We start from the raw sequence: 71,917 nt of genomic DNA on the forward strand, positions 1-71,917 counted from the left end.
TACTTCAGTTATCAAAGATTTTTTTTTGTTGTACCACAGTTGTCCCTTTGTCAAAATTCATATGGTAAGAGCTTATGGTCTCTCGGCCGGATAGGAAGCATATATCATGCAGTTGACTAAGAAGAAGAAGAAGAGGGGAAACCTCGCCTTTGGGCATCTAGACGTGCAGAGGACCGGTCGCCAGCTCCTCTGCCTAGCGGTTTTTGTTCTAGCTACCGTCGGTGCGGTCGTGCTGGGCCCACAAGAGCAGCGCGCAGCTGAGCCGGGCCCAGTTCACCACGAGCCGTGGGAGGGTCTCCCCGATCGTCTGCGCCTTGTCGAGGGAGGCGAGCCCGGCGGCGACGGCTTGGAGGACCAGCGGAAACCTTTCCGCCTCCGACACAACGAGGATGAAGAAGCCCAGGCTCTCCTTGAGGCTCATGTCTTGCGCGTACCGCAGGGGCCCGCTGCAGGTCCTGCGGCCTCAGCACAGGGTGTCCGTCGAGCAGAGACCTTGGATGCAGTGGCAGAGCTTGACATAGATTGTTGAGGGGACCAAAAGGGCAAATATTGCTTAAACTTTGATAATCTTAAAAAATTCAGCTTAACAAATAATAGTGTTGCACATCATTTCTCTAGGGGGGGGGGGGGGGGGGGGGCGTGGCCCCCTTGGCCCTAGTGAACGCACGTTTAGAGGTGCAACAAACTACAGACTTAATCGTGCGTGCAACCATGCGCCATCATAGATGTATTTTAGGATGGATCCACGGTTGGTTGCTTTCTAAAAACGGGATAGTTTCGACTCTACTAATGCAACTGGATATTATAACCTCCACCTGCATTTTTAAGCTCTGTCGATTGTCCCATTCGAACGGTACTCCGCTTACATTGAACTTCTCCATGTAAACTTTCTTAAACGTTTAAGCAAACACATCAATAAATAAATAACTAGCATGCAATAAACTACAGACTTAATCGTGTGTGCCAGCATGCACCAACATAGATGTATTTTAGGATGGATCGACGGTTGCTTGCTTTCTAAAAATGAGATAGTTTCAACTCTACTAATGCAACGACATATTCTAACCTCCACATGCCTTTTAAGCTCCGTCGATTGTCCCATCAGAACGGTATTTGGTCGTCCGCCCATCCACGTGCGGGGTGCGCGTGTGACTTGGACTTGGGACGACGGGCGGCGGCGAGAGGCGGGAGGAGGCGATGATGCTTTTCCATGTGACTGTGAGTGAGGAGCTTCTTGTTCAGTTTGGACTCTGGATGCGGCTCCACTCTTTCAGCTTCCCACCGTAATCAATCAGTTTTTCTAGTCTGACTGTCCAATTCGCACACGGGCCGCGGGTGGAGAGGGAGATGTGGTGAGCAGCAGCTTGCATGCCTTTTTTTTAGTAGTTAAAGAAAATAAACAGCTCGTTCGTTCTTTCTTGCTCTTTGGTAAATACTCCTAGATGGATGGATTAGGTTGATTAATTGAAGATGCATGAGATAAGGCGATTCCAATCCAGTCAAATTCAGTCGGTCAGTGATGTATGTATGTTGTGCTGCGGTGCGCTGTGCTGTGGAGATCAAGAATGCATGGAGCTGAGTTGGATGTAGAACAGGAGCAGCCGCCACTGGAGCTCTCTTCTTCCCCCTCCCCTTCTAACCCAGTAAAACCCTAGCCGAACAGGCCAGTATTGGGCCAGCCCTTTATACCCCCTTTTACCTCCAGCCCGTGGCCCATTCCTCGCTTTTTGAACGCTTAAGTGCGCTCAGCGACCGCTTAGCCAGCATTCAGCGCTAAAGCGGCCGCTAAATCCCGCTTTTTTTTCGCTTAACGCTAGAACTTCCGCCTAGACCAAAAGCGAAGCATTTAGCTGTCGCTTAGCGTTTAAGCGCGCTTAAGCGGCGCCTAAAAACGCTTTCTTATAAAAGGAATTGTCATATAATAAAATGTCTTTACCCCCTGCACCAGATTTACATTACTTCCCAAAGAAAGGACTTTCTTTCGGACGTGGAGTTTCTGTGCGCGAGCACATATAAGCTCGTTATCTGGGACGTTGAGAATCACGTGGGGATCTGAGCTGAGATGTTTGTCGTGGGAATACAGGAGAGTTGGAAATGCGTTCGCGTGTCAGATACGTACGCGGCAGGACCTGATCTGTGGGCCAGAAAAGCGGCTTCCGTCCGTTGTGCGTGCCGGCGACAGGGACGGCGGTTGCAGAGTTCTTTCTGATCCGTGGATCAGATCGTTTGCCGGGAAGTTGGTCCGTGGACCAAGTGGTCTTGCTGTATGATTCTGTTTCGTCTACGGGGAGAGAAGGGGTGAGCGACTGCTTCTGAAGACGAATTCGTGCATAGTAGGGCGACTTGATTTCCCGGACATGGAGTTTCTAATGCTGCCGATAAGCAGGTAAACATCTTGATTTATATGGGTTGTGGGGTGGAGTTTCAGGTTAATATTTTTTGCAATTTGATTTCTCCCCACTCTTCTGTGCGCATATGCCGGGATCCAGATTCCCCTTCATTGAGGACGTTGACGAGAGTTCAACCCCAATGGATCTGGTGGAGTACGGCCCAAAAGGGTTGAATTCGGCTGCGGTTAGTTATTGATGGTCCGTGGTAGGGTACTATTGCACATATTACACATTGATGGTCCGTGGTTAGCTGGAAAAAAAAATTAGGTACCTGCAGAAGCTGACTCACGAAGGCTATTTAAAAAAGAACTTTTATGGCGTAAACGTTGGAAATCCCCACTGTATTTCAGCGCTTTAGTTATTGCAGGCTGAGTATTGGAGCAGCTCCACCTTGCCGGACACCGTGCTCTCCGTGCATGTCTGCGTTCAAGAAACCGGTGAGTGGTTTTGTGGAGAACCCTATAGAAAATGTGATTATGCCGGACATTGGGACAAGTTTGACTCGCTGAGAGAAGTTTATGATTTATACAATCTCTATTATTTGGAGAAAGAGTTTGGGATAAGATATGGCAAGAGCAGGCACAACCACTCACTGTCGCCTCATTTTGGAGAGACAAAACACTAGCCATCTCTCAAGCACATTGATGTGTACAACCAAGACTTGAAAACTATTTATTGACTTCGTGGAGCTTTTTTTCTTTGAAATTTTTAAGAAATAAAACTATCAAGTTTGGTCAGTACATATATCACCTTGTGGATTTATTTTGTCTTTCTAAAGATTTCAGTTGAGTTATGTTGCCTGCTAATGTGTGAATGCAAATTCAGCCATGGCTTTGCAAATGAATGGCAGAGTTTGATGGGAATCGATGTATGTAAAATCGGAAAGCGCAATGTTGTTATGTGCTTACGTACTTCTATTTGTGTTGGTAGATCATTTTTGTTTGATTCTCCTACATATTTAAACTATGCATCTTATTCCCTGGCTTCATATAATTTCGTCTAACAGGTGTTCTGCTATGCCTTATTATGGCAATTGGAATATGTGCACTAATCCTTGGGTTTATGGCCTATGCATCTTATTTGGACATACTACTGCATCATCAGTTAAAGTGTGTATCTTCTGCAGTTTCACTTCCACAATCACATTAATACACGTTGAAGTACTCATATTATGCGTTCTCATTTTCACGGAGGTGGAACCAGAATGGTTGGACCTGTAGTAAAGCTTCTACTTCTTATTGATTCCACTGTGACCTTGATCTTATGGTTAATTTTTGGCATCTCAGGAAGTGCTTTTGCTGGATTATTATATGGTTTTCCAGCACAAATAATGACCCACATTTGATGCAGTAGGAGAAGGCAAAGAAAAGCCATTTGTTCAATTCTTCGTGGTACATTTTTTCTCTTTATCAAGCATGCTATCTGTTTGTGTTTATAACATTTCTGCTTTGTTACAACATATTTTACATTTTTCTTACCATCTCAAAACAGTATGATGGAACATGGAGTACTATTATTGGATACAGTGGTCACTGATTTGAAAAACATTATTTCCACTCCTATTTTTCAGTTATGGATGATCTTCGCTTTCAGAGACCTCCTGAAGTCCTGATGGAAATCCATATGAGATAAGATTTGCTCTTTGTTTATGTCTGGTAGCGCTTTACCTTTGTGCCTCAAGATCACAGAACTTTTCTATGTTACCTTCCCTCTTTGGTCCTTTTAACATGTATGACCCTTTATTCTTGACCTCGGAGCTGAGAGAAACGAGCCCGACACCTCACATCACATCACGCCCCTTTTGTTGATCGACGACCAGAACCTCATACATCACTCCTGATGAGATCTCTGTAGTGTAGCTATTCTGTCGTGGTCATAGAGGGTGATTCCACCTTAACCACTTCCGATACGACTCTATCGTGCAACCCCTCAAGTGTGAACCTCGAGGGTGGTTCCTCCTACGTTCACCTTGATGATTACATCGAGTGGAATCCATCGAGGGTGGTTCCTCAGGGTTCCCCTTGGTGTTGGACACACAGTTACTATGGTTACTATGACTTTACCCTGAACCATGTTACTAAAGATGGGTCGGCCCTGAGGGGTACCCCCGCGAGCTTAATTGCGAGTGATGTGGAGTCGGGTTGACCTGGAAGGTGCCCGCGAGATAATTACGAGGCGTGGCCAGGCATTCTTAGCCCTTGCCGCAAGTCCTCGAGACGGGGCGACGGGGTCACATCTTTCGTGAGTCTCTGCTTGTTACTGTGCGTTCCTAATCCATTACGATTTGGATATTTGATCCGAGGGGCCTCTGGCCTAATAGCACTAACCATCACGTGGGCATAGTATGTGCGTTCTGCGTCGTATGCATCAGCCGAAGCTTAATAGACGTCAGCGACTGAGCGGCGCGCGTCGGGTTGGACTGCGTAAGCTCCTGCCTTTTTAAGGAGGTAGCTAGGTCTGCTCACCGGCCGCGTACGCAACGTGCAAAAGTTCCCGGGGCGATGGCCCATGACCCCTGGGGGCATAGGTTTATTCCGGCGTGCTGACCTCTCTATTAGGCCTAGGTCGAGTTGCGCGTATTGTTTGGCCGAGGCCGGGCATGACCCAAGAAAGTGTGTCCGGTCGGAGTTAATCGAGCGTGGTGGGTAAGTTGGTGCACCCCTACAGGGAAGAAAACATCTATCGATAGCCTGTCCTACGGTAACGGACGCTCGAAGTTGTATCCCGATCGATACAACTAGAACTGGATACTTGTGATGAGAAATGGATAGTATGGCTCTGGGATTGCTTTCTCGTAGGGGGTCGAGGAAGGATCTCTGGGCGAGGTTGATGACACTACTACTACTTTACTTTATGCTACTCTTATCTCTTCTGATACCATAAGATGCTTGGAGCTGCTTGAATATGCTGAAGATGCTAGTCTTCGATAGGGCTAGGCCTTCTCTCTATTCTGGCATTTCTGCAGCCCAGTCCACATATACATCCTTCCTTTGATAATGGTGCATATGTAGTGTAGATCCTTGCTTGCTGAGTACTTCGGATGAGTACTCACGTTTGCTTTGCTTTCTTTTTTTCCCCATATCCGTTTGATGCAACTAGATGACGGAGCCCCTGAGACCGCTGCCATCGCCGACGACTACTACTACCCTGAGGGTACCTACTACCACGTGACGGACGCCGACGACCAGGAGTAGTTAGGAGGCTCCCAGGCAGGAGGCCTTGCCTTTCCGATCGATGTTGCTTTTGTGCTAGCCTTTTTAAGGCAAACTTGTTTAACTCATGTCTGTGCTCAGATAATGTTGCTTCCGCTGACTCGTTTCTATTCAAGCTTATGTATTCGAGCCCTCGAGGCCCCTGGCTTATAATATAAAGCTTGTATTATTTTAATTTGTGTCTAGAGTTGTGTTGTGATATCTTCCCGTGAGTCCCTGATCTTGATCGTACACATTTGCGTGTATGATTACTGTACAATTGAATCGGGGGCGTCACATAGGAGTGATGTCTACTACACAACCTTCTTCTTGTAGACGTTGTTGGGCCTGCAAGTGCACAGGTTTGTAGGACAGTAGCAAATTTCCCTCAAGTGGATGAACTAAGGTTTATCAATCCGTAGGAGGCGTAGGATGAAGATGGTCTCTCTCAAGCAACCCTGCAACCAAATAACAAAGAGTCTCTTGTGTCCCCAACACACCCAATACAATGGTAAATTGTATAGGTGCACTAGTTCGGTGAAGAGATGGTGATACAAGTGCAATATGGATAGTAGATAAAGGTTTTTGTAATCTGAAATAATAAAAACAGCAAGGTAACTAAGGATAAAAGTGAGTGTAAACGGTATTGCAATGATAGGAAACAAGGCCTAGGGTTCATACTTTCACTAGTGCAAGTTCTCTCAACAATAATAACATAATTGGATCATATAACTATCCCTCAACATGCAACAAAGAGTCACTCCAAAGTCACTAATAGTGGAGAACAAACGAAGAGATTATGGTAGGGTACGAAACCACCTCAAAGTTATTCTTTCCAATCAATTCGTTGAGCTATTCCTATAAGTGTCACAAACAGCCCTAGAGTTCGTACTAGAATAACACCTTAAGATACAAATCAACCAAAACCCTAATGTCACCTAGATACTCAAATGTCACCTCAAGTATTCGTGGGCATAATTATACGATATGCATCACACAATCTCAATTCATCTATTCAAACCAACACATAGAACCTCAAAGAGTGCCCCAAAGTTTCTACCGGAGAATCACGACGAAAACGTGTGCCAACCCATATGCATAGGTTCCCAATGTCACGAAACCCGCAAGTTGATCACCAAAACATACATCAAGTGGATCAATAGAATAACCCATTGTCACCACGGTTATCCCACGCAAGACATACATCAAGTGTTCTCAAATCTTTAAAGACTCAATCCGATAACATAATTTCAAAGGGGAAACTCAATCCATTACAAGAGAGAAGAGGGGGAGAAGAAACATAAGATCTAACTATAATAGCAAAGCTCGCGATACATCAAGATCGTGCCAAATCAAGAACACGAGAGAGAGAGAGAGAGAGAGAGAGGGAGAGAGAGAGAGATCAAACACATAGCTACTGGTACATACCCTCAGCCTCGAGGGTGAACTACTCCCTCCTCGTCATGGATAGCGCCGAGATGATGAAGATGGCCACCGGTGATGGGTTTCCCCTTCGGCAGGGTGCAGGAACGGGCTCCCGAGAGGTTTTTGGTGGCTACAGAGGCTTGCGGCGGCGGAACTCCCGATCTATCTTCTGTTCTGGAAGTTTTTCGATACGTAGGTATATATGGGTGAAAGGAGAATGTTGGTGGACCGAAGGGGGGCCACGAGGCAGGGGGCGCGCCCCCCACCCTCGTGAGCACCTCCCTTCTTTCATGACGTGCACTCCAAGTCCATCGGGTGGCTTTCCTTCCAAAAATAACTTCTCCAGTTGATTTCGTTCCGTTTTGACTCCGTCTGATATTCCTTTTCCTCGAAACACTGAAATAGGCATAAAACAGCAAATCTGGGCTGGGCCTCCGGTTAATAGGTTAGTCCCAAAAATAATATAAAAGTGGATAATAAAGCCCAATATTGCCTAAAAGAGTAGATAAAGTAGCATGGAGCAATCAAAAATTATAGATACGTTGGAGACGTATCAAGGAGTAGTTCTAGGAATAGTTTCAGTATAAGACTATTGCTGATGTTAAGTTTCATAGGACTTGTTGTTGATGCTATGTTTCAGTTCATTAACTAAACTTTTCGGTTACACTATATAGGACCTTCTTTCTTCTTGATCTCTTCTTCTTTCTTCTTGCTCTAGAGTAAATTCATTTAGTGTAGGACTTGTTGTTTGCTTATTGCTGCTCGGTGTAGGACTTGCTTGCTGCTATTTAGTAAGGCTTGAGTAATTTGGTGTAGGAATATTGTTGTTGTGTTTCTTCCAATGCTTAGTAGAGTAATTTATTGAAATTGCAATATAATCAGTTAAGTTTGCAATCTGATTTGCTTGTAGTAAGAAAATTAGTCTCTTCTCTGTAGTAGTGCTCTTGTCTCTCTTCTCTTCTCTTCTCCGCAGTAGTGCTCTAGATGAATTCAGATAATTAAAATTTTCCTTTAATTTTAGTTAACTAAAACATTTGCAGGTAATTAAAACAAAATGAAACTATTCAGTTAATTTAAAGCAAATGAAGCCTTTTTAGATAATTGTAATTAATTGAATTTTTCCTTTAATTTTAATTAACTAAAACTCTTCCTTTAAATTTATTCAACTCAAACCTTTTCAATTAATGAAAACTAAATGGAACTTTTTAGTTAATTAAAACTAAATGAAACCTTTTTACATAATTTTAATTAACTAAAACTTTTCCTTTAATTTTAATTAATTGAAACTTTTCCTTTAAGTTTAATTAACTATAACTTTTTTAGTTAATTAAAACTAAATGAAACTTTTTAATTAATTAAAACTAAATCTATGAGCCCTTTTCAAATAATTAAAACTAATCAGAACTTTCCCTTTAACTAAAACTAAATGAAACCTTTTCAATTAATTAAAATTAAATGGAAACCTTTTTAGTTAATTAAAATTTAAAGGAAAACATTTCCTTTAGTTTTCCGATTGTACTCCTCTCCTATTCCACTCCTTTCTTCTCCTCTCCTCCTAAGAAAATCAGAGTATTCATAAATCAGAGAAAATTCAGAAACTTGGAGTAATTTCAACAAAGACTTTAGAAAAAAAAGAAAATTCAAAAACTTTGCAAACATATACTCTAACATACTGCAACATACTCATGATCACAAGGACACATCACAACAAGGAGTTGAACATACTGCAACATACTCCACACAAATAATCACAAGGATGCAACATAACATGCATCTTAGCCTCACCATAAGCCTTTCCCACAAGCATCATAGCCTCATCGCAAGCATGTCCCACAAGCAATGAACACTGTAGGCCTCTCCCACAAGCAACAAGCATCACAAGCTTCTTAGTACACTTTCTTCTTCCATTAGTGAACTTCCTCCATTAGACCTAGATTCTGTAGGGCATTACATAAACTTCTCGAGGGCATGAAAGTCTTGGAGGTAGCAGCCCAGGATTCTCAAGCATTTTTTGTTCATGTATGACATTTTATACCCATTGCCCCCTCCATGGTTCAAGACTTCAATCATGCAAGCCTATAGAGTTAGGAAAATTATGTTCAACTTATAACTCATAGCCATCAAATTCCTCAAACACACCCTTAATAAGATCTTGTGGTGTTCTAGGGCTTAGACAATTTGCCATAGATTGTAATGAGTTGAAAAACCCAAGGTCAAGCACATTCAAATCAGGACTGTTGGCAGGCTTTTGTATTAGTTTGATGGCCAGTCCAGTTCTTGCAACATCTGCTAAAAATTCTAGGCTATTAGGAAAGATGTGGGGCTTGACATTGTCTTGCTATATGTAGATGGTTTGCCCAACATCATTTTCAGGCCAAACAACTTCTATTGCTGGCAACACCTTCTCTATTAGGAGCTCTCTCATCACTTGCATGTTGACTTTTATTGACTTTGTCTCCATTTCCCTCTAGGCCTATTATCATTTCAACTCTCAGTAGGAACTTCTTTTACAAATGGCCAAATACCATTTTTTCCAGAAAATGTCTCATTTCCTTCACTATCAAACCTTGGTCTAGCAACAACAGTTAGAAACATCACATTTCGAATACAATTGTTGCTTTGTATAGGTCTCATAGGATCTTCTCATCATCCAGCAGATAATAGGTCTTGTTTTTTCTGGTCATGTTAAACCATTTTTCATCAATATGCACAATATTGTGCATAGTGTTGAATTTAGGCCTTGCAGTTCCTATTGCTTCTCATCAAGCATTCGCAGGAAAAATTTCAGCATCACAGAATTTGTATGCCTCTTTATTAGCTTCGCCTTGAACTTTCTGTAGAGTGTGGTCAGGGTACATCCCGGTTGGCAAGCTAGTGACCTGATAGTAGACCTCTTGTTGAGTGAGATTGTAGGGATATGCTCTTGTTCTTGGGCTTCTTCCACATCTTTCCTTTTTTCTGATTGGAAACATCCACCTCCAAACCTTGTGCAATTTGCTTCATTGCCTTTTGCCAAATTCTCCATATACTCCTAATATCTACCTTAAAAATTGTGCAATGTATTTCTTATCATTTCTCTTGAACTTGCCACCTTTGCTCATACACACTACAGGCAATGCCATGTATGCAACATATTTTTTGCTGGTCAGTGAGGGTTTTCCTTTTCTAACTGCTTGCTCAACACTTGCAACAAGAAACGCAACAAAGAAAAATATTACTCCTACTAAAATGATCATGTAAAAGGGCAACTAAAATGATCATGTAAACTTTCAAATATTACTACCTAACAAACTGAAAATATTCAGTTAACTAAAAATATCGAGTTAACTGAAAATACTAAATAATATTCAATTAATACTCCAGTTAAAGATACTCCACGATCTTCCACGATGTTCAGTTTGCTAGGGAGTAGTGTATTCTTCAGTTAATGCAAATACTCCATGATCTTACTTGGAATACATTAAAATCAAGGTCAAGCACATTCAAGCACATCATCCATGATTTTTCAGTTTACTTGGAGTAGTGTTTTCTTCCTATTAATAGGATTAGTGTTTTCTTCCTGTTAATGCTAGTGTTAATGCTCTTCAAGCTAGTAGCGGTTTACTAGGAGTAGTGTTTTCTTCCATTCAAGCACATCATCAACAATCATTTACTTGGAGTAGGGAGTAGTGTTTTCTTCTTGTTAATGCTCTTTCATGGATCAAAGTAATGCTTTCTGCAGTTTAGTTATCTCAGAAATTTCAGTTAATGATCAAAGTAGTGCTACTCATTTGACAAGAGTATGCTCACCAGGATCATCATGATCTTCCATGTTGAAGTCACCAAGATCTTCACCAAGATCAACATTGCCTCCTCAAGGTATGCATGTGTCCTCTTCTTCAGGTGGAGTGCAATTGAAGTCGAATTCCATGCTTCACTGTCTTTCCCCTCTTGTAGGGTGCCGTATCAGAGGATCTGGATCTGGAGTTGATGCTCGGGGTTGGGGATGGAGATGGCTTCACCTGCCTGTGCCTTTGCCTGGAGTTGTACCTACCTCCGCCTGGAGCGGCGCTTCTGTCTTGAGCTACACCTGCGGCTGCGTGGAGTATCTGCTAGAGTTGGAGAGGGCGAAGGAGGAGGGTGAATCTGCTGCTGGCTGCGGAGGAGGAGGGCGAAAGAGGAGGTGGAGCTGCTGGCTGGCTGGATCTGGACAGAGGACGAAGGAAGGGGTGGTAGAGGAGGGAGGCAGAGGCGGAGGTGGGAGGTAGGAAAGGGGCGGAATTCAAATTCTAGGCGGGGAGTAACCTGGTCTTTTTTTTCCTTGTTTTTCACCTGGTTGAAGAATTTCTCGAGCGACATATATTTCGAAACAGAGGGAGTACAACTTTGTTGCTAGGGATAATCACTGAAAGAACGAATGCCTTATCATTATATTAATAAACAACTGAAATATTCCCATGAAGGCCAAAATTATTTGATTGGGGTCACCCGTGTTACATAGTATCACTTACTTCGCTGCTCGGGCGGAGGTGACTTTCTTTCTCCCCCCCTCGGAATCTCAACCTCTCCCTTGAACATCCAAAGCCCATCACCTCAACCCCTCCCTCCTTCTTTGTACTTCATCCGTAAAGAAATATAAGAGTGTTTAGATCATTAAAATAGTGATCTAAACACTTATATATTTTTAAAAGAGGGAGTACCAGATTCCAAAAACTACGAGTGTTTGTCCTAGCAACTAGGCGACAAACTGATATGTACTCCTCCGATCCATATGGTATCTAGACTAATCTACAATGCTAGTCAAACGGGTCGGGCCAGCCAGGCCAACCCGCGAGCACGCCAGCATGACCCACCACGGGCCAGGCATGGCATGGGCTAAATGGGCCGTGCTCGGCACACGACACGCCAGGGCCGTGCCTGGGCCTGGAGGCTGGGCAGCAGGCCGGCATGGCATGACCCATTTATTTATTTTATTTTTTCTAGATTATATATATACACACCTTTTTTAGGAGTGATTATATATATATAGGTCTTAAAAACCAGCCAAACATGCTAAAGAAAATATGCATCCCAACAAGGTAAGCATGTCATGGCCGACCCGTTTACTAACTAGGTCGTGCCTAGGCTGGGAGTACAGCACACGGGCCGACACGACACGGCCCGTCTAATACTCATTCAGCGACAACAAATATGGACTGTCTAGATACATCTGTTTCAGCAACAACTGGTACATCAAAGGGTGTTTTTATTTATTGGATTTTTATGTTTTTTGCCAAATAAAAAAAAGTAAATAAAGAAGTTGTACTCGAAAGCATCGGAGTTGCCGTCGCACCAACTAGTCTATCTTCCAGTCGTCTTCCACCTTCGCCTCCACTCCAAGCTCCGCCGTCAATGGCGCCCCCCAACCCCAAACCCTAACCCCCCCCCCCCCCCCCCCCCCCCCCCAACCCACCGGATCAGCCATGGGATCCCAGCCGCCGGGGCCCTCCCGCGCGGCCCTGGAGCCCTTCGCGACGCTGGACCCGGCGGCGCTCGCGTCGCTCCCGGCCTCGACCCCGCTCACCGTCCGCTCCGCGGCCCTCTCCGCGCCGGGCCTCCTCTACCTCGGCACGGGCGGCGGGAAGCTCCTGCTCTTCTCCCTGGCGACCCCCTCCTCCCCCGAGTTCCTCCGCCTGCTCCCCATCGGCGCCACCCGCCCCGTCTCCGCCATCCTCCCGCTCCCTTTCGTCGCCCGCGTCCTCGTGCTCGCCGACGGCATGCTCCTCCTCGCCGACCCGCTCCTCGCGCGCCCCGTCCGCCGCCTCGGCTCCCTCCGCGGCGTCGCCGCCGTCGCCGCCTCCCCACCCGCCTCCTCCCCGTCCTCGTGCTCCCTGGCCGTCGCGGTCGGGAAGAGGCTGCTGGTCCTCGACCTCGCCCTGCGCGAGGCGGACGAGCTGGAGGTGCAGACGCGCGAGATCGCCGCGGGGGTCGAGGGGATCAGCGCGCTCGCCTGGGTCGGCGACGACTCGGTCTTCGCCGGCACCGCGTCGGGGTACTCGCTCTTCTCCTCGAGCGGCGGCGGCATGGGCCAGCGCACGGACATATTCACGCTCCCCGAGTCGGCCGGGGCGCCGAGGATCAGGCCACTGTCCGGCGGCCAGGAGGCGATGCTGCTGGTGGACAATGTCGGGGTGGTCGTCGACCGGTCCGGGCAGCCCGTCGGAAGCAGCTTCGTGTTCAACAGCAGGCCGGACTGCATCGTCGAGGTGTTCCCGTATGTGGTGGTCGCCGCGGAGTCCAAGGTGGATGTGTACAGGAGGAGGAATGGGGTGCACTTGCAGACCGTTCCGATTGCGAGGAGAGGCACGGGTGTTCTGACCGTGGCGAGCGATGGTGATGGAAGCGGCGGGGAGGTCGTTGTGGTCGCTACGGCTTATAAGGTAAAGTAGGTATGTTGACTCAGCCATCAATGGAACTTGTCCCCAATTTTATAAATACACGATGTTGCCTTCTATGAGTAGCTTTGCGCTGCATACTGTGAAAATTAATGCCATTTTGTTAATCTTAGTGAGATGCCAAGTAGTTACAGAGTTATTGACTGGACATGCTTAGATGGGCCTGGAAGACAGGAAGATCATTTAACTTGAAATGGTCATGAATTGGAACTAAGTGTGTGTAGAACAGCAGCAACTTACACTAGTTTTGTAGCCTCCAGTAAGTTTACGAGCAAACAGAATTTACCTTCTCTTTTAGCAATATGCAGGCAGCTCCCTGATCAGTGTTGTTGTTGGTTGCTGTAAAAAACTACTCACAGTTGTTTGAGACATGCCAAGCTAAGCTACTCACCATTTTCCATATCAGTTTTCAGTGAAAAAACACGACAGAAAAGTGGAGCAGGAAATTGGCACTAACTGTTTTCCACTGATTCCAAAATGAGTTTAAGAGTGTAGTCTAGCAATCATCTGCTCAGCTGTAGTGATGCTACAACTAATTGATAAATGATTTGTCCAGGTTTTCTGTTACCGAAAAGTATCTGCAGTGGAACAGATCAAGGCATTGTTACGAATAAAGAGTTATACAGAGGCTATTTCTTTGCTGGAAGAGTTTGAATCTGATGGTGAAATCTCGAATGATATGATTTCCTTTGTGCATGCACAACTTGGATTCTTATTATTCTTTGACTTGCGCTTTGAGGATGCTGTTAATCATTTCTTGCTGTCGGAGACTATGCAACCAGCAGAAATATTTCCATTCATCATGCGGGATCCTAATCGTTGGTCAGATCTGGTATGTCATCTTCCTCCATTGTCCATTTTGAAATGATTGTATGGAGTATCTGCAAGACCCCACTTCATTTGTTTTTAAATTATTCTTGTGTATGACAAAACTTTATGATTATAAACTTTTAATCTTTTAGTATGATTCAATTAATTAGACTCAAGACAGTGTCTTCAGTGTTCCACAAAATTCGGGCATAAAGCTTTTGTAGCTAGGATCTCTTGCAACTTTTATCCACATATTTATATTTCGTGAACCAATTTGGGGAACTGTGAAATGAGTTTTGATTTTCTCCACAATGCTTGGCTGGCTGCTTTGTAATTAGTAGCTTTTAGTTAAGATGTTAATGCCTACAGGGTTCCACAGCCTGATTTTATCTTCAACTAATTTTTTTACGAGGATAACTTGCCGTTTCTAGATGGGATAGTTTAAAAAAAAATTGTTTGCACAATTTAGGTGCCAAGAAAACGTTATTGGGGCTTGCATCCTCCCCCCAAGCCTCTTGAAGAAGTTATTGACGATGGACTGGTAACACTTCAGCGAGCATTGTTTCTCAAAAAGGCAGGTGTGGACACAGTTGTGGATGAAGATTTCCTTTCAAATCCTCCAACTAGAGCTGATCTATTGGAACTAGCTATCAGAAATATTATCAGGTCTGGTTTATCCCTGGTATTTTTATTCATTGAACTGCAATAAAGCTGCATGTAGTGACCAATGTCCAAATGCTAAATGAAACTAGGTACCTTTGTGTTTCGCGAGAGAAGAGCTTGTCTCCTGCAGAGATGGAAGGAGTCGATACTCTTCTGATGTACCTTTATAGAGCACTTGATCTTGTTGATGACATGGAGAAGCTTGCATCATCTCAAAATAGCTGTGTTGTGGTATGTGTATTTCCTTTATAACCATAACCCTGCTTTGCAGAATCATGAGTTTATGGCTATTATATAGTATATGTTACTGAAATCAGTATTTAGTCTGGATTTGAAGATGGAATATAGTATGCTGTAGATTTGTTCTTCTTAGGTTTTCATCACATATGGAAAGGTGCATTTATTGTAAAAATTATGGGTGGTGCAGGACGAACTGGAATCACTGTTGGACAATTCTGGACATCTGCGGACGCTTGCTTTCTTATATGGCAGTAAGGGAATGTGCTCCCAAGCTGTTGCTATATGGCGTATCTTAGCAAGGAATTACAGCACAGGTCTGTGGAAGGACCGTCCTAATCTGCCTGGAACGGACTCCCAGGAAGCTTTGGCTGATAAAAAATCCGGTGAGGAAATTGCTGCTATCGAAGCCTCCAAGATACTTCAAGCAACATCTGATCAGGACCTTGTTTTGGAACATCTTGGATGGGTATGTGCTTCATGCTGAGGACCTGATCTTATAGTGAGCTGTTTCATTATCTTGTGAATATTATTCAATAATTTCATGCAGGTTGCAGACATTGATCAAGACCTTGCAACTGCAATTTTAACATCTGAGATGAGGGAAAAACAGCTTTCTTCTGGTAATTAATTTGTTTCGAACAATTCACTTTATCAGTACCTTCACTGGCATGGCAGTTCAACACATCTGCCTGTTTTTACTTGTGAGCATGTCAGTGCATGGTTCAGTACAAGTGTACAAGGATGTTCTTTTTTTCCTCTCCTGAAAACTGATTTTTTTAATAGTAATAATAATAATAATTAATCCTGTGGTTACAGCTGATTGTGTCCATGAGCTGTCATGTTTAACTAGTTAGGACTGTTTAAATAACTTTGACATGTAATGAACTTTGTTAACATTTGTTTTGGTTGGGTGGTACTCTGCAGAAAAGGTTATTGCTGCCCTTGATTCAGAAAAGGTTGGGATTCACCAAAGGTATGATGTGTTCATGAAACCTTTAACAACTTAAACCTCTCAAGATTCCATAATGAACCCCGATGTCTATGTGAAAAATATGTGAACATAAAAGCTGTAATTGTTGATACATTTTGTGCAGCTAGTTTGTTTGTTACACACTTATACGAACTTCAGTAATGGTCTAATGACAGCCTAACTAATTACTCATTCTTGTTGGAATTCAACATGTACAGTAACCTGAACCTTGATATGACTGCTTAGGAATCTTATATCTCCAATGCCGGATAATTTGAGTAGATATTGTTCTGCAATAATGATTAAGTGCCACCGGTCGTGTATTTAAATCCTCTATCAAGATTTTAACATAATGGGGCCTCTGAGTAGTGTTTGGTATGCATCTTACATTTGTTGATTCTTAGACAAACAGTGTTTCTCTATGCACGTGTTCATCATATAATGTTGTCCATGTCATGTCATGCGCTATGACGTTCATTTGGCAAATTCGAAACTCAGATCCTTCTACTATCACGAAAATCTAACTGGATAAGTTATGCAGATATTTGCAGTGGTTGATTGAGGATCAGGGTTGTGAGGACCCTCACTATCACACGTCATATGCACTATTGCTGTCGAAATCTGCCATGGAAGCATTTCATATGGAGTCCAATTCCGGAGAAAAAAATGATAAAGAAATCGACTCAGACATACAGTTCATTTATTCATTGAGGGAAAGGTTGCAATTATTTTTGCAAGCTTCAGACTTGTATGATCCAGAAGAAGTGCTTGATGTGATAGCAGAATCTGAGCTATGGCTGGAAAAGGTCTTGCGACAAATTTTCACCTTCCGTTATGTGGTTACATGTTCATCACTTTATTTGTCCACAACAGTGTTTAAGTTTCAGATACTAAGGCATTCGTTTTTCTTTTGTTAGGCCATTTTGTATAGGAAGATGGGCCAAGAGAACATTGTACTTCAGATATTAGCACTGTAAGATGTTATCCTGCACTTATTATTATTGGTTTCCCTCCGATCCGTATTAATTGTTGCTGATTTAATACAAACTTGTACTAAATAAGTGACAGTTAATATGGATCGGGGGGAGTAAGTTGCAACAGCAGTGGTATTCTGTTTAGCTGGACTTGCATGTCTTTACCATTTCCAGTGCTGTTGTTCTGACTGTTATTTGTTGGTCTGTGATGAAGGAAGCTGGAGGATAGTGAAGCTGCTGAGCAGTACTGTGCAGAGATTGGTCGAGACGATGCTTATATTCAGTATGTTATTGTTTGACTAGTAATTCTTTGTTGACTGGCTCGTACTCTGGGTATAGTTTCTTTTATCATGATCCAATGGGATTATCTTTGTTCCTTGGTTAATGTTATGTCCATCTTGCTTCGAACTCAGGCTTCTGGATTTGTATTTGGACCCGAAAAACGGGAGAGAACCGATGTTTACAGCAGCTGTCCGACTTCTTCATAATCACGGGAAATCTTTGGATCCCATACAAGTACTGGAGGTACTATTTTCTTATATTACCGTGGCGATCCTGTTATGCACAACTATTATTAGGATATAATAAGAATTCTGAAATCTGAAGCACAAATTTTTCCCAGAGATTATCCTCAGATATGCCTCTCCAGCTAGCTTCAGATACAATTTTGCGAATGCTAAGAGCTCGGGTGCACCATCATCGCCAAGGGCAGGTAAACACTGTGAAACAGGCTTGACTCTATGTTGAACTCACGGGAGGTCTGGCTTGCAATATCCATATATTTTAATTTCTTTTCTCTTTCTCTGTCTATCATTAGATAGTGCATAATTTATCACGCGCGACGAACGTTGATGCACGATTGACAGGACTGGAGGAGAGGTCAAGGCATGTGCAGCTGACCGACGAGAGTATCTGTGATTCATGTCGAGCTCGGCTTGGCACCAAGCTATTCGTCATGTACCCAGACGACTCGGTTGTTTGCTACAGGGTACAAGTCCAACATTTTGTGTAGCTTGCTGTTAATTTTTTTTTGCATGGAAGTTTCACTAGATCTGACTTGTTCTCGTGGTTGCCTGCAGTGCTACCGAAACCAAGGCGATTCTGTTTCAGGACGAGGCCGTAACTTCAGGAAAGATGCTATATTCAAACAAAGCTGGCTCGTCAGTAGATAGCGAAGACTGAACAGCAAAACTCGTACAGACACTCCTTTGCCATGAACAACTGAGAGAGGTCACGCATACCGGCCATGCGCTTCAAGGTACATGATCCTGCTATACAGTTCCTTCGAAATGGCCTAAAAACGCGCAACATCATCGGCTGCTTTCGATGGTGCTGTTAATTCATTCACCCGGGGCTGTCAACAGTCTGCCATGTGTATGCGATCGCCCTAGGGGCTGGCTTGCACACTCTTATCCCCGAAAATGTCGAGGAACTCGGATTCGTTTTCTTTTTCTCCCAGATCACTTGAAAAATGGGATGTAACTTGCAGGAATAGTTTGTTAGCGATAACTCTGTAAATGTGTGATTGTAATTTCTGAGCTGAGAGATTGAAACGACGACATCGACAGTGGAAATTTACTGGTATATATAGTGGTATGAGACTGGAATTTTGCATTGCAACACTACGCCATTAACAACAGCCGGATCGCGTCGAAACACGTAAGACGAAACTTATCTAAACATCTCTTGAACGAATCGGGGCGACCAATCGCATTTTGCTGCTGCCTGTCCATACATCGACTGAAAGGCCATTGCATCATCATCATCATGAACATCCACTTCGTTGTTGATATGCATCCATGGTGTGGTGGGTAATGCCTGATGATGCCTGCCCATAATCCATGTCCTAATTTCTACCCGCGCTGTCGGTAAAAAGGGACTAATGTATATGTATCTTGGAAATATCTGGGCCAGGTGAGTGATTGTCGCTGCCATGGCATGCGTTTCTGTTGCCCATTAGGCTGCACTTTGTGCAAATGTTTATTGATCCCACTGGGCTCAGTGTTAGTGCACCCTCTCCAAACTAGCACTTTTTACCACACTATAAGTACACTGCCCGGCACCATGCAGCCTCACTCATCAAGCCTAGAGACACCCACACACCACACATAGAAGGAGCTCCACCACTTTGATAGAAGAAGATGGCCGGGGCCTCCCCTCTCCTCCTGCTCTCCTTCCTCCTCCTTGTTTCGATGGCGGTGGCGGACCAGTGCCACGACGACGACCATGCCGCCTTGGTTGCCATCGACACCGCCATGGGCAGCCCCTACCACTTCGCGTCTTGGACGCCTGACTCCGCCTGCTGCGACTGGTACGACGTTGACTGTGATGCCGACACGGGCCGCGTCGTCGGTCTCCGCGTCTACCAGGACGCCAACATGTCCGGCGCCATCCCGGACGCCATCGGCAACCTCACCTTCCTCGAGACCCTCACCCTCCACCACCTCCCGGCCATCTCCGGTGCCATCCCGGAATCCCTCGCCGCGCTTTCCAACCTCTCGGAGCTCACAATCTCCTACACGGGTGTGTCCGGCCCAGTGCCCTCCTTCCTAGGCGCGCTCACTGCACTCACCCTCCTCGACCTCTCCTACAACACCCTCACCGGCGCCATCCCGCCGTCCATTGCCGACCTCACCAGCCTCTCCAGCATCAACCTCCGCCGCAACCGCCTTTCCGGCGCCATCCCGTCGCTCCTCCTCTCCAAGTCCCCCGATGGCGCCTACCTCCAGCTCTCCCACAACAACCTCTCTGGCGCCATCCCGATTGATTTTGCCACCGTCAACTTCTCCTACGTCGACCTCTCCCGCAACACCCTGTCCGGCGAAGCCGCCTGCCTCTTCGGTGCTGACAAGGCCCTCCAGCACCTCGACGTGTCCCGCAACGCCCTCAACTTTGACCTCTCCGCCATCGAGTTCCCGGAGCAGCTCACCTACGTCGACCTCAGCCACAACACCATCCGCGGTGCCATCCCGACACAGGTCGCCACCCTAACCGGCCTCCAGCAGTTCAACGTGAGCTTCAACAGGCTGTGCGGCACCGTGCCCACCGGCGGCAACATGTCCAGGTTCGACCGCTACAGCTACCTCCATAACAAGTGCCTCTGCGGCGCGCCGCTGACCGCCTGCCGCCAGAGGCCCGTTGGCTACCTCCACTAGAGCTTCTTCCGGCCGTCGGTTCAGTGAAAACCTCCAAAATAAAGCCATGAGATGATGTGATGTGATATGATGTGAGATGAGCACGTATGTAGTACCAATGAAGTGATTAGTACGGTAACCACCGCAGTGTAATGATAAGTACTAGTACGTATATCAGTGGTAACTAAACTGACCACTGATTAATTATGCCCCTGATGTTGTAGAGCTTCACGGAGCTAATGAATGAATGTACTCGATATTGCAAAGTTATATATACATAATGGATGTTGGTTGGTTTTCTTTCTCCTCTGCATTTGTGAAACGCTAGTATAGGATCACTACCAGAAAAAGGGAAATCGCCTAAAGGAAACTACTCGCTAACTCGCTAAAAAACAGACTTCTTCCTCTGGCGATGCTGCTCGCCTAAATCGATGTCAATGACTTATATCGTACTTCGCTACATATGGATGGGGCCGTGTCTATCCGAAAAATGCCGAGGAGCTCCAGGGAGCGGACCTCCGATATTTGTCCCTTCAAGTCACCTCGAGATTAGCAACTACCATTTGTCATACCGGTATGATTTCTTTAGATAGGTACACGAGAAAATCTGTGCTTGGCAACCTGTTCGATGGCAAAGATACTTTTGTGGTAGCTAAAAAAGAAGAAGGGCAAGGCGGTGGGGCTGCACGTGATGATGATCATGCAATAGAGGAAGGGTTTGTGGTTGAGGAAGAACATGTTGTGCTTGAGGATCTTGGAAGGCCAAGACTTCTCCAAAAACAGCAACAAATAAACCAAGGGACCATGGCTTAAGGACATTTCCGGAAAAGCAAGGTATGGTACTTGGCAAACGGGGCGGGGGGGGGGGGGGGGGGTGGTGGTTACAAACTGGACTACAAATGTGAAGACTTAAGATTCGAAACTGGCGATGTGTCAATCAAAATGATGCTCATGATAAGAGGTTTCACACTGTGGTTCTACAAGACATCTATGAGAGTATTTGCTTGGATCCAAAGAGATTTCTTTTCTTGTTATGCCTCAATAAACGGTCAACCTTGCTATCATTAACAAGCACCGGTGGTGAAGGCCGAAATAATTTTTAGATGTGGCGGAGATTATGGAGAAAACCATGTGTAGTACAATTATGCAAGAGCTCAAGAAGTGTTGGGGACCAAATGAAAGTTTTTTAATTGAGTGTAGCGCTGACCATTGACTCGTTAGAGAACTCCGCAGATTGATACTTTGATTCTCATCGGAGGGGTATTCTCAATTGAGGGATATTTACTTCTCGCTACATACCCTTGCACTTGGGGGGCCACCATGATTTCCGTTGGAACTTAAGAATAAGTAACATCCGTAACATAGGCTCCGGAGTCTACTAAGGTCCGGAAGCCACTGCTGGGTAATCTCCATTTCCCCCCTTTCCATACAATAAAGTTTAGTCTGAACTAGCGATTGAGCTCCTACTTTGTGTGAGAGGCTCAAGGAGAAGAAGGTGAGTCTTGGTGGCGTTGGTAAACCCTGGTGGTGCCCACACCTCTCTCACAGTGACTAGCTTCTCTCCAAGGAAGTTGGTACATCTCTGTCTCTGCATGCCTCGGTTTATCTGCAATGCCTAAAGTGCAAAAGGAAGAAGTAAATTTACAATTGCTTATTCCCTATACTCAATCATCTTGATCCTTCAGTTCCTCATAAAAAAACAGTCTGAAGGATTACATTTGGCTCAAAAGCTCAACACTAGACATCCTCTCAAACTCCGAGAGACGATCAATTACAAACCATCAACAAAGCTTAAACACCATTATTGATGAAGAACTAGTAGTGACATACATATATACTCAAGGATTTAAGGGATAATACCATCCATCAAGAAAGCATACACATATTCAATTCAACATGCAATACTTTTTCTACAAGTGCTTGCACACTAAAATTGGCAATAAATAAGAAAGAATTAGGAACTCCAAGTTTTGCCTTCTTTTGTTCCTTCTGCTCCACAATAACACTTTATAATTTGCAGAAACGACAATTAGTCACATCGACTGTGACTGTTTACTATGTATATTGAAGAGGTTGCACCATATTGTTCCGTCATAGCCGCAAGTTGTCTTGGCATCGGGGGCATGTCAATCTCCTGTAGACCCTCGAGAACACGTACCATTTCACCCATCATCGGTCGATCAAATTCATTATCTTGGATACACCAACATGCAATCTTGCAAACCCTTTCAACCTCTTCTAAATTGAAGTCACCATGCAAATTTGGATCCACCAAACTCTGCACATCACCCCCATGAAGCTTGTGGATAGCTTGAATTGGGAAAAATTTAGCAGAGTAGTTGTTCCTAGTGTTGTCTGTTCCAGATGAATTCCTAGCCCCTGATATGATTTCCAAAAGTACCATCCCAAAGCTATAAACATCAACTTTTGGCGTAATAGCATTCCCGCTAAGCCACTCCGGAGCAAGATAACCAACAGTTCCTCTGAATGTGGTTAGAATTCGGCTAAAATCCCGTCCGACTAATGCCGCCAACCCAAAGTCTGCAACTTTAGGAACAAATGATGCATCCAAAAGTATATTTTCTGGCTTAATATCACAGTGTATGATGCATTAGCGACAACTCTGATGCAAGTAGGACAATCCTCTAGCAATTCCAAGGGTTATTTGAAATCTAGTGTTCCAGTTCAGGATATCACCATTAGCATTGCTCTTCTTAAACAGATGGCCATCCAGAGACCCATTTGACATGTGTTCATATACAAGTAACCTTTTATCACCTTGGCTGCAGAAGCCAATCAGTTTGACTATGTTGATGTGTTGGATGAGTCCAACTGAGCTCACCTCGGCCCTGAATTGCTTCTCTCCTTGAGAAGCACCATCAAGCCTTTTCACTGCGATACTAGTTGAGTTATTTAATACCCCCTTGTATACAGAACCAAAACCACCTCCTCCTAGCTTTTCTGAGAAGTTTTTAGTAGCGCGGACTAAATCTGTGAATCTGAAGGCCATAATCCCTCCACCATTATCTTGATTGCCGTATAAAGGAAAACCACACCACTTGAATTTCTTCATCCAAATCAATAACAACACCATGAGCATTAGTAACCCAAGGCCAATAATGGCTCCCGCAGTAACAACTCCAACATGCGGTTTTCTTTTATTTTTTCTAAAACTTAAATCTTTGGCGGCAAGGCGAATGTAAAGAACATCTTCAGCTGTAAAATCAATGCCATCATTCATATTTACACTAAGTAATTCCCCATACCAGACAGAGCATTTGTCATTGTTAAAGGAATAAGCAGTGCAAGAGCAAGAGCTAAGACAAGCTTCTTCGCATTTTGTCTGAGTTGAAGCAAGGGCTATTAGTTGGGGCTTGTAGGGCAATGTAGCTTGAGCAATCGGGCGGAACATGTCTTTTGAACTTGTCATGTTTTTCTCACTAGTGCCGCAGTACTGTAATGGTGTGTTTCTGATGCATCCGCCTGTTCTATCATTAAACTCCCAATCCTGTGGTGACTTCTGAGAGAAGCCCTCCATACACTCAGATAATATATGTGCATTGTTGTTGCAGACTGCAAAAGGACCACATGTAGCAGGCGTCATGCAGCGACCATCAGGGTTGGCACCTATGGTTTCCCAGGTCTTTTTGGCTTGAGACCAAAACATCATTTTTATTTGACCAGAGGTGTCTAGTGAGACAAATAAAGGTGGTGATTCATCCGGTGAAGTGTACATGTAGTACTCCTCTCGGTTGTTATCAACATATGTTGGGTTAACCAGACCTTTAATCCGAGGATCCAAATCTACCAGTGACCGGATTATTGGTACCAATGTTGACGTTGTAGAGGACACAAATTGCCAATACACTACAGAGGGGCTGTTGCGGCGCTTGAGGACCATTCCCATGGCACCTTCTAGTCCAACACTGTATGAGCCAAGACCAGGATTAATGAGACTCTTCTTTGAGATGATCGTGTTACTCAAGCCGGTGACCTTGTCCCAGCCAAGCTTGACGCCAGGAAGCACAACATCTGTTGGGTGGTCGAAGCTCTGCCACGACGGCATCTCTTGGCTAGTGTTTGTGGGTAGGAGGACAAGGTTTCCACTGTTTAGGAGAACAAGGGTTGTAGTGGTGGTGGTGGTTTGTGTCCTATTGACGATGTGAGTGGACCAGACAAGGGATTCAGTGCCGGCACCAACATGGTGTACGATGATGACAAGATTACCGTCACTTGAGATCCTGAGCTGTGTGGAGTTGATATTGGGATGAGCGATGGGCTCCTCCCTATTAGCAACCCACACAGTAGTAAAAACTGGAATTTTATTGAACCATATGCCAAAGTACCAGCTAGAGCTGGAGCTGGTGTTGTGGTGGGACTTACTACTACTCATGGTGCTTGCAATCATTGTAGCTGGTTGGAAGAAGCCGAGCGCGTACTTGCCATTTCTTGAGACGAGCTTGCCGGCACCAGCACCAACGGCCGCGAGAGTTTGGCCTGCCATGAGAGTGTCGCCTGCAGAGGAGCATCGAGGAGCTGCGTACGAGAGGAGGAGAAGCCCGAGTAATGTGTAGATGAGAGGAGGCATGGCATGGAGAAGTGTACAAGTTGTTGGGGAAGATGGGATAGTTTGGAAGGATGGATGAATGCTTTGTTCTACTAACTCTTCGGAGAAGGAAGAAGATGTTGTGTGCATATATATAGAGAATACAACACCCTGCCGGGTGGTTGTACGTGTGTAGTTACAAGGTCAACCAGAGAGGTTAATTAAGTACATGGATTAGCTAGTAATCATGGAGTACTAGCTAACCGTGTGAGTTGGATACTTGAATAAGTTGAGTTTTCTTTCTATGAACCCTTGTGAACGGTGATTAATATATACGCGCAGGTCATAAACAAATATTTCGTCCAGCAGACTTCATCAGGGAATTAAATAAATGATTATCAAGGCGTATCGAATTGCAATTACAAAACTATCATACCAAGGTCAGCTATAACTCCGCTGACGGCAGATCAACAATAATTGGGTGACCACAAATATTTATTTGACTAGATAGCGAGGAATAAAATTAATCTCTCTGCCGGCATCATTTTCGTAGAGGGTTTGTACAGTCATATACACAACAATTTCTATCTATCATTGCGAGCAGACAACACTTTGTGTTAATTTTGTGATACATGTGTATAGCGACGGCGGCATGATGCAGAACTTGAGAGCAATTTGTAGTTAGCCAAGCTCTTCCGAGACTGTGATTTGTTTATGTACAGTAGCCTAATTGAATTGATGGTGGCTATACATAGGAGTAATAGTTATGTTTTTATATATGTTGGGGGAATCTGACCTTTGACTAGTGACTTCCTTATGTATTATCGATTCATAATTTGCTTTAGGTGCGTACAATACCAGAATGTTATTGATGGCGGCTGCTAGCTATGTTCTTATGTATGTTGGGGAATTTGACCTTTGATTACTTTGTTTATTTGTTACAGATTTGTACTTGGTGATCTCACTGGTTTTCGTTCATCAATCTTGGTGAATGATTCTCTCTGAAAAAAAATCTTGTTGAATGATTAAGTGTGTTTGCTTCCTAATAAGGTTCACTTTGCCATAAAAAAATTTCTCTAAGCCTCCGTCTCAGTGGAGATAAGTTGTTTAAACCGAGGAGCTTGTAGAAGCAACTACCAGAAAGTTGTCGATGTAGACCAGAAGACGCCGGCGACCGTGATCCACGGAGCAAATAGCCGCCCCGGAGAAGGAAACTTCTGAGATTGCCTGAAATTCACCCAATACATATGTACAATGTATGAATAACATAACTTCAATACATTGTTTAAAGGTTTCTAAAAAGTAAACTAAAATTTATTATAATATGGTCTAAATATCATTAAAATTATAAGAAATAGACCCAAAATTGGCTTTATGTTTTTTTGCACATTTGGAGGGGGTGCCATGGCACCCATGGAACCCCCACTGGATACACCCCTGATTTAATCTTAACAATTTCCAATTCGTGACCCACTTTCTTTGGTGTTCTTTTCTATGAAATGCTGTTCTTGAAAGGGGCTGAAAAATTAGCTAAAATTAGTCGATTCCCAACCCATTTCACACATGTTTTATGATGCAACAGACTTGGATTACTTTCTGCTCTTACTTCCAAACATGCACATTATGTTCTTGTACTACTTGTATTGACGGTTATTATTGAGGTAGGGGTGTATAGCGAATCCGTGAGTTGCTCTAGCCTGTCTGCAAATGCAATTGCTGCTCGACATCCTTTTAGTGTGAGTTCTCTCCAACCAAATACAATACTCTTCTTTTATTTGTTTTAGGCAAGGACTTGGAAGCGAAACATGCAAAATAGAATGATCACATGATCGCGCAGCCTACTCATACATGATAAACAGTTGCTGGATGGTCTGCTCATTCAACACATACTCCATGCTCACATTTCCCCCCATAAGAGATACCGGAGACTCTTGGTGTATAGAAGGCTATATATACCCCTGGTTTAGCTAGGATGTCAAAGCAAACATGATATGAGTTCATACTTGGGCACCCATTTATCCAGCCTTCAAGCAATTTGAAATATTGGAGAAAAACAAACAGAGCATTGTAGCAATTACAGGGAGAAACATAAGCAGGCCGTAATACCTTAGTATGTGTGTTTTCCTCTTCCAGTAGTTTGTGAAGAATAATGGGAAGGACGAGAAACACGACAGGGCGATCAAACCGGATGGGCATACTCTAGATGGGGAAGAGGTGCTGAATTCTGTGCGCCGCGGAACATTTTCAGGCCAGCAGTCTCATGGAGGAGATACAATGCTTCCTACGCCGGAGAGAGGATGCTATTGCAATGATTGGATGGGTTGTTGTCTTGTCTTGCCACACAATCGCCACCACACCCACACAATCGCCACCACACCAGTACTCATTCTGCAACTTTGCAGACCTTTTTTTCTTCACTTGCATTTAGTGTACTAAAAACTGACACATGATAATGAATTGGTAAACAGCTCTGAAATGCCACATATATTTCATGATGCAACAAGCGTTACTCTCTGCTCTTACTTGAGGGATGGTTCCTTTGGATCATACAAGAGTAACCTATTTGCGAATGCAATGTCGTCTAACTACTTGCACATTCAGAACTTCCCATCGTTCTTTTAGTGTGAATTATGTAGTCTAGTCACATAATCAGAAGAGTTAACAAAGACTAGAGATATATATAAGTTCTATATATATGCCCCTGCCTTAGTCATATGAATTTATATTTTATTCAGCCTATCAAAAATACGGGAGGAAAACAAAGACACATATCCATCCTCCACCACTTTTTCATGTGATTGACTTTGATTTGACCTTATTTATTAGGGCTTCTGTGTTTTTTCAATTTCTGTGAACCAAACACACAAGTCTAATGGTTGTGTGCATCATGATGATGCAGAGGTCGGGGTCATTTCCCTTTTCGAAAAAAAAACAGCTGCAAGTCTACCAAATTATTGTGTCTTCTAATTCTCTATTTTGCACTTGCGTTTTCCCAATCTCGATGATTTTAGAATCATGCAAACCAAATATGCACTGTAAGGTTTCCCTGGTAAAATATGTTGAGAATAGCCTTCAATAGCCATGGCCTGGTTAGCTCCCAGATTAGTCTTGGTATTTCCTGCACTTCAAATGCCATTACTGTATATATCACAAATAATGTCAGAACAAACTTCAAACTTGAAAAACCGCAACCTGACACTGAAAATATGGGGAATCTAGGCTGAAAAACAAACAGTTTCTCCTATTTCTTTCTGTACTATTGTATTCCATATCTCGATCTAAATCTTTCAGTAGCAGCCCTTATTGCGGCAAGCCACCCAATTTATCTAGAATTAATGAATAATCCTAACAAGATACATATGTCATTTTCTTTGGACTGTGGCAACACTCTGTGCTGATGCATAATTAAGTATACCTAAGTGCATCATCAACCTCTGAAAATTAAATTACCTCAACCTGGTAAATAACTTATCAGCATTGCCGGAGTCAACTGGGGAAATGGAAAGTTTCGATGCTGGCAACTTACTTAACCAAATTATTCAGGTATATTCCTAAAAATCATTTGCGGCTTTTGAAAGAGTTGATCCATCTAGATTTATCTTACCGCAGTCCTTTCAAATTTACCAAACTCAAGTGTTTGAGCTTAATTAGCACATTGTTGGGGAATAGCAGAAACTGCAGAAGTGTTGATGGAATAACATGAGATCTGGCCAGCCTTACTTGTATTCCAAAGAACTCAAAGAACTGAAATAAATCATCAACAATCTCACCGAGCTCTGGTTTTTAAATTTATCTGGGTTCTTGCTTCTTAGATTATATGTTCGAACTCCCAAGGCTCATTGACCGCTGCATCACATCCCTTCACAATCTAGAGCATCTGGACTTTTTATTTCAATCTATCAGTATGCAACTCGACTAAGAAGCTCTCATCATTCGACTAATAATTGATTTTGAAGATAACTAATATTGATTGTATCCTAGAGTCCAATCAATGGGCAGCAATTTATCGGTACTATAACTGAAGGTGATGCACTAGGTAATTGGTCGGCAATTAATATATACGCACATAATGCATGACACATAGACTAGAGCTGGAATACTGTTGTAGCTGTGGTGATATAAAAGATTATTTAGATCACTGCTTTAGTGATATGTAAACGATCTTATATTAGTTTACGGAGGGAGTAATAAACAAGCCACTAATTAAGACCTCAGAGCTTCGTGACGTTAGTGCATGTCCTAGATGGTGCAAGGATTACACACACACACACACACACACACACACAATGCATGCATAAATAGTTTTGAGATAAGATTGAAGATGTAGTACACATAATGCATGCATAAGTAGTTTTGAGATAAGATTGAAGATGTAGTAGGCACCGTTAATATTTTTATTTTTTTGAGAAACTAGGCATCGCTAATTAGCCGCTAGATTAATTAGATGTTCATGCAGGCCAGCGGTGCAGTGGCGTCGAAGACTGCTAGAGGCAGCTGCAGCGCGTCGACCCGGCGGAGGAGTGTGTCCCTGAGCCGCCGGAGCGCCGTCTCGAACTCGGGCAGCTCCGCCGCCCCGAGCGCCTCGACGTCGGCCTGCCACCACAGCGCCGTGGACCTTGCCGCCATGGCCAGCTCCACGTTGGCCTCCACGGCCTTCATGCGCTTCTTCTCCGCCTCCACACGCGCCTTGGTGTCGTCCAGCTCCCGCCGCAACGCCGCCAGAGCGCCAGCATCATCATCGTCGCCATGGACGATGGCAAGAGCGGCATCTTCATCTTGGCCGCCGACGTGGTGGTGGCAGCGTCGGAGGACGGCGTCGACCGAGGGGCTGCCGAAGGCGTAGGCGTTGCCGCGCGCGGAGCGGGAGAAGACGACGACGGCGACGTGGACGCCGCAGAGCGCGGAGAGGTCGCCGGCCATGCCGAAGAGGGTGGGGCGGCGCTTGGAGAAGGCCACCTGCCGCTTGGCCGGGTCCTCGATGAGCTTCATCTCGTCCCTCTTCTTCCTCCCCGTCCCTCCCTTCTTCGTCTTCATCTTCATCGCCATGGATGCTCGGCAGGAAGATGCAGATGCATGCTTAGTTTTGATTGATCGATGGGTTTGGTGGTAGGTACGATTGGTACTATCTATATATGGAGATGCAGTTAATACGTATTGATCAATTCTATCCTTGTGGGATTAGCTTCCATATTTGATGATTATCTGAAACGAAGGTTCCAAGAACCTTCCTTCAAATCCTCTTTTTTTAAAATAATTTTTTGTTGGTGGCTTATCAAGCTGGCCATTTGGTTCCTTCAAATCCTATTGATTTGTAAACTTTGGACTCCTGGTTGTACGTGATCCGACCTTTTGTTGAGCAGATCGCTACTTTAGTTTTTTTCTCGAGGAAGGGGTCACTAATAGGTTACTTCGTGCCGCGTCCCCGGCACCATCTAAGAAATTCAGATCCCCTCGTCTTCAGCTGCCATCTTGGAGCTAAGAGGTGGGGGGACCTCGGAATTTCAAGAGCTCTATGTTCTTAGTCAACGTCGAGTGATAATCATAGTTGTGCGAGAATATGTTTCCTCCTGTTTTTTGGTGGCGCCATGAGATTAGAGAGTTTTCTGTCCTCATAGATCCGATTGTTCGGATCTGTTGAGTTTATGTTACTGTTTCTAGCTTTTTTTGTTGGTTTGATTCTTTGTGGAGGTGAAATCTTTCATCGACACAATGGTGAATGTATAGTGATTCGATGACCTGCACTTCTAGGGGATCATCCCGGGCTCAGATACGTTCATGGATCAAGGCTTCACATCTTTCCTTTTTTTGAGAATCAGGATTCCCATCTTTCTAGATGGGCGACTGAAGGCGCTTTGACAAACAATTTTTGATATTGTTCGTGTGGATGAAAGAGTGACAAAATCGTTGCTCCAGTCTAATTGCAGACTATTTACCAACATTTTTGGAGTATTTCTTCGAGTAGAGATTGATACCATGAAGAAGGCGTTTCCAAGAGATTTCATTGTAATTCTAAGTCATAAGAGTTACTTTGTATTTTCTTGGATCTTAGGTCCAAATCAATGTACCTTTAATTGTCATGACTATCAATAAAATGTATAGTTGTTTCTAAAAAAAAACTAATTGGTTTATTTAGCTTCGTGATTTGCTGATTCTTTTCTCTTTTTTTCTGCTTTTCCTTTACTTTTATTTTTATATTTCTTCATTATTAAGCAAAACAGTCCTTACAAATTAAAAGTAGAAAAAATGTTTGTGGTGTCTTTGAAAATTGCTCATCATGTATTCAAAAAAGGTTTGCCACATTTATAATAAATGGCCATCGTGTAACTGAAACATTTTAACATCCATCTAGAAAGATATTCATCGCATGTCTCAAAGAATCTTCAAAGGTTGAACACGTAATCCCTCCCTCCCATAATGTAAGACGTTTTTTGACACTATAGAACTTTAAAAGGGTTCATTGTGTATTTTTAAAAATAACGTTTAAAATGTTTAACGTAATGTTTCAGGCTAAAATTTTAGTTACTTTAATAAAGATAATGATTTGCACGTATGAAAAAGTGTTCAGTGCATATGTAAAAATATTAAACGTGTATTTTGGCATTATTCAATATATATTTCTGAAATTTTCTATATGTATTCTGAAAAGCCTCATATCAAAATATTATACGTGTGTTGTCATAAATATTTATAAGCAGCACTGAAGCGAGGAGATCAACGCAGAGTTCTGGAAGATCAATACACTGTGGCATGCGCTTGCAGAAAAGCTCAAGCTTCCAAGAAGGAGATCGAGGTCATCGAGCTGCCTTATATACAGACTTTGCATGGTGTAGTGGCCGGTGATGAAAATTGGGTCAAAGGAAACTCTTTACTGGACAAGATGGCCAAGCTGCGGTCAGTGGAGCTGCACGTCTCAATGCTTCTAAACACGGGCCTGCACTAGAGAGTGCTATCGGTGAAATGGATCTCCTTGGGCACGTGAAGTTGAAACGTGATGCTATCCAGGCATATGCTTGTTTACGTGAAGTTGCAACGGTCATATCCAGATGACTAGTTCATATGATGCGAAGTGGAAGAGCTCAAAGGCTTCGACGTTTGAAAATGTGTACATAGAGAGGAAGAATGAAAGACATTTTTAGGGCTTTGCAATTTGAACTTTACGCAGATGGAAAAACAATGTCACTTAGCAGCCTCTAGCCTCTTTTGCTAGTATCGGCACACGTATGGAATCGGAGTGATCTTGGATTATTACAAGACGATATTAAATCATTGAATTGGTCAACACTTGTCTTCAAGGATTTTTTTAGGGGTCACCAATCATGTTCCTTTGCTTCATCTTTTGCGAGCTAATCTGGAACATAATTGATGAACATTAGTCCCGTGAGATATGTTGACATTAATTGAATCAACCAAGGGAATTAGGATCCACTTTCACTAGTCATTGTTATAATAATTCCACCTAAAATATATAGTTATTGCTCCAATGGACTCTAATTATTATATGGATCACGTCGTTTAGATTTGCATAACTTTACATATATGATATAAATAGCCGACCTTACCATTTTTGTTTCGAGTATTAATGTTACATCACCTACAAATTACGGACAAGCTTGCTTTCTAATACCACATAAACAAAGGCACATATTGTCAAAGTATGTTGTTAACGTTGAACATGGCATGGGAATATTCATGCCAAATATTGACATGATTAAAGATCTTTCCCACATACAACATTTTATTTTGTATTACGTATAGGAGGACTATAGAACCTTATTATTTGCAACCGCAAAATAAAAATGACTACAAAACTAGGAGTAAATTTCTCCTACATTTTCCATACATTGAACATGACACCCTCACATCGGGGAGGACCACCGTGCTAGTTCCATGATGAGAAGAACCTCGTACTGTCCTTTTTTGTAGATAGATAGATAGATAAACCAAAACACCATTTAACTGTGCATTTGTTCCTTCAATCTCATACACTGTTTGCTCATAAAAGAAAGAAATACATTTGTCCTAAAGGGAAAAGCACAACATACGGCATTATGGATCACATTTCCAAAAAAAAAAAAGTTGTTTGATGCTTTAATAAAATTGCCCACTTCCAAAAACAAAAAAAAAAGGCATCATAGATAACATCTATTTCCCTTCATACACTTTGCAGTCGCACATACGCACAGACATACACATAATTAATAATAAGTCTCGACGCATGCATGCATGCATGCACGTTCCAAATTAATGAGGTACATCTGTGCATGTGCACGCGATGTTGTGTTAAACCTTAATTGGTCGCTCCTCGTCGATGTTTCGATGATGCCATGCTTAATATCCTTGGAACTGGGGTGGTGGTGGTGATGCGTATTTTGCCGACACGACCGGCGGCATGATGAACTCGTCGAACTTCGGGGGTGTAAGTGATTCCGCCAGAGGTGACTGTGGCTCTTCTTTCGCTGGTGCTGGGGTGGTTTTTGCTGGAGGAGGCAATAACACTGGTGCCGGTGGCGGTGAGCTGACCGGTGCCGGTGGTGGAGGAGACTTGACTGGAGGCGGCGGTGAGCTAACTGGGGCGGGGGGTGGTGGTGATTTCACCGGAGGAGGTGGTGAGCTCACCGGTGCGGGTGGAGGAGGAGACTTGACTGGAGGTGGCGGCGAGCTAACTGGAGCCGGTGGTGGTGGAGATTTCACAGGGGGAGGTGGTGAGCTCACTGGAACTGGTGGAGGCTTCACCGGCACAGGTGGTGGAAGCACCTTCTCTGGTGCGGGTGGTGGAAGCACCTTAACTGGCGCTGGTGGTGGTGAGCTCACTGGAGCCGATGGAGGCTTCACGGAAACCGGTGGTGGAAGCACCTTTTCTGGTGCGGGTGGTGGAAGTACCTTAACTGGTGCTGGTGGTGGTGAGCTCACTGGAGCCGGTGGAGGCTTCACCGGCACCGGTGGTGGAAGCACCTTCTCTGGTGCAGGTGGTGGAAGTACCTTCACAGGTGCTGGTGGTGGTGAGCTCACTGGAGCAGGTGGAGGCTTTGCTAGCACCGGTGGTGGAAGCGCCTTCTCAGGTGTGGGTGGTGGAAGTACCTTAACTGGCGCTGGTGGTGGTGAGCTCACTTGAGCCGGTGGGGGCTTCACTGGTACCGGTGGCGGTGAGCTGACTGGTGTTGGCGGTGGTGTGGACTTCACCGGAGGTGGTGATGACTTCTCAGGCGTAGGTTCTTTTGGCGGATATGACTTCACCGGTGGTGGTGATGACTTCTCAGGCGTAGGTTCTTTTGGCGGATATGACTTCACCGGTGGTGGTGATGATTCAACAGGTTTTGCTGGTGGTTCATACTTCTCGGTCGGAGGGGGAGACAACTTCGCCGGAGTTGGTGGTGGCATTGACTTTTCTTTAGGTGGGATCACCGGTGTTTCTGTTGGCGGAGACTTCTTCGGTGCAGGTGGTGGAGAGCTCACTGGTGCAGGTGGTGGAGGAGATTTCACAGGAGGTGGTGGAGAGCTCACTGGAGCAGGCGGGGGAGGAGATTTCACCGGGGGTGGTGGAGAGTAGACCGGCGCGGGTGGGGGAGGAGACTTGACCGGAGGTGGCGGAGAGCTCACTGGTGCGGGTGGGGGAGGAGACTTCACCGGTGGTGGTGGCGAGTAGACCGGTGCTGGTGGGGGTGGAGACTTCGCCGGAGGGGGTGGAGAGCTCACTGGAGCCGGCGGCGGAGGAGATTTCACAGGGGGTGGAGGAGAGTGCACCGGCGCGGGCGGCGGAAGCACCTTCGCGGGCGTCGGTGGTGGAAGCACCTTCTCGGTTGTGGGTGGCGTAAGCACCTTCACGGGCGCCGGTGGTGGAGGCACCTTGTCAGGTGCGGGTGCCGGATGCTCCTTCACAGGCGCCGGTGGTGGCGGCACCTTGTCTGGTGCGGGTGCCGGATGCTCCTTCACAGGCGCCGGTGGTGGAGGCATCTTGTCTGGGGCGGGTGCCGGATGCTCCTTCACAGGCGTCGGTGGTGGAGGCACCTTCTTTGGTGCGGGTGGCGGAAGCACCTTCGCGGGCGCCGGTGGTGGAAGCACCTTCTCTGGTGCGGGTGGCGGAAGCACCTTAACCGGCGTTGGTGGTGTAAGAACCTTCTCAGGTGCTGGTGGAGGAAGCCCCTTAACCGGCCCCGATGGTGGAAGCGCCTTCACCGGAGGCGTGTATTCTTCCGGAGGCGCGTATTCTTCCGGTGGAGGTGCCCTCTTGCGCTCAGGGGTCAACGGGAGCCAGCCAGAACTGGGAGGTGGCGGAGCACCAGCATACTCATCCTTGGGTGGAAGTGGCCCAACAATGGGGCCCAAAACAGCCGGCTCGGGTGCGGGTCCCGGTGCTGGTGCTGGTGCCGGCGTCGGGATCTCCATTACTGGCCCAATTATCGGCGATAGCGCCGGCGGTGATGCCTGCTTCCTGTCCGGCGAGGGCGTCGTCGTCGGGTGCGGCCCGGCACAGACGTGCTTGTTGCAGTCGACGGGGCGCGCGAGGACGGGCGCGCACTGGAGCGTGGTCTTCTGCGCGGGGCGGAGCGCGCCGAGGCAGTTGTTGGCGTCGTCGAGGTTGACCTCGGATTTGTCGGAGGGCATGCAGGGCGCGGACTCGGACTCGAAGAAGTTGGATGCGTAGCTGAAGTTGACGAGCATGGGGAGCTCGCAGATGGCCTCGTGCACGATGCCGGTGAGGACGTTCCTGGACACGTCGAGCTGCTCCAGCTTGCTGCAGCCGGAGATCTCCTTGGGCAGCGAGCCGACGAGGCCGTTGCCGCTGACGTCGACGACGGTGGTGTTGGTGAGCATGCCGATCTCGAGCGGCATGCAGCCCTCGAGCGTGTTGTTGAGGAAGATGATCTCGTCGAGCGTCTTGGCCATGCGGCCGATGCTCTTGGGGATGCATCCGACGAACTTGTTGTTTGCGAAGACGACGACGGAGGCGGTGGAGTTGCCGATGGTCTCCGGGATGGGGCCGACGAAGCGGTTGCTGTTGACGAAGATGGCGTCGTAGGGCTTGTCGAAGAGCGCGGGCGGCAGCTCGCCCTCGAACTCGTTGAAGCGGATGTCGAGGTACTTGAGCGTGGGCATCTCGAGGCAGACGTAAGGGAAGGGCCCGACGAAGCGGTTGTTGCTGACGTCGAACTCCCAGAGGATGGTGAGGCGCGACATGCTCTTGGGGATGATGCCGCAGAAGCGGTTGGTGTTGATGTGGAAGAAGGCGAGGTCGGTGAGCAGGCCCAGCTCCGGCGGGAGGTAGCCGGCGATGTCGGCGCCGTTGAGGTCGATCCCGGCGACCACGGTGACCTTGGCGTCGTCCGGCGCCTCCGCGCAGGTCACGCCGTTGTAGGAGCACACGTCGGCGCCCACCCAGTCGCTGGTGAAGTTCTTGGGGTCGGAGTAGAAGGCCTTGCGCCAGGCCTGGAGGCCGATGTAGGCGCGGCGGAGGCGGTCGTTGGGGAAGGTCATGTTGGCGGTGGCGGCCTTGCCGTCGAACTCCAGGCAAGGCCTCGACTCCACGTCCGCGGGGAGGTCGCCGTCCTCGCCCACCCCGGCCTCGCTCATGGCCAGCAGCTGGCGTTGCGCGATGTAGGATGCCTCCTCGCTGGTGACGGCCCGGGCAGACGAGAGACAGGCCGCCAGGAGGAGGAGGAGCGCGGCCGCCAGCCGGCGGCCATCGGGCAACATCGGCCCGCGGTGATCCATCTACGAACTGGAGGTCGTCCGTCCGGCAATGTGTGGTGCCCACCGCCTCCCGCGTTCTCGAGATATATAGGAACAGCCATGCATGCGTGGTAGCGTGTTCCTCGGTCGCGTCGATCGAGATGGATGGCCGGTGGCGAGGTTCCGCGGTGGAGGGCTGCGCGGGTCCGGCGGCGCGAGGTTGCAGGAGAGGTGGAGCGCAGAGAAACAAGGATCGAGTGGTTGCCCAGCCCCGGATAATTTTGGTGCTGCTTTGCGAGCATGCCGCGTACGTGGATCGATGCTTGAGTTCCATGGCGTTCCTTGTTCCTTGCATGCGATGCACGCACCGTCGACGAGTTCCATTCCTTCGTTCACTCCCTCAGTGGCAAGTGGCAAGTGGCAACCGATTGATGCCATGGCCGGCTTATAAAATTTTAAATCTTGGACAAGAAGATCTAAATTATCATCGGTCTGAATATTTTAGTTCCCGGGTAAAAAAAGCCTCAAGACAGGATCAATGTAGGGCGTCCATATGTTTTGACAAAATTGAAGTTACGAATTTTGAAACTTGGTGCCACTTGGTAAAACTTCATGAAACCATGAAACCTTATGACATATACTTAAATTTTCAAAGTCACTTATCTCTATGAGATTTTACTAAGTAATTAATTTTTTATATGTCTGAACTAATTAATTTTTTGTCATTCTTTTTGAAATATATTTGCAATTATTTTCCATATAATTAAATATTATGTAACTATATGAAATGTTTATCAATTTGGTTTGCATATGATAGAAATATTTAAAATTTGTGCGTTGCCTTCGTGAAATTTTTATGAAATTTAGTTAAATATGACTAAAAGATTAAGTTTCCTATGATTAGGTGTGATATGTATTTGTCAACTTCTTCAATGCAAAAAAATATTTGGTGCCTGTGTGAAATAATATCATCATATTTTATGAAATATATTTGTCAACTTTCTGCAAATATCAAAACATTTGGTAATTACATAAAATATTTCCGAATTTTGCTGGAATATGACTAAAATACTTGAAATTTTGGTGACATCATTTTCAAATCTCTGTATAATTGAATGACATATACCGATTTATTCTGTTATTAATATATTAGATATATATTTAAAGTTTTTCAAGCAATCCAATATTTGGTACCTCTATGAAAATTTTCAAGTTTCCTGTATATAAAAAATAATTGAAATTAATATGAAATTTTGGTGAGATTAAGTTTAACATATGACTGAAATAATAAAAATATGTTTGATTATTTAAGAATTATTCTTGAAAAAAAACGGTTTTAAGTAAATAAATTAAAAATGTGAATTAAAAACATTTTTTAATATCATCGAAATAATATAACAAATTTGAATAATAATATGTCTTGCGATTTGTTTGAGATATTTCATCGAAATGACGAGTTCTTCGTTACCTCCATGAAATGTTTCTAACATTATTTGAAATAACAACCTGAAAGCTTAAAGTGTGGGTGGATTCATATTCTTGCAGCTCTCAACATAAATATATTGTGTTTTACGCAAAAAGTATTGGAATATTGCCTTGCATAAGCACCAATCTCAAAGCACAAATTACTGGTGGATTCCACTCGGCCAGGTAATTGAGCCGTTAGGAGATCCAAGTTATATACTACAAGGTCATCTCCCGACCCCTCCTCTCCTTCGCGGGGGCGACCTAGGGTTCCTCCATGCTGCCGCTGAGGGAGTCATGGACTAAGGGGTTCTCGAATCGTCGGCCCACTACTTATGGGCCGAACTAAGGGGCTACTGTGGAGACTTGGTAGGATCCGGACCCCTCGACGGATGAAACTCTCTAGAGTCATGGAGTGGCCTCCAAGTTGAGGGTTTAGCAAGATCTTTCCTTCATTGTACTCGATCATATGTAACCCTAACCCTGCCGGTGTCTATATAAATCGAGGGTTATAGTCTAAAGGGCTAGAGCAACATCCATCACCCCATCGACCTAGGGTTTAGCACGCCTGATCTCGAGGTAGATCGACTATGTAACCATATCATACACATCAAACAAAATCAAGCAGGACATAGGGTTTTTGCATCTTCGAGAGTGCCCGAACCTGGGTAAACACCGTGTTCCTCATCCCTTGTTCCCCATTAATCCTAGATCCACAGCCCGTGGAACCCCTACCCGAGGTCCACTGGTTTTTGACACCGACATTGTGCTTTCATTGAGAGTTCTGCTGTTGGATCACCGAAGGATCGATGGCTCGCCTGATCATCAGAGATGGCGTAAGCTCCGGAGACCTCTTTGTCCACGGTCAGCTCTTCGCGTTCAGCAGCATCGTGCTGCACGCCAACCCAACTGGTCATCTAGACCAAATCAACAACTTTTCCCCTGAGCACCGGATTCAATTCGACAACTTGGACTATGTCGCTGACTCTCGAGGCGATCTGGCTTTCACCGGATTCGTAGCCTCTCCGGGCACTCCTACAGTTCTCATTGCGTCTGTTCTAGAGCTTTCTCCTGATCCGATCTACGGATCGGCCCCTCGACTAGCATCAAGCCCTGATGGCTCCACCTCGCCCGAAGACCCGAATTCCCCTCCGACCATGCCAGCGACACCCACCGAAGACCCGGCCTCGAGCCTCATCATGGAAGTGGTGGCCGGACGCTCAGAGTCACTCTCGGCCGAACACTCCCCACCCTTGAGCCCCGGTGACGGGTTGACGGTCAAAAACCAGGAATTATCCCTCGCCGAACTTCCCCTCACACCCTTGGCTTTGAGCCCGAACACCGAGACCATGTCCGAAGACTAGGTCTCGCCCTTGGACTCTTATCTTGATCCGGACACAGGCCCGGCCACGAGCCCTGAGATCTCCTTGGCTCTGGGGACCAGGATTCAATTTGGACCTGGATCGCCCCTCACCCCACCGCAATGGAAACCAATACCGAGCAGCCACTGTGTGCCAACTCGGTAATCCTCGCTTTGTTAAACGAAGCACTGGACCGAATCCAGGGGTTGGCTATCCAAGAGGGCTCAGGCTCATCTTATTATCAGCAACCCTTCGAGGCGAATTGCAGGGAATTTTGTGGCCCACCCACCGCCCACCTAGTAGCAACAGTCAAAGACTTAACCGACACGTTACATTAACCTCGGACAGCGCCGAATACATGGACGAGGACAGTCGAGCTAGGGATAACACCAATACAGCTCCCTCCATTACCGGCTGCTAGACGGCCACGTCCACTTATGATGTTTACATGGTGGACACCCCGAAGGATGAAAATGGCACGCCAAGGAAGGATACAAGCAAGCCCAATGATGAGCCGCCAAAGCGCCGCAGACAACGCCGCCGCTCCAAGGCTCGTAGAAGCCTCGTGAGCAATACATATATGGGAGAAAATGGCACCCAAGACAATGTGGACGACCCTGGCGAGCCCGATGCCGACGAGGAACCACAAAATGACAATGAAGAGTACGAGGTCCCACTCGATCCCGAATACCTCGATGACTCCGAGGACAACAACTATCTCCCCCTCTCTGAAGAGAAGGGTAGCTTGGGCGACGAGGATTTCATCGTCCCCATAGACCCACTAGATCAATAGCGGTCCAAACAGCAGCTGATCGCCATAGTTCAAAGCCTAAAGAAACAGTGGCAAAAAATAAAATCTGAACATGACACCCTCAACGAGAGATGGAATAAAGTCCTGGATGCCGAAGAGGAGTACGGTCCCAAGCAACAGACCAAAGGCTACCCAAAGCAATGACTACTGCCGGAATTTGATGTTGGGACCAGCCGGACCGCCCCCCTCGACGACGAGACAAGACTGCCGATAAAACCAAACAACTTTGTCGTAAAGATAAGGATGTATAACGGTCACCATGTGGTTATGACCTACACCAGGACGTAGACGCCCAGACAGGTCTTACAAGGTCCATCTATGGACCCAGAAAAGACACTCCCGCTCAGCGGGACAGATATCAAGCCCGCTAGATCGAAACAACAGAGCCCGGGAACTGCGACGAACTGGGATGGCTGACCACCTCTGGCGCGACATAGCCCAAAATAGGGGCGCCACTCACCCTCTGTCCTTCACAAACATAGTAATGCAGCACCCATTCCCGGAAGGTTTCGAACCTATGAATATCGAGCCCTATGACGGGACAACTGATCCAGCTGTATGTATTGAAGATTTTTTGCTCCATATCCATAGGGCGAGAGGAGATGACCTCCATGCCATCAAATACTTACCTCTGAAGCTCAAGGGTCCGGCCAGGCATTGGTTAAACAGCCTTCCCGAAGACTCCATAGGATGTTGTGAGGTGCTCGAGGATGCCTTCCGAGCCAATTTACAGGGCACCTATGTCTGGCCCCGGATGCCGATGACCTGAGCCATGTAATCCAGCAGCCCAGCGAGTCAGCCTGGCAATTTTGGAACATATTTTTGACTAAGAAGAACCAGATCGTCGACTGTCCGGACGCTGAAGCCATCGCCGCCTTCAAACACATTACTCGAGACAAATGGCTAGCACGTCAGCTCGGCTAGGAAAAGTCGAGAGTTGTGTTAGCGCTTACCTCCTTGATCACTCGCTTTTGCATGGGAGAATACAATTGGCTAGATTGTAGAATCTCTAACCTAGAAGCCCCCGGCACCTCGAAAGTCCATGATGGAAACAGGAAGCCACGGCGGAAGCAAAACAAGCGCCGCCACAATGACGGCGAAGCGGACGAAAAAACACTAAATGCCGGATTTCATAATACAAAATCCGGATCGCGGAAAAAAGTCCTCTAAAGGCAACTAGGAAGGCCCAACTAAATTGGACGCAATCCTGGATAGACCGTGCCAGACCCATGGCACCACCAAAAAACCAGCCAACCACACCAACCATAACTGTTGGGTGATAAAGCAAGCCGGTAAGGCAATGGCCGAAGACTCGGGCAAAAGTCCCCGAAGCAAGTATGATGAGGAGCCCCGCAGGCTGAATAGTGGAGGCCAAAAACCCTTCCCTTCCTAGGTCAAGACGGTGAACATGATCTACGTCAAACATATACCACGGAAGGAGAGGAAGCGCGTGCTATGGTATGTGCATGCCGCCGAGCCTGTAGCGCCGAAGTTTAACCCCTGGTCGGCTTGCCGGATCACCTTTGACCACAGGGACCACCCACCAGTATCCGTCATGGCGGTTCGGTGGCCCTTGTTCTCGACCCAATTGTGGATGGGTATCACCTCAGAGAGTCCTAATGGATGGAGGCAGCATCCACAATCTGATTTACGCAGACACGGTGAGGAAAATGGGGAGCGACCCATCAAGACTTAAACCTAGAAACACCACCTTCAAGGGGGTTATTCCGGGCGTGGAGGCCCGCTGCTCAGGCACGGTGACTGAGGGAGTCCTGGACTAGGGGGTGTCCGGATAGCCGAACTATCATCATCGGCCGGACTCCAAGACTATGAAGATACAAGATTGAAGACTTTGTCCCATGTCTGGATGGGAATTTCCTTAGCGTGGAAGGCAAGCTTGGCGATACGAATATGTAGATCTCCTACCATTGTAACCGACTCTATGTAACCCTAGCCCTCTCCGGTGTCTATATAAACCGGATGGCTTTAGTCCATAGGACGAACAACAATCATACCATAGGCTAGCTTCTAGGGTTTAGCCTCCTTGATCTCGTGGTAGATCTACTCTTGTAACACACATAATCAATATTAATCGAGCAGGACGTAGGGTTTTACCACCATCAAGAGGGCCCGGACCTGGGTAAAACATCGTGTCTCTTGTCTCCTGTTACCATCCGCCTAGACGCACAGTTCGGGACCCCCTACCCGAGATCCGCTGGTTTTGACACCGACATTGGTGCTTTTATTGAGAGTTCCTCTGTGTCGTCGCAATCAGGAAGGTTGCCTTTTCCCGTCTTTAAAGACGGCGCCGTCGTCAAGGGAGCTTTGGCCGCCGGCCAAACTATCCGGCTAGGTGGTTTTCTTATGACCGCCTGTTCGGCCACCGCTCCGACAATGACCTCTCAGGTCATCAAAAGCGATCTTCACGTCAGCTCGGAATTCGCCAAGCAGCTAGATCCGATGGAGCTCTCCTCCGTAAACGAGCTCTTGGATCGCATCGCCGCCCTGGGAGTCGCTACAGACTACGATCAGATTGGGCTTAAAACCGATCTGAGAGAAATTAACTCTCCCCAGGCTACCCACCACGTTGTTGTGGCAGAGGAACAATGCGACGACTCTTCTTCTATGTTAAAAACCAACTATGTCCGGATTCCCGATCCCTCCATGCCGGATTCCCGCGGAGGGACGGACGTCAATCAAATACTGAACCTAAAGTCAGGCATCGGACCAGATTTGTTGGAAAACATCCAACAAACCAAGCTTCCAAATCTGGAAACTTCTTGGCCTTTGAGCCTCAGATCGGGCGGGGTTCCGAATTTAATTCCACCGGCCCACCCAAATATAAGCGATCTACCTCAAATACGGCAAGAGCCCGATGAAACAGTACATCATTACTGGGCCAGATTCCTCCTGGTTATGAACAGGATAAAGGACTGCCGTGAAGAAAGCGCGATTTCAATGTTCTGCAACAATTGCACGGACAAGGGAATCATGAATGCCATAGGTCGTTGCGAAGTTACACGCTTCGCCGACCTAGCGACCATCGTACAAAAATACTGTGCGATGGAGAGCACCTGGAAAACCAAAACCAGGTTTTGGGACAATCCGGCCCTGAATACAACCCCAGTCCGAAATAAAAGGGTGCGTCATACTCAATCACCTAGGTTAAAAACCAAAAAGCAAAAACCCCCTAAAGGGCACGGAACCGTACTGGAGGGATGGCTCAACGGACCCTGCAAAATCCATAGTACGGAAGGCGCCACTCCAACACATAGCCTTCGAGCATGTTGGATACTACGGCAGGTGGCCAAAAGTGGCGAAGGCTTTCTAGCCCCGGGCAACCAGCCCAGCAATACCAGTACGGTATTAACAGTCTTTGAGACTTTCACATCAAATAACATAGGTAAGCGAACAATCCGCAGCCTCGCCGAAGTCTACCAAGTAGCAACAACAAATCCATGGAGCGACACTGCTATCACCTTCAATGCCAGTGATGAACCTAAATTCCGAACAGCTCGAGCACCAGCCGCATTTGTCCTCAGTCAGATAGTGGATAGCTTTCGCCTTACCAAGGTACTCATGGATTGCGGCAGCGGATTAAACCTCATCTACGAGGAAACCCTTCAAAAAATGGAAATTGACTGGAGCCGCATTGAGCGAAGCAGCACAACCTTCAGGGGAATAATCCCTAGTCGAGAAGTACGCTGCACAGGAAAAATCACACTAGACGTAGTGTTCGGCTCGCCGGACAATTACAGGTCCGAAGAGGTCACGTTCCAAGTGGCCCCATTCAGCAGCGGATATCATGCCTTGTTAGGGCGAGAGGCATTCACAATCTTCCAAGCTATACCTCATTACGGGTACATGAAGCTCAAAATGCCCGGGCCCAATGGAATAATCACTCTTGTCAGTGATCCAGATATAGCACTCCGCGCTGAAAATAAGACAGCCGCACTGGCCCTAGAGGCATTATCCGAAGCCCTAGCGGCAGAGGAACTCACTGTGCTACGCTCCACGGTGGATACGGACGATGTGATACTCGATAAGAGGTCTAAGTCCACCTCTTTTAAACCAGCAGACGAAATAGTCAAATTCCAGGTCCATCCAACGGACCCCACAAAGACGGACTCCATTGGGGCACAATTAAATCCTGATGTAGAAGCCGCACTACGAGAATTCCTTTAGGAAAATTGGGACATTTTTGCCTGGCACCCTTCAGATATGCTAGGAATCCCACGCAGGCTGGCAGAACACAGCCTAAATATCCTAAAAGGATTCAAGCCAGTCAAACAGGCTCTTCGGCGATTTTCCGAACCCAAAAGACAGGCAATGGGAGAGGAGCTAGCCAAACTCTTAGAAGCCGGATTCATCAGAGATATAAAACATCCGGACTGGCTAGCCAACCTGGTAATGGTACCAAAAAAGAACAAATCCTGGCGCCTTTGTGTCGATTTCAAAGACCTTAACAAGGCCTGTCCAAAGGACCCTTTTCCTCTCCCTCGCATCGACCAAATCATCGACGCCACCGCAGGGCACGATTCATTGTGCTTCCTCGATGCATACCCCGGATACCATCAAATCAAGATGGCGGAAAAAGACCAGGCCGCAACGGCATTCATTACTCCATACAGACCATTCTGCTTCAACACAATGCCCTTCGAACACAAAAACATCGACGCAACATATCAGCGCATGATTCAGACATGTCTGGCTACCCAGATAGGCAAAACAGTGGAGGCATACGTAGACGATGTGGTCGTTAAGACCAAACACGTCGAAACTCTAGTAGACAATTTGAGGCTTACATTTGACAATCTCCGAGCATACGACATTAAGCTCAACCCGGAAAAATGTGTTTTCTGTTGGAAATATGCCCTAGAGGCAATAATAAAAGCATTATTATTATATTTCCTCGTTCATGATAATTGTCTTTATTCATGCTATAATTGTGTTATCCGGAAATCGTAATACATGTGTGAATAACAGACACCAACATGTCCCTAGTGAGCCTCTAGTTGACTAGCTCGTTGATCAACAGATAGTCATGGTTTCCTGACTATGGACACTGGATGTCATTGATAACGAGATCACATCATTGGGAGAATGATGTGATGGACAAAGACCCAATCCTAAACATAGCTCAAGATCTTATAGTTCGTTTGCTAGAGTTTTCCAATGTCAAAGTATCTTTTCCTTAGACCATAAGATCGTGTAACTCCCGGATACCGTAGGAGTGCTTTGGGTATGCCAAACGTCACAACGTAACTGGGTGACTATAAAGGTAGACTACGGGTATCTCCGAAAGTGTCTGTTGGGTGACATGGATCAAGACTGGGATTTGTCACTCCGTATGACGGAGAGGTATCACTGGGCCCACTCGGTAATGCATCATCATAATGAGCTCAGAGTGACCAAGTGTCTGGTCACGGGATCATGCATTACGGTGCGAGTAAAGTGACTTGCCGGTAACGAGATTGAACGAGGTATTGGGATACCGACGATCGAATCTCGGGCAAGTAACATATCGATAGACAAAGGGAATAGCGTACGGGATTGATTAAATCCTCGACATCGTGGTTCATCCGATGAGATCATCGTGGAGCATGTGGGAGCCAACATGGGTATCCAGATCCCGCTGTTGGTTATTGACCGGAGAGTCGTCTCGGTCATGTCTGCTTGTCTCCCGAACCCGTAGGGTCTACACACTTAAGGTTCGATGACGCTAGGGTTATGAAGATATGTATATGCAGAAACCCGAATGTTGTTCGGAGTCCCGGATGAGATCCCGGACGTCATGAGGAGTTCCGGAATGGTCCGGAGGTAAAGAATTATATATAGGAAGTGCTATTTCGGACATCGGGACAAGTTTCGGGGTTATCGGTATTGTACCGGGACCACCGGAAGGGTCCCGGGGGTCCACCGGGTGGGGCCACCTGTCCCGGGGGGCCACATGGGCTGTAGGGGGTGCGCCTTGGCCTAGATGGGCCAAGGTCACCAGCCCCTATAGGCCCATGCGCCTAGGGTTTCCACCATGGAAGAGTCCATGTGGTGGAAGGCACCCCTAGGTGCCTTGGGGGGGAGGGAAACCTCCCCTTGGCCGCCGCCCCCCCTAGTAGATGCCATCTACTAGGGCCGGCGCCCCCCTGGCACCCCTATATATAGTGGGGGGGAGAGGAGGGATTTCACACCAGCCCCTGGCGCCTCCATCTCCCCCCGTTACGTCTCTCCCTCGTAGTCTCGGCGAAGCCCTGCTGCTGTGACGCCCTGCATCCACCACCACGCCGTCGTGCTGCTGGATCTTCATCAACCTCTCCTTCCCCCTTGCTGGATCAAGAAGGAGGAGACGTCTCCCGTCCCGTACGTGTGTTGAACGCGGAGGTGCCGTCCGTTCGGCGCTGGTCATCGGTGATTTGGATCACGTCGAGTACGACTACATCATCACCGTTCTTTTGAACGCTTTCGTGCGCGATCTACAAAGGTATGTAGATGCATCTAATCACTCGTTGCTAGATGAACTCCTAGATGATCTTGGTGAAACGAGTAGGAAATTTTTTGTTTTCTGCAACGTTACCCAACAGTGGCATCATGAGCTAGGTCTATGCGTAGTTCTTCTTGCGCGAGTAGAACACAATTTGTTGTGGGCGTAGATTTGTCAACTTTCTTGCCGTTACTAGTCCTTTCTTGCTTCAGCGGTATTGTGGGATGAAGCGGCCCGGACCAACCTTACACGTACGCTTACGTGAGACCGGTTCCACCGACTAACATGCACTAGTTGCATAAGGTGGCTGGCGGGTGTCTGTCTCTCCCACTTTAGTTGGAGCGGAATCGATGAACAGGGTCGTTATGAAGGGTAAATAGAAGTTGACAAATCACGTTGTGGCTTTAACGTAGGTAAGAAAACGTTCTTGCTAGAACCCTAATTCAGCCACGTAAAACTTGCAACAACAATTAGAGGACGTCTAACTTGTTTTTGCAGCAAGTGGTTTGTGATATGATATGGCCAAAGTTGTGATGAATGATGAATGATCTATATGTGATGTATGAGATGTTCATGCTATTGTAATAGGATTCACGACTTGCATGTCGATGAGTATGACAACCGGCAGGAGCCATAGGAGTTGTCTTTATTCTTTTATATGACCTGCGTGTCATCAAGAAACGCCATGTAATTTACTTTACTTTATTGCTAAACGCGTTAGCCATAGTAGTAGAAGTAATAGTTGGCGAGCAACTTCATGAAGACACGATGATGGAGATCATGATGATGGAGATCATGGTGTCAAGCCGGTGACAAGATGATCATGGAGCCCCAAGATGGAGATCAAAGGAGCTATGTGATATTGGCCATATCATGTCACGCTTATTATTTGATTGCATGTGATGTTTATCATGTTTTGCATCTTGTTTACTTAGAACGACGGTAGTAAATAAGGTGATCCCTCATACTAATTTCAAGAAGTGTTCCCCCTAACTGTGCACCGTTGCGACAGTTCGCTGTTTCAAAACACCACGTGATGATCGGGTGTTTTATTCAGACGTTCACATACAACGGGTGTAAGACAGATTTACACATGCAAACACTTAGGTTGACTTGACGAGCCTAGCATGTACAGACATGGCCTCGGAACACAGAAGACCGAAAGGTCGAGCATGAGTCGTATAGAAGATACGATCAACATGAAGATGTTCACCAATGTTGACTAGTCCGTCTCACGTGATGATCGGACACGGTCTAGTTTAACTCGGATCATGTAATACTTAGATGACTGGAGGGATGTCTAATCTAAGTGGGAGTTCACTAATAATTTGATTAGTTGAACTTAATTATCATGAACTTAGTCTAAATCTTTGCAATATGTCTTGTAGATCAAATGGCCAACGTAGTCCTCAACTTCAACGCGTTCCTAGAGAAAACTAAGCTGAAAGACGATGGCAGCAACTATACGGACTGGGTCCGGAACCTGAGGATCATCCTCATAGGTGCCAAGAAAGATTATGTCCTACAAGCACCGCTTGGTGACGCACCCGTTCTCCCTGCAGAACAAGATGTTATGAACGCTTGGCAGGCACGTTCCGATGACTACTCCCTCGTTCAGTGCGGCATGCTTTACAGCCTAGAGCCGGGGCTCCAAAAGCGTTTTGAGAGACATGGAGCATATGAGATGTTCGAAGAGCTGAAAATGGTTTTCCAAGCTCATGCCCGGGTCGAGAGATATGAAGTCTCCGACAAATTCTTCAGCTGTAAGATGGAGGAAAACAGTTCTGTCAGTGAGCACATACTCACTATGTCTGGGTTGCATAACCGCTTGACTCAGCTAGGAGTTAATCTCCCGGATGATGCGGTCATTGACAGAATCCTCCAGTCGCTTCCACCAAGCTACAAGAGCTTTGTGATGAACTTCAATATGCAAGGGATGGAAAAGACCATTCCTGAAGTATTTGCTATGCTGAAATCAGCAGAGGTAGAAGTCAGGAAGGAACATCAAGTGTTGATGGTCAATAAAATCACTAAGTTCAAGAAAGGCAAGGGTAAAAAGAACTTCAAGAAGGACGGCAAGGAGGTTGCCGCGCCCGGCAAGCAAGCTGCCGGGAAGAAGCCAAAGAATGGACCCAAGCCCGAGACTGAGTGCTTTTATTGCAAGGGAAGCGGTCACTGGAAGCGGAACTGCCCCAAGTACTTAGCGGATAAGAAGGCCGGCAAAACAAAAGGTATATGTGATATACATGTAATTGATGTGTACCTTACTAGTGCCCGTAGTAGCTCCTGGGTATTTGATACCGGTGCAGTTGCTCACATTTGTAACTCAAAGCAGGGGCTGCGGAATAAACGGAAACTGGCAAAGGATGAGGTGACGATGCGCGTCGGGAATGGTTCCAAGGTCAATGTGATCGCCGTCGGCACGCTGCCTCTGCATCTCCCTTCGGGATTAGTTTTAAACCTTAATAATTGTTATTTAGTGCCAGCTTTGAGCATGAACATTGTATCGGGATCTCGTTTAATTCGAGATGGCTACTCTTTTAAATCTGAGAATAATGGTTGTTCCATTTTTATGAGAGATATGTTTTATGGTCATGCTCCTATGGTGAATGGTTTATTCTTTATGAATCTCGAACGTGATGCTACACATGTTCATAATGTGAGTACCAAAAGAAGTAAGGTTGATAATGATAGTCCCACATACTTGTGGCACTGCCGCCTTGGTCACATAGGTGTCAAACGCATGAAGAAGCTCCATGCTGATGGACTTTTAGAGTCTCTTGATTATGAATCATTTGACATGTGCGAACCATGCCTTATGGGTAAAATGACCAAGACTCCGTTCTCAGGAACAATGGAGTGAGCAACCGACTTAATGGAAATCATACATACTGATGTGTGCGGTCCGATGAGTGCTGAGGCTCGCGGTGGCTATCGTTATGTTCTCACCCTCACTGATGATTTAAGTAGGTATGGGTATATCTACTTAATGAAACACAAGTCTGAAACCTTTGAAAAGTTCAAGGAATTTCAGAGTGAGGTTGAAAATCAACGTGACAGGAAAATCAAGTTTCTACGATTGGATCGTGGAGGAGAATACTTGAGTCACGAGTTTGGCACACACTTAAGAAAATGTGGAATAGTTTCACAACTCACGCCGCCTGGAACACCTCAGCGTAATGGTGTGTCTGAACGTCGTAATCGCACTCTGTTAGATATGGTGCGATCTATGATGTCTCTTACCGATTTACCTCTTTCCTTTTGGGGCTATGCTTTAGAGACTGCCGCATTCACTTGAAATAGGGCTCCGTCGAAATCCGTTGAGACGACACCATATGAATTATGGTTTGGGAAGAAACCTAAGCTGTCGTTTCTAAAAGTTTGGGGATGCGATGCTTATGTCAAGAAACTTCAACCTGAAAAGCTCGAACCCAAGTCGGAAAAATGCGTCTTCATAGGATACCCAAAAGAAACTATTGGGTACACCTTCTACCTCAGATCCGAAGGCAAGATCTTTGTTGCCAAGAATGGGTCCTTTCTGGAGAAAGAGTTTCTCTCGAAAGAAGTAAGTGGGAGGAAAGTAGAGCTTGATGAAGTATTACCTCTTGAACCGGAAAATGGCGCAACTCAAGAAAATGTTCCTGAGGTGCCTGCACCGACTAGAGAGGAAGTTAATGACAATGATCAAGATACTTCTGAACAAGCCCCTACTGAAATTCGAAGGTCCACAAGGACACGTTCCGCACCAGAGTGGTACGACAACCCTGTCTTGGAAATCATGCTGTTAGACAACGGTGAACCTTCGAACTATGAAGAAGCGATGGCGGGCCCGGATTCCGACAAATGGCTAGAAGCCATGAAATCCGAGATAGGATCCATGTATGAAAACAAAGTATGGACTTTGACTGACTTGCCCGTTGAGCGGCGAGCCATAGAAAATAAATGGATCTTTAAGAGGAAGACAGACGTGGATGGTAATGTGACCATCTATAAAGCTCGGCTTGTCGCTAAGGGTTATCGACAAGTTCAAGGGGTTGACTACGATGAGACTTTCTCACCGGTAGCGAAGCTGAAGTCCGTCCGAATCATGTTAGCAATTGCCGCATTCTATGATTACGAAATATGGCAAATGGACGTCAAAACGGCATTCCTTAATGGTTTCCTTAAGGAAGAATTGTATATGATGCAGCCCGAAGGTTTTGTCGATCCTAAGAATGCTGACAAAGTGTGCAAGCTCCAACGCTCGATTTATGGGCTGGTGCAAGCATCTCGGAGTTGGAACATTCGCTTTGATGAGATGATCAAAGCGTTTGGGTTTACACAGACTTATGGAGAAGCCTGCGTTTACAAGAAAGTGAGTGGGAGCTCTGTAGCATTTCTCATATTATATGTAGATGACATACTTTTGATGGGAAATGATATAGAACTCTTGGACAGCATCAAGGCCTACTTGAATAAAAGTTTTTCAATGAAGGACCTCGGAGAAGCTGCTTATATATTAGGCATCAAAATCTATAGAGATAGATCGAGACGCCTCATAGGTCTTTCACAAAGCACATACCTTGATAAGATATTGAAGAAGTTCAATATGGATCAATCCAAGAAGGGGTTCTTGCCTGTGTTACAAGGTATGAAATTGAGCTCAGCTCAATGTCCGACCACGGCAGAAGATATAGAAGAGATGAGCGTCATCCCCTATGCCTCAGCCATAGGTTCTATTATGTATGCCATGCTGTGTACCAGACCTGATGTAAACCTTGCCGTAAGTTTGGTAGGAAGGTACCAAAGTAATCCCGGCAAGGAACACTGGACAGCGGTCAAGAATATCCTGAAGTACCTGAAAAGGACTAAGGAAATGTTTCTCGTTTATGGAGGTGACGAAGAGCTCGTCGTAAAGGGTTACGTCGAGGCTAGCTTCGACACAGATCTGGATGACTCTAAGTCACAAACCAGATACGTGTATATTTTGAATGGTGGGGCAGTAAGCTGGTGCAGTTGCAAGCAAAGCGTCGTGGCGGGATCTACATGTGAAGCGGAGTACATGGCAGCCTCGGAGGCAGCACATGAAGCAATATGGGTGAAGGAGTTCATCACCGACCTAGGAGTCATACCCAATGTGTCGGGGCCGATCAAGCTCTTCTGTGACAACACTGGAGCTATTGCACTTGCCAAGGAGCCCATGTTTCACAAGAAGACAAGGCACATCAAGCGTCGCTTCAACTCCATTCGTGAAAATGTTCAAGATGGAGACATAGAGATTTGTAAAGTACATACGGACCTGAATGTAGCAGATCCGTTGACTAAACCTCTCCCTAGAGCAAAACATGATCAACACCAGAATTCCATGGGTGTTTGATTCATCACAATGTAACTAGATTATTGACTCTAGTGCAAGTGGGAGACTGTTGGAAATATGCCCTAGAGGCAATAATAAAAGTATTATTATTATATTTCCTCGTTCATGATAATTGTCTTTATTCATGCTATAATTGTGTTATCCGGAAATCGTAATACATGTGTGAATAACAGACACCAACATGTCCCTAGTGAGCCTCTAGTTGACTAGCTCGTTGATCAACAGATAGTCATGGTTTCCTGACTATGGACACTGGATGTCATTGATAACGAGATCACATCATTGGGAGAATGATGTGATGGACAAAGACCCAATCCTAAACATAGCTCAAGATCGTATAGTTTGTTTGCTAGAGTTTTCCAATGTCAAAGTATCTTTTCCTTAGACCATGAGATCGTGTAACTCCCGGATACCGTAGGAGTGCTTTGGGTATGCCAAACGTCACAACGTAACTGGGTGACTATAAAGGTAGACTACGGGTATCTCTGAAAGTGTCTGTTGGGTGACATGGATCAAGACTGGGATTTGTCACTCCGTATGACGGAGAGGTATCACTGGGCCCACTCGGTAATGCATCATCATAATGAGCTCAGAGTGATGAAGTGTCTGGTCACGGGATCATGCATTACGGTGCGAGTAAAGTGACTTGCCGGTAACGAGATTGAACGAGGTATTGGGATACCGACGATCGAATCTCGGGCAAGTAACATATCGATAGACAAAGGGAATAGCGTACGGGATTGATTAAATCCTCGACATCGTGGTTCATCCGATGAGATCATCGTGGAGCATGTGGGAGCCAACATGGGTATCCAGATCCCGCTGTTGGTTATTGACCGGAGAGTCGTCTCGGTCATGTCTGCTTGTCTCCCGAACCCGTAGGGTCTACACACTTAAGGTTCGGTGACGCTAGGGTTATGAAGATATGTATATGCAGAAACCCGAATGTTGTTCGGAGTCCCGGATGAGATCCCGGACGTCACGAGGAGTTCCGGAATGGTCCGGAGGTAAAGAATTATATATAGGAAGTGCTATTTCGGACATCGGGACAAGTTTCGGGGTTATCGGTATTGTACCGGGACCACCGGAAGGGTCCCGGGGGTCCACCGGGTGGGGCCACCTGTCCCGGGGGGCCACATGGGCTGTAGGGGGTGCGCCTTGGCCTAGATGGGCCAAGGGCACCAGCCCCTATAGGCCCATGCGCCTAGGGTTTCCACCATGGAAGAGTCCATGTGGTGGAAGGCACCCCTAGGTGCCTTGGGGGGGAGGGAAACCTCCCTTTGGCCGCCGCCCCCCTAGTAGATGCCATCTACTAGGGCTGGCGCCCCCCTGGCACCCCTATATATAGTGGGGGGGGGGGGGAGAGGAGGGATTTCACACCAGCCCCTGGCGCCTCCATCTCCCCCCGTTACGTCTCTCCCTCGTAGTCTCGGCGAAGCCCTGCTGTTGTGACGCCCTGCATCCACCACCACGCCGTCGTGCTGCTGGATCTTCATCAACCTCTCCTTCCCCCTTGCTGGATCAAAAAGGAGGAGACGTCTCCCGTCCCGTACGTGTGTTGAACGCGGAGGTGCCGTCCGTTCGGCGCTGGTCATCGGTGATTTGGATCACGTCGAGTATGACTACATCATCACCGTTCTTTTGAACGCTTCCGTGCGCGATCTACAAAGGTATGTAGATGCATCTAATCACTCGTTGCTCGATGAACTCCTAGATGATCTTGGTGAAACGAGTAGGAAATTTTTTATTTTCTGCAACTTTACCCAACATTTTCGGCGTACCAGCCGGAAAGCTCTTGGGCTTCATTGTATCCGGCAGAGGAATTGAAGCAAACCCAGCCAAGATCCAGGCTCTGTCGCATTTGGATATCCCAAAAAACCTCAAGCAAATACAAAAACTAACTAGATGCGTGGCGGCTCTAAGCCGCTTCATCTCCCGATTGGGAGAAAAGGCGTTGCCCCTCTATCGCCTCCTCCAGCGCGCCGAACACTTTGAATGGACGGATGCTGCCACGGCCGGGCTCGAAGAAATTAAGACCATATTGGCAACAAATCCGGTCCTGGCGGCGCCCAATCTGGGCGAACCTATGATATTATACATCGCGGCAACACATCAAGTTGTCAGCGCCGCACTCGTCGTCGAATGAGAAACAGAAGGGCACAAATTCCCTCTTCAAAAACCAGTGTACTATGTATCCACTGTCTTAACCCCATGCAAGTCCAGGTACCCACATTATCAAAAGATAGAGTATGCGGTGTTCATGGCATCCCGGAAGCTGCGACACTACTTTCAAGAGTGTTCCATAACGGTGGCCTCCGAAGTACCTCTCAATGATATTATAAATAATCGCGACGCGACGGGCAGGATTGCAAAATGGGCCATTGAGCTCTTACCATTTGACATAACCTACAAACCACGGCGAGCTATAAAATCAGAAGTTTTGGCTGACTTCATCACCGAATGGACCGAAGCCGAACTCCCTAAAGAGTACGACGCATACTCTTATTGGATCATGCATTTCGACGGCTCCAAAATGTTGGCTGGCTTGGGGGCTGGCGTCGTCTTGACGTCCCCAACCGGAGACACAGTCCAATACGTACTTCAAATAATGTACATGGACTCCAACAATGCAGCCGAATACGAGGCCCTTCTACATGGCCTCCGGATGGCAATCTCCATGGGTATTCAACGCCTAGAGGTGCGCGGGGATTCAAACCTTGCAATATCCCAAATAAATGGAGACTTTGACGCCAAGGATCCGAAAATGGCAGCCTACCGTAACGTTGTGCTAAAAATGTCAGCCCGGTTCGAGGGACTCGAATTCCACCATGTAGCCCGGGATAATAACCAGGCAGCAGACGTGTTGGCACGCATCGGCGCAAAACGTGACGCCGTCCCTCCAAACATCTTCCTGGAACGGCTCTTTAAGCCATCCGTATTATGGGAAGAGGAGTCCGGAAATAACAACCCGGAACCAATTGCACCACCCAACACAGAACATTCTGACACAATCGGTGGCTCAGCCAATGAAATAACACCTTCAGCCCACGAAATAATGGCAGTAATTGCCCCGTGGACGGAACCATTCCTAGCCTACTTAATCAAGCAGGAACTTCCCGAAGACCAAAATGAGGCCCGCTGCATAGTTCGGCGATCTAAAGCCTACAAGGTCCATGAGGGAGAACTTTATAAGAAAAACACAACCGGAGTCCTTCAAAGGTGTATCTCCGAAGAGGAAGGGTGAAATCTCCTGGCTGAAATTCATGCCGGACTCGGCGGGCACCACGCTGCAGCCCGGGCCCTTGTAGGCAAGGCCTTCCGTACAGGATTTTATTGGCCGACAGCCCGGGCAGATGCTCAGGACTTAGTCCAATGATGCGTTGGTTGCCAGCTCTTTGCTAATCAAAGCCACATGCCACCCACCGCCCTCAAAACTATACCCATCACTTGGCCGTTCGCGGTCTGGGGGCTTGACATGGTTGGACCCCTTAAAGGGGGAACCTACAAGCACAAATACTTATTGGTCATGGTGGACAAATTCACCAAATGGATAGAGGCCAAGCCGGTTAAAACGGCAGAATCCGGACCTGTGATAGACTTCATATCCGGGGTAGTACACCGTTTTGGCGTCCCCCACAGCATCATCACTGATAACGGCACGAATTTCACGGCCACGAGGTTAAACTCTGGTGCAAAAACATGGGCATTAAGCTCGACTACGCCTCAGTCTACCACCCTCAAACTAACGGTCAAGTGGAACGAGCAACTGGTCTAATAATGAGCGGCATTAAACCCAGATTAGTGCGGTCCCTCACGGAATCTAACACTCACTGGGTAGAGGAGCTTGACTCCGTACTCTGGGGGCTGCGGATCACACCAAGCACTACCGGATTCACACCATTTTTTATGGTATACGGCGCTGAGGCAGTCTTGCCCTGCGATATAATTCATGACTCACCTCGCGTGCGCATGTACGAGGAAAGAGAAGCCGAGTTGGATCGGCAGGACAGTTTGGACGCTTTAGAGGAGGACCACGATGTGGCAAAATCCCATTCCGCATTCTATCAGCAGCAGGCTCAAAGATATCAAAGCAGAGAAGTACGGGCCAAAACTTACAATGTTGGCGAGCTAGTTCTACGCCTGCCGGACAAGAAAAAGGACAAACTTAAGCACAAATGGGAAGGTCCCTTCATCATCGACCAAGTCCTTACCGGTGGTGCATACCGTCTATGCAACGCATCTGACAACTGACTCGAGCCAAACCCATGGAACACAGCCCGTCTCCGAAGATTTTACGCCTAGCGCCGGACTCAGGGTTCGTCTTCTTCCTCCGTCCACCTTTCATATTTTTTCACTGTCTTTGTTTTCCCTCCTCCCCCCCCTTTCAGTACAAGCCTCTTGAGGGCTGATCTGCGCTTTGTTTGCACTCTCTCGATGTGCTACTCGCACTCGTTATACCTGGGGGCTTCTTTAACAAAAGCTTATTTATACGGGCTTCATGCCCAACACATGTGTCATACTTCCGCATGTACCTTTTAATCACCATTATATGCATCGATATGACTTAAGTTTTGGCCAAGCCGGGTTGCCTGGCTCCTGTGCTTACCCCTACGTTCCCGATTGTTCGGCTAGGAGGTAAAGGGAGCACCTCTGCGATTGTTACTGCCAGGTCAGCCGGATGTGTACCTCGGACTGGGTGAAGCCGAAGGCTAGCGTTCTTAAGGGAATATTCGATCGGTGACCTGAAAGATGATTTATTACTTATTTATTTATCTGCCCCAGATGCTTTTTCTGCTCTTTTCTCAGTCCGGAGATGCACTTTAGGGCATGCCCCCCAGGGAAAGGAACCCTTAACGGAACTATTCTCCCTGGAAGATGTTTCTTACTAACCATGTAATATAACATAGCTAGTTGGGCACTTGTCTGATAAAGCAATTATGACCCCTACGCCTTGTCTCCATGCTGTTGGAAATATGCCCTAGAGGCAATAATAAAAAGTATTATTATTATATTTCCTTGTTCATGATAATTGTCTTTTATTCATGCTATAACTGTATTATCCGGAAATCATAATACACGTGTGAATATATAGACCACAATATGTCCCTAGTGAGCCTCTAGTTGACTAGCTCGTTGTGATCAACAGATAGTCATGGTTTCCTGGCTATGGACATTGGATGTCGTTGATAACGGGATCACATCATTAGGAGAATGATGTGATGGACAAGACCCAATCCTAAGACTAGCACAAAAGATCATGTAGTTCATTTGCTAGAGCTTTGCCAATGTCAAGTATCTCTTCCTTTGACCATGAGATCGTGTAACTCCTGGATACCGTAGGAGTGCTTTGGGTGTATCAAACGTCACAACGTAACTGGGTGACTATAAAGGTGCACTACAGGTATCTCCGAAAGTGTCTATTGTTTTATGCGGATCGAGACTGGGATTTGTCACTCCGTGTAAACGGAGAGGTATCTCTGGGCCCACTCGGTAGGACATCATCATATGCGCAATGTGACCAAAGAGTTGATCACGGGATGATGTGTTACGGAACGAGTAAAGTGACTTGCCGGAAACGAGATTGAACAAGGTATTGGATACCGACGATCGAATCTCGGGCAAGTAACATACCGATAGACAAAGGGAATTGTATACGGGATCGATTGAGTCCTTGACATCGTGGTTCATCCGATGAGATCATCGTGGAACATGTGGGAGCCAACATGGGTATCCAGATCCCGCTGTTGGTTATTGACTGGAGAACGTCTCGGTCATGTCTGCATGTCTCCCGAACCCGTAGGGTCTACACACTTAAGGTTCGATGACGCTAGGGTTATAAAGGAAGCTTGTATGTGGTTACCGAATGTTGTTCGGAGTCCCGGATGAGATCCCGGACGTCACGAGGAGTTCCGGAATGGTCCGGAGATAAAGATTTATATATAGGAAGTCCTGTTTCGGCCATCGGGACAAGTTTCGGGGTCATCGGTATTGTACCGGGACCACCGGAAGGGTCCCGGGGGCCCACCGGGTGGGGCCACCTGCCCCGGGGGCCACATGGGCTGTAGGGGGTGCGCCTTGGCCTACATGGGCCAAGGGCACCAGCCCCTAGAGGCCCATGCGCCAAGATATAGGAAAAAGGGGAGAGTCCTAAAGGGGGAAGGCACCTCCGAGGTGCCTTGGGGAGGATGGACTCCTCCCCCCCTCTTAGCCGCACCCCTTTCTTGGAGGAAGGGGCAAGGCTGCGCCTCCCCCCTCTGCCCTGCCCCTATATATAGTGGAGGGGAGGGAGGGCATCCATACCTGAGCCCTTGGCGCCTCCCTCCCTCCCGTGACACCTCCTCCTCTCCCGTAGGTGCTTGGCGAAGCCCTGCAGGATTGCCACGCTCCTCCATCACCACCACGCCGTTGTGCTGCTGCTGGATGGAGTCTTCCTCAACCTCTCCCTCTCTCCTTGCTGGATCAAGGCGTGGGAGACGTCACCGAGCTGTACGTGTGTTGAACGCGGAGGTGCCGTCCGTTCGGCACTAGGATCATCGGTGATCTGAATCACGACGAGTACGACTCCATCAACCCCGTTCACTTGAACGCTTCCGCTTAGCGATCTACAAGGGTATGTAGATGCACTCTCCTTTCTACTCGTTGCTGGTCTCTCCATAGATAGATCTTGGTGATTCGTAGGAAATTTTTTGAATTTCTGCTACGTTCCCCAACAGTGGCATCATGAGCTAGGTCTATTGCGTAGATTCTTTGCACGAATAGAACACAAAGTAGTTGTGGGCGTTGATGTTGTTCAATATGCTTACCGTTACTAGTCCAATCTTGTTTCGACGGTATTGTGGGATGAAGCGGCCCGGACCGACCTTACACGTACTCTTACGTGAGACAGGTTCCACCGATTGACATGCACTTGGTGCATAAGGTGGCTAGCGGGTGCCAGTCTCTCCCACTTTAGTTGGAACGGATTCGATGAAAAGGGTCCTTATGAAGGGTAAATAGCAATTGGCATATCACGTTGTGGTCTTGCGTAGATAAGAAACGTTCTTGCTAGAACCCATAGCAGCCACGTAAAACATGCAAACAACAATTAGAGGACGTCTAACTTGTTTTTGCAGGGTATGCTATGTGATGTGATATGGCCAAAAGGATGTGATGAATGATATATGTGATGTATGAGATTGATCATGTTCTTGTAATAGGATTCACGACTTGCATGTCGATGAGTATGACAACCGGCAGGAGCCATAGGAGTTGTCTTTATTTTTTGTATGACCTGCGTGTCATTGAAGAACGCCATGTAAACTACTTTACTTTATTGCTAAACGCGTTAGTCATAGAAGTAGAAGTAGTCGTTGGCATGACAACTTCATGAAGACACGATGATGGAGATCATGATGATGGAGATCATGGTGTCATGCCGGTGACAAGATGATCATGGAGCCCCGAAGATGAAGATCAAAGGAGCTATATGATATTGGCCATATCATGTCACTACTCTATTTGATTGCATGTGATGTTTATCATGTTTATGCATCTTGTTTGCTTAGAACGACGGTAGTAAATAAGATGATCCCTTACAAAATTTCAAGAAGTGTTCTCCCCTAACTGTGCACCGTTGCTACAGTTCGTCGCTTCTAAGCACCACGTGATGATCGGGTGTGATGGATTCTTACGTTCACATACAATGGGTGTAAGACAGTTTTACACAGCGAAAACACTTAGGGTTAACTTGACGAGCCTAGCATGTGCAGACATGGCCTCGGAACACGGAGACCGAAAGGTCGAGCATGAGTCGTATAGTAGATACGATCAACATGAAGATGTTCACCGACGTTGACTAGTCCGTCTCACGTGATGATCGGACACGTCCTAGTTAACTCGGATCATGTGATCACTTAGATGACCAGAGGGATGTCTATCTAAGTGGGAGTTCATAAGATGAACTTAATTATCCTGAACATAGTCAAAAGACCTTTTGCAAATTATGTCGTAGTTCACGCTATAGTTCTACTGTTTTAGTTATGTTCCTAGAGAAAATATAGTTGAAAGTTGAAAGTTGAAAGTAGCAATTATGCAGACAGTAGATGGCTTATGTCCTTAATGCACCGCTTAGTGTGCTAAACCCCAAACGTCGTTTGTGGATGTTTCGAACATCGAACATACACGTTTTGAAAACTACGTGATAGTTCAGTTAAACGGTTTAGAATTGAGGCACCAAAGATGTTTTTGAAACATCGCGAAACATATGAGATGTTTTGAGGGCTGAAATTGGGATTTCAGGCTCGTGCCCACGTCAAGAGGTATGAGACCTCCGACGATTTTCTTAGCCTGCAAACTAAGGGAGAAAAGCTCAATCGTTGAGCCTGTGCTCAGATTGTCTGAGTGCAACAATCACTTGAATCGAGTGGGAGTTGATCTTCCAGATGAGATAGTGATGTTTCCCCAAAGTCATTGCCACCAAGCTGCTAGAGCTTCGTGATGAACTATAACATATCAAGGATAGAGATGATGATCCTTGAGGTATTCGCGTTGTTTGACATCGCGAAAGTAGAAATCAAGAAGGAGCATCAATTGTTGATGGTTGATGAAACCACTAGTTTCAAGAAGGGCAAGGGCAAGAAGGGATCCTTCATGAAACGGCAAATCAGCTGCTGGACCAGTGAAGAAACCCGAGGTTGAACCCAAACCCGAGACTAAGTGCTTCTGTGATAAGGGGAATAGCCGCTGGAGCAGAATTACCCTAGATACTTGGTAGATAAGAAGGCTGGCAAGGTCGATAGAAGTATATTGGATATACATTATGTTAATGTGTACTTTACTAGTACTCCTAGTAGCACCAGGGTATAAGATACCGGTTCGGTTGCTAAGTGTTAGTAACTCGAAATAAAGGCTACGGAATAAACGGAGACTAGCTAAAGGTGAGCTGACGATATGTGTTGGAAGTTTTTCCAAGCTTGATATGATCAAGCATCGCACGCTCCCTCTACCAAAGAGATCGGTGTTAAACCTAAATAATTGTTATTTGGTGTTTGCGTTGAGCATAGACATGATTGGATTACGTCTATCGCAATACGGTTATTCATTTAAGGAGAATAATGGTTACTCTGTTTATTTGAATAATACCTTCAATGGTCTTACACCTGAAATGAATGGTTTATTGAATCTCGATCGTAGTGATACACATGTTCATGCCAAAAGATAGTAATGATAGTACCACCTACTTGTGGCACTGCTGTGTAAGTCATATTGGTATAAAACGCATGAAGAAGCTCCATGTTGATGGATCTTTGGACTCACTCATTTTGAAAAGTTTGAGATATGCGAACCATGTCTATTGGTGTATATGCATGAAGAAACTCCATGCAGATGGATCGTTTAGACTCACTTGATTTTGAATCACTTGAGATATGCGAATCATACCACATAGGCAAGATGACTGAAAAGCCTCGGTTTCAGTAAGATGGAACAAGATAGCAACTCGTTGGAAGTAACACATTTTGATGTGTGCAGTCCAATGAGTGCTGAGGCATGCAGTGAATATCGTTATGTTCTTACTTCACAGATGATTTGAGTAGATGTTGAGTATATTTACTTGATGAAACACAAGTCTGAATTATTGAATGGTTCAAGTAATTTCAGAGTGAAGTAGCAGATCATTGTGACAAGAGGATAAAATGTCTATGATATGATCATAGAGATGAATATCTGAGTTACGAGTTTTGGCACACAATTAAGACATTGTGGAAATTGTTTCGCAATTAATACCGCCTGGAACACCATAGTGTGATGGTGTGTCCGAACATCATAGTTGCACCCTATTGGATATGATGCGTACCATGATTTCTCTTATCGAATTACCACTATCGTTCATGGGTTAGGCATTAGAGACAACCACATTCACTTTAAATAGGGCACCACGTAATTCCGTTGAGATGACACCGTATGAATTATGGTTTAGAGAAACCTAAGTTGTCGTTTCTTAAAAGTTTGGGGCTGCGACGCTTATATGAAAAAGTTTCAGGTTGATAAGCTCGAACCCAAAGCGGATAAAATGCATCTTCATAGGAAAACCAAAACAGTTGGGTATACCTCCTAATTCAGATCCGAAAGCAATATGGATTGTTTCTTGAATCGGGTCCTTTCTCGAGGAAAGGTTTCTCTCGAAAGAGTTGAGTGGGAGGATGGTGGAGACTTGATGAGGTTATTGAACCGTCTCTTCAACAAGTGTGTAGCAGGGCACAGGAAGTTGTTCCTGTAGCACCTACACCAATTGAAGTGGAAGCTTATGATATTGATCATGAAACTTCGGATCAAGTCACTACCAAACCTCGTGGGATGACAAGGATGCGTACTACTTCAGAGTGGTACGTAATCCTGTCTTGGAAGTCATGTTGCTAGACAACAATGAACCTACGAGCTATGGAGAAGCGATGGTGGGCCCGAATTCCGACAAATGGTTAGAAGCCATGAAATCCGAGATAGTATCCATATATCAGAACAAAGCATGGACTTTGATGGACTTGCCCGATGATCGGCAATCCATTGAGATAAATGGATCTTTTAAGAAGAAGACGGATGTGGATGGTAATGTCACCGTCCATGAAGCTCGACTTGTGGCGAAAAGTTTTTCCACAAGTTCAAGGAGTTGACTACGATGAGATTTTCTCATCCGTAGCGATGCTTAAAGTCCGTCGAATTCATGTTAGCATTAGCTGCATTTATGAAATCTGGCAGATGGATGTCAAGACAAGTTTCCTTACTAGTTTTCGTAAGGAAAGGTTGTATGCAATACAATCAGAAAAGTTTTGTCGATCCTAAGGATGCTAAAAGGTATGCTAGCTCCAGCGATCCTTTTAAGGACTGGAGTGAGCATCTCGGAGTTGGAATGAATGCTTTGATGATGATCAAAGATTTTGGGTTTGTACAAAGTTTATGAGAAACTTGTATTTCCAAAGAAGTGAGTGGGAGCACTATAGAATTTCTGATGAGTATATGTTGTTGACATATTGATGATCAGAGATGATGTAGAATTTCTAGAAAGCATATAGGGTTATTTGAAAGGTGTTTTTCAATAGAAAACCTGGATTAAGCTACTTGAACATTGAGCATCAAGATCTATAAGGATAGATCAAAATGCTTAATAATACTTTCAAATGAGCACATACCTTGACATGATCTTGAAGGTGTTCAAGATGGACCAGTCAAAGAAGGAGTTCTTGCCTGAGTTGTAAGGTACGAAGTTAAGACTTAAAGCTCGACCACGGCAGAATAGAGAGAAAGGACGAAGGTCGTCCCCTATGCTTAAGACGTAGGCTCTTCGGTATGCTATGCTGTGTACCGCACCTGAAGTGTGCCTTGCCATGAGTCAGTCAAGGGGTACAAGAGTGATCCAAGAATGGATCACAGGACAGCGGTCAAAGTTATCCTTAGTAACTAGTGGACTAAGGAATTTTCTCGATTATGGAGGTGGTAAAAGAGTTCGTCGTAAAGGTTACGACGATGCAAGCTTAACACCTATCCGGATAGCTCTGAGTAGAGAGACCGGATACATATAATGGAGCAACAATTTAGAATAGTTGCAAGTAGAACAGTTGTTTGGAATAGCTCCAAATAGAGCATGGTAGCTGCATCTAGGAGATGACATAAAGATTTGTAAAGCACACACGGATCTGAAAGGTTCAGACCCGTTGACTAAAACCTCTCTCACAAGCAACATGATCAAACATAAAACTCATTGAGTGTTAATCACATAGTGATGTGAACTAGACTACTGACTCTAGTAAACTCTTGGGTATTAGTCACATGGCGATGTGACCTGTGAGTGTTAATCACATGGCAATGTGAACTGGATTATTGACTCTAGTGCAAGTGGGAGACTGTTGGAAATATGCCCTAGAGGCAATAATAAAAAGTATTATTATTATATTTCCTTGTTCATGATAATTGTCTTTTATTCATGCTATAACTGTATTATCCGGAAATCGTAATACACGTGTGAATAGATAGACCACAATATGTCCCTAGTGAGCCTCTAGTTGACTAGCTCGTTGTGATCAACAGATAGTCATGGTTTCCTGGCTATGGACATTGGATGTCGTTGATAACGGGATCACATCATTAGGAGAATGATGTGATGGACAAGACCCAATCCTAAGACTAGCACAAAAGATCGTGTAGTTCATTTGCTAGAGCTTTGCCAATGTCAAGTATCTCTTCCTTTGACCATGAGATCGTGTAACTCCTGGATACCGTAGGAGTGCTTTGGGTGTATCAAACGTCACAACGTAACTGGGTGACTATAAAGGTGCACTACAGGTATCTCCGAAAGTGTCTATTGTTTTATGCGGATCGAGACTGGGATTTGTCACTCCGTGTAAACGGAGAGGTATCTCTGGGCCCACTCGGTAGGACATCATCATATGCGCAATGTGACCAAAGAGTTGATCACGGGATGATGTGTTACGGAACGAGTAAAGTGACTTGCCGGAAACGAGATTGAACAAGGTATTGGATACCGACGATCGAATCTCGGGCAAGTAACATACCGATAGACAAAGGGAATTGTATACGGGATCGATTGAGTCCTTGACATCGTGGTTCATCCGATGAGATCATCGTGGAACATGTGGGAGCCAACATGGGTATCCAGATCCCGCTGTTGGTTATTGACTGGAGAACGTCTCGGTCATGTCTGCATGTCTCCCGAACCCGTAGGGTCTACACACTTAAGGTTCGATGACGCTAGGGTTATAAAGGAAGCTTGTATGTGGTTACCGAATGTTGTTCGGAGTCCCGGATGAGATCCCGGACGTCACGAGGAGTTCCGGAATGGTCCGGAGATAAAGATTTATATATAGGAAGTCCTGTTTCGGCCATCGGGACAAGTTTCGGGGTCATCGGTATTGTACCGGGACCACCGGAAGGGTCCCGGGGGCCCACCGGGTGGGGCCACCTGCCCCGGGGGCCACATGGGCTGTAGGGGGTGCGCCTTGGCCTACATGGGCCAAGGGCACCAGCCCCTAGAGGCCCATGCGCCAAGATATAGGAAAAAGGGGAGAGTCCTAAAGGGGGAAGGCACCTCCGAGGTGCCTTGGGGAGGATGGACTCCTCCCCCCCTCTTAGCCGCACCCCTTTCTTGGAGGAAGGGGCAAGGCTGCGCCTCCCCCCTCTGCCCTGCCCCTATATATAGTGGAGGGGAGGGAGGGCATCCATACCTGAGCCCTTGGCGCCTCCCTCCCTCCCGTGACACCTCCTCCTCTCCCGTAGGTGCTTGGCGAAGCCCTGCAGGATTGCCACGCTCCTCCATCACCACCACGCCGTTGTGCTGCTGCTGGATGGAGTCTTCCTCAACCTCTCCCTCTCTCCTTGCTGGATCAAGGCGTGGGAGACGTCACCGAGCTGTACGTGTGTTGAACGCGGAGGTGCCGTCCGTTCGGCACTAGGATCATCGGTGATCTGAATCACGACGAGTACGACTCCATCAACCCCGTTCACTTGAACGCTTCCGCTTAGTGATCTACAAGGGTATGTAGATGCACTCTCCTTTCTACTCGTTGCTGGTCTCTCCATAGATAGATCTTGGTGATTCGTAGGAAATTTTTTGAATTTCTGCTACGTTCCCCAACACATGCATGCCCCGGTTCTTTTATAACCGTAAGGGTATTCGGACACACTCCGGACTGTTGGGTCCCGAGGTTGAAGCGAAAAGGTCCGCAAAGACAAACGATCTACAATCCGGCTAGAAGGCATTTTACATGTCATTTTAAAATTACATCGTCAAACTGACTGATTGTACTCCTCTTCAATCCCATCTAACAGGCTGTCTAATTTACAGTCTTGTTGGGAATATTTCGTGGCCAACTCTACTTGGCCGTACATCAGGCCCACAGGGATCTCCTTCCCATCGGGCCCCACAGGTCCGACCTCGGCCATGTGGTTTGGGTCAGCCTTCGGGTACCGCGTCTTCACCATGGCCCAGGCCCCCCTGGCGCCTTGACGGCAGGCCGATATCTTCCACAGACGGAGACGCCGCCGTACTCCCTGAAGCTTCTCAGCAAGCCCTCCAAGACCCTCGGGTAGGGAGACGGAAGGCCATAAGGCCTGAACAACGCTGCTCATCGCCTGCCGAACACGTTCGTGCAGTTGCAGCAGCTCGGGAAGAGGGTCTCCCGTGGAACCAGGCATCTCCTCTGCCGGACGACCCGTGAGCACACCTACAGACACATTTCTGTCAATCGACTTCCTCGCCGAACTCTTCTTTTCAAAAGAGTTTGCTCAAGCACTTACTATAAATGCCGCGACGAAGCCGCCGATTCTCCTTTACGGAGTTAGACAGCTGGACCCGAACATCTTTTAGTTCTTCGCCCAGCTGGGTGTTGGCATCTTGGAGTTTGTTCCTCTCCTGCTGCACCCTCATAAGCACCTTCTCGCCGGCCTTTAGCTGGCGCAGCAGATGTTGCTTGTCTAGATCTAGTCCGGCACCCTCTGCAATATTATTGTCAGACAATACACACGCCACACTCCATAAACTATTTATCTTTTCGAAATATGAATTAACAGAGGGGGTCTCTGTGGCTCCCCCAGCAGCGGCTAGTGCAGCCTCAAGTTGGGACTTGCATTATTGAAGCTCCTGGGACAGGTGGGTATTCTTCTCTGTAAGATCCTGCATAATAAATGATCCTTAAATCAGTTAATTTAACTATTTTAAGTCTCGGGGGCTACTGGCATATATAACTACTAAAATTCCTCACCCGTATGTCTTTTACATACTGCTCCGTGGCTCTGGTTAAACCATCTTGAGCAGCACGGAGGTGCGCGTCTCCCGCATTAAAGGTATTCAGTGCCTCCGGAGAGAAACACACGTCATGAAGAACTGTCGGACGGTGCCTGTGACTCATGGCGCTCTCCACCTCAGATCTGGTGGCGGACAACCTGTCGGCATCCTCCGTTGGAGGAGCATCCGGCTCGCGCCTTGCACTCGCCTCCCCCTCTTGACCAGGCGTTGGAGCCTGGCTGGCGGAGGCTTGGTTGGCACCCTCTCCGTTCTCAGTCCGGCAAGCGCTCTTTCTCCTGGAAGAATTATGAGCATTAATATACCTCCCAGGAGTCTTTCCCTTAAAAGACAATGGTGCACCATACCTTTGCGGCGACGTTTCGGTTCGCGCCGCACTCCTCTTCCGCCTGCTAGGCCACACTGACCTTGTTTGGTCAGTCGCCGCGGGCTCGGCTTCCCGCCGTAAAGGCACCTCCTGCGAAGCACCATTGGTACACGGTGGTCAGAAATAAGCATTAAAAAAGTAACGGTGTCAGGACTTTGGTCGTACTCACCTGGAAAGCCGGACATAAACCGGGGTAGTCAGCCGTAATGGTGACTAAAGCATTGTCTATGCTGAGCTGGTGGAACACCCCGTCAATCAATTCCACCTTTATGTCCGGATCCTCTTCGGAGGCAGGATCAAGGGATCTTCCCGGATCCTCGGGTTGTGGAGTTGGGCTTTCTATGCCCTCCACCTCTCGGCGCAGTTCCTGCGTCGAAATCATAAAGTAAGACACTTATCTTTGAAGGCACGGATCAGATATATAAACGTCGGCTTACCCAGCTCCGAGGGTTATTCATGGAGAATCCATTCAGTGGATTCGTACCGAGGAAGTCCTCCTTCTCCCCCTTGTACAAGCCGGACAGGATCTTCACCAGATCGGCGGCCGATCCCGGCCCCTTGCGGTCATGACGGGTGGCGTCGTTCTCCCCGTTGAAATCCCACATGGGGTGGCCCCTATATTGGAGCGGCTGCACCCCTCGCATAATGCATGTGGCCATGACTCCAATCATGGTTAATCCAGAATGGGCCAGTAACCGTATCCGGCCCATCAGATAGTGGTCGCCCCTATCATCTTCCCGTTGAGGGCTCCGCGGGTGCCAACTCAGGCGTTTCTTCAGAGGAGCGTTGCTAAACTCCGGGAGGCCGATCCGAACTGGATCCGGCAGCGGGGCGTCTTCCATATAGAACCACTCCGAAGGCCAGTCTTCGGACGCCTTCTCCGGGGTTCCGGATAGATATCCGGTCCCGGCGATGCGCCATATTCCGGCTCCGCCCACTTGATATATCGACCCCTCGTGAGAACAGGGTACGAGGCAAAACACTCTCTTCCATAGCGCAAAATGGGGCTCGATGCCCAAGAACAGCTCGCAAACAGCTACAAAGCCCGCGATGTGTAAAATGGAGGCAGGTGTGAGGTGGTGAAGTTGGAGTCCGTAGAACTCCAAGAGCCCCCGGAGAAATGGATGCATGGGAAATCCGAGTCCCCTTATTAAGTAGGGGACGAAGCATACCCGCTCTCCTTTGGAGGGATTGGGGACGCTCTCCGCCTACTTCCCACCCTCATAGGTGGCCAGTCCGGCTCGAACCGGAACCATAAAGGCTGGGGGAAGGTATCCCTCGGCTTGGAGCGTCACTAACTCGCTATGCGGGACTGAGCATCTCCTCCAATCTCCTGGCTGAGGACTGGGAGCGCGAGAAGAGGAGCCGCGTCGACCATCCATGTTGGAATGGATTCTTGTCAGATGCGCTTCGATGAATACTTGCGGAGGGAGGATGATGTGATTCGGATCTGGATCCACGCCCCTCTTATAGGCGGCTTATTCACGCAACTAAGGAGGTAAAATGTAAAAATACCCTGGCTTTTCGCATTCATGCAACACGTGGAAGAAGGCCATTATTGGACGTGGAAGCCAAGGAGCGCGACATTTATGAAGAAACCGGACACTATTCGGCTAACACATGGAACATGAAGGAGAACCCGCCTTGCAAACGCCGAAGACAACATACGCGCCGGACTCGGCGTCATTGAAGCCTGGTTTAGGGGCTACTGAGGGAGTCCTGGACTAGGGGGTGTCCGGATAGCCGAACTATCATCATCGGCCGGACTCCAAGACTATGAAGATACAAGATTGAAGACTTCGTCCCGTGTCCGGATGGGACTTTCCTTGGCGTGGAAGGCAAGCTTGGCGATACGAATATGTAGATCTCCTACCATTGTAACCGACTCTATGTAACCCTAGCCCTCTCCGGTGTCTATATTAACCGGATGGCTTTAGTCCGTAGGACGAACAACAATCATACCATAGGCTAGCTTCTAGGGTTTAGCCTCCTTGATCTCGTGGTAGATCTACTCTTGTAACACACATCATCAATATTAATCGAGCATGACGTAGGGTTTTACCTCCATCAAGAGGGCCTGAACCTGGGTAAAACATCATGTCCCTTGTCTCCTGTTACCATCCGCCTAGACGCACAGTTCGGGACCCCCTATCCGAGATCCGCCGGTTTTCACACCGACAATGACTCTTGAGGTGGTATTAGGCTCTCCGGACAACTTCCGAAGTGAAGACTTGATCTTCGACATCGCCCCATTCCGCATCGGCTATCATGCCCTCCTTGGCCAAACGGCTTTCGCCAAATTCAATGCCGTCCCACATTACGCATAACTCAAGTTAAAGATGTCTAGTCCCTCGGGCATCATAACAACAAACGGCAATACAGAGCGCTCTCTCCGGACCGAGGAGCATACTGCGACCCTAGCAGCCGAAGACCAAGCCGTTGCCAACAGGCCGAAGTATCAGCCCGCCGTAAAGGCCAGAGATACAACTAAATGAGCTCGAGCCCGATCCCCATCATGGACCCGCCACCCCCGTGCTCTACGTGCCTCCTCATCACAACCTCGCGCTCAAGGTACCATGTGCGGCCGTGGGGGCTTACATTAGAGGCATAACTATACATGTTCGGCTAAACCGAACTATGGCTTCACGGCGTCCTCAGACGGCAATGGGTACGACTCCGGACCCGCTCAGCATCAAGCTGCGACGGCATGGCCACCTCATAAGGTTACTACTGAAGGTGCCTCTCTCCAACACACAGTATTCTATACGGAAGTCCAATTACCCCACCTCACAGAAGCAAAGGCCCAGACGTGGAGCATGGCACAATTGAGGTTTGACCCACACATCAAGGCCATGTGTAAACCTTTCCTTGTGAAAAACCTTTGGTTTTCTTAATTATAATAAAACGCCTCGGCAGTTCGCATTGTACGGATAGTCGTCCAGAGCTTATGGAAAATAATGACGCCCTTTACGGTGTCCGGGCATCTACATTGTATGGCCCCCCTCTTTATTTTTCTCTTTTTTTGCTCTTCGAACAGCTGGGCATGATCACATTTTTTTAGTAACTACAAATCGGTTAAAAGACCAAATGCCCGATCTCCCCATCAGCCACATATACTAAAGTCTGACACCACCTCTTGTTAAGTGTTCGATGTCTCGAATATTGCACTATATGCATTAGTTCCGAACTATGTCTTGGGTCACACTAGTAGAAAAACGGCTTTATGTGAGCCCCCTTAGTCCCGGTTTGGAAACGGACCGGTACTAATGTGACCATTAGTGCCTGTTCCAACGACTAGGGGGGGGGGAATCATTAATCCCGGTTTGTGTTGGACCTCTAGTACTGGTTCGTGACACGAACTAGGACTAAAGGTGTGGTGGCAGCCTGGGCCCCACGAGCACCTTTACTCCCGGTTCGTCTCACGAACCGGTACTAGAGGCTCACCTTTAGTCCCGGTTTGCGTCACGAACCGGGAGTAACTATGCTCCTATATAAACCAGCCCGACTGCAAGTTCTCTGTTCTTTCCCTTTCCTCTCCTCTATTTCTTCCCCTTCTTGCTCGATCCCATCCTCCATTTTTGCCAAAATTTGTCAAGATTTGGAGGCACCCCATCCATCCAACTATTCACAAAGGTTTGCAACTTTGTCCTTTCATCTCTCATTGCTAGATTAGCTCCTACAATGCCCGATAAGTATAGTGATTTGTGGGTTTTAGTTTGAGAGTATTTATATGTGGTAGTTTATTTGATTTATATGCAATTTGAGCTCAAATTAACTTCTTAGTGTGCATATGTAGGTGTGGTTTACTTAGTTGGCATGGTTTTGATATCCTTCCCCATCGGCCCTCGTCCGGTTTATGATTCGGATGTGTGGTATATTCTCTTTATGCGTATTTGTCGCATTTCGTTTTTATGACAAATTATGCCCATCAAGTTAACATAGATATTTTTATTTAGGAGGTATGTGAACCAGAAATTCCAACCGACCCTTGATGACCCACAAGTATAGGGGATATATCGTAATCCTTTCGATAAGTAAGATGTCGAAGCCAACGAGGAGCAAAAGGAAATGACAAGTGGTTTTCAGTAAGGTATTCTCTACAAGCACTGAAATTATCGATAACAGATAGTTTTGTGATAGGTAATTCGTAACGGGTAACAAGTAACAAAAGTAAACAAGGTGCAGCAAGGTGGCCCAATCCTTTTTGTAGCAAAGGACCAGCCTGGACAAACTCTTATATAAAGGAAAGTGCTCCCGAGGACACATGGGAATTATCGTCAAGCTAGTGTTCATCATGCTTATATGATTCGCGTTCGTTACTTTGATAATTTGATATGTGGGTGGGCCGGTGCTTGGGTACTGTCCTTCCTTGGACAAGCATCCCACTTATGATTAACCCCTCTCGCAAGCATCCGCAACTACAAAAGAAGAATTAAGGTAAACCTAACCATATCATGAAACATATGGATCTAAATCAGCCCCTTACGAAGCAAATCATAAACTAGGGTTTAAGATTTTGTCACTCTATCAACCCATCATCTACTTATTACTTCCCAATGCCTTCCTCTAGGCCCAACCAATGGTGAAGTGTCTTGTATTCGACGTTCACATAACACCACTAGAGGAAAGACAACATACATCTCATCAAAATATCGAACGAATACCAAATGCACATGACTACTTATAACAAGACTTCTCCCAGGTCCTCAAGAACAAACGTAGCTACTCACCAATCATATTCATGTTCATAATCAGAGGGGTATTAATATGCATAAAGGATCTGAACATATGATCTTCCACCGAATAAACCAACTAGCATCAACTATAAGGAGTAATCAACACTACTAGGAACCCACATGTACCAATCTG

General features: G+C 46.5%; 4 protein-coding genes and 1 pseudogene across 5 annotated transcripts; 2 read left to right on the forward strand and 3 right to left on the reverse strand.

Annotated features, from left to right (window-relative positions):
* The first annotated feature begins 12,438 nt into the window (after nt 1-12,438).
* Nucleotides 12,439-18,662, forward strand: LOC123103229 (vacuolar sorting protein 3). 2 transcript variants are annotated; one of them, XR_006449698.1, is made up of 14 exons: nt 12,439-13,404; nt 13,976-14,251; nt 14,699-14,895; nt 14,982-15,123; nt 15,320-15,598; nt 15,680-15,752; nt 16,057-16,105; nt 16,644-16,908; nt 17,020-17,075; nt 17,291-17,359; nt 17,490-17,601; nt 17,699-17,788; nt 17,943-18,064; nt 18,156-18,662. XR_006449698.1 is itself a non-coding variant. In XM_044524750.1 (14 exons), the coding sequence occupies exons 1-14, from the start codon at nt 12,448-12,450 to the stop codon at nt 18,246-18,248; spliced, it is 2,829 nt and encodes a 942-aa protein (XP_044380685.1). In that variant the 5' UTR covers nt 12,439-12,447; the 3' UTR covers nt 18,249-18,662. The 2 variants fall into 2 exon arrangements, 1 of the variants encoding a protein (XP_044380685.1); XM_044524750.1 differs by having other exon boundaries at nt 17,894-18,064.
* Nucleotides 18,663-19,166: 504 nt separating this feature from the next.
* On the forward strand, nt 19,167-20,517 carry LOC123083930 (polygalacturonase inhibitor-like). Its single transcript, XM_044505792.1, has one exon. The coding sequence runs from the start codon at nt 19,218-19,220 to the stop codon at nt 20,229-20,231; it is 1,014 nt and encodes a 337-aa protein (XP_044361727.1). The 5' UTR covers nt 19,167-19,217; the 3' UTR covers nt 20,232-20,517.
* A 1,722-nt stretch (nt 20,518-22,239) lies between these two features.
* Nucleotides 22,240-24,798, reverse strand: LOC123083941 (G-type lectin S-receptor-like serine/threonine-protein kinase At2g19130; annotated as a pseudogene).
* Nucleotides 24,799-29,196: 4,398 nt separating this feature from the next.
* Nucleotides 29,197-29,809, reverse strand: LOC123083952 (agamous-like MADS-box protein AGL61). Its single transcript, XM_044505804.1, has one exon. The coding sequence runs from the start codon at nt 29,800-29,802 to the stop codon at nt 29,197-29,199; it is 606 nt and encodes a 201-aa protein (XP_044361739.1). The 5' UTR covers nt 29,803-29,809.
* Nucleotides 29,810-32,727: 2,918 nt separating this feature from the next.
* Nucleotides 32,728-36,487, reverse strand: LOC123103238 (pollen-specific leucine-rich repeat extensin-like protein 3). The gene has a single exon (XM_044524765.1). The coding sequence runs from the start codon at nt 36,463-36,465 to the stop codon at nt 33,085-33,087; it is 3,381 nt and encodes a 1,126-aa protein (XP_044380700.1). The 5' UTR covers nt 36,466-36,487; the 3' UTR covers nt 32,728-33,084.
* Between the last annotated feature and the right edge of the window lie 35,430 nt (nt 36,488-71,917).

Source organism: Triticum aestivum, chromosome 1B (assembly GCF_018294505.1).
Source record: "Triticum aestivum cultivar Chinese Spring chromosome 1B, IWGSC CS RefSeq v2.1, whole genome shotgun sequence".
In the NCBI taxonomy this organism is placed as follows: Eukaryota; Viridiplantae; Streptophyta; class Magnoliopsida; order Poales; family Poaceae; genus Triticum; species Triticum aestivum.

Coding starts and splice junctions, on each gene's coding strand:
- LOC123103229 (XM_044524750.1), top strand. CDS start 12,448: ATGGGATCCCAGCCGCCGGGGCCCTCCCGCGCGGCCCTGGAGCCCTTC. Junction 14,896..14,981: donor GCTATCAGAAATATTATCAG/GTCTGGTTTATC, acceptor AAATGAAACTAG/GTACCTTTGTGTTTCGCGAG. Junction 17,789..17,893: donor ACCATCATCGCCAAGGGCAG/GTAAACACTGTG, acceptor GTCTATCATTAG/ATAGTGCATAATTTATCACG.
- LOC123083930 (XM_044505792.1), top strand. CDS start 19,218: ATGGCCGGGGCCTCCCCTCTCCTCCTGCTCTCCTTCCTCCTCCTTGTT.
- LOC123083952 (XM_044505804.1), bottom strand. CDS start 29,802: ATGGCGATGAAGATGAAGACGAAGAAGGGAGGGACGGGGAGGAAGAAG.
- LOC123103238 (XM_044524765.1), bottom strand. CDS start 36,465: ATGGATCACCGCGGGCCGATGTTGCCCGATGGCCGCCGGCTGGCGGCC.